The sequence below is a fragment of the Furipterus horrens genome, unplaced genomic scaffold (genome assembly GCF_987537825.1).
Source record: "Furipterus horrens unplaced genomic scaffold, mFurHor1.1.pri manual_scaffold_11, whole genome shotgun sequence".
Lineage (NCBI taxonomy): Eukaryota > Metazoa > Chordata > Mammalia > Chiroptera > Furipteridae > Furipterus > Furipterus horrens.
In genome coordinates, this window is record NW_028327181.1 from 77,074,977 (window position 1) to 77,131,671 (window position 56,695).

The 56,695-nt window shown below is 46.2% G+C and overlaps 2 protein-coding genes and 1 pseudogene across 6 annotated transcripts; 1 reads left to right on the forward strand and 2 right to left on the reverse strand.

Moving 5' to 3' along the window:
• Positions 1–626: 626 nt before the first annotated feature.
• Positions 627–17,453, reverse strand: TBKBP1 (TBK1 binding protein 1). Of its 5 annotated transcripts, XM_090292239.1 has the most exons (11): positions 17,386–17,453; positions 15,237–15,496; positions 14,715–14,837; positions 14,357–14,461; positions 13,166–13,346; positions 12,432–12,610; positions 12,173–12,234; positions 11,859–11,933; positions 4,135–4,253; positions 3,172–3,908; positions 627–2,172 (listed from the first exon to the last, which is right to left on the reverse strand). In XM_090292239.1, exons 2-11 carry the CDS (start codon positions 15,459–15,461, stop codon positions 2,044–2,046), a joined length of 1,935 nt encoding a protein of 644 aa, XP_090148365.1. In that variant the 5' UTR covers positions 15,462–15,496; positions 17,386–17,453; the 3' UTR covers positions 627–2,043. The 5 variants fall into 5 exon arrangements, with proteins under 5 accessions (XP_090148365.1, XP_090148363.1, XP_090148361.1 ...); XM_090292237.1 differs by lacking the exon at positions 11,859–11,933 and having other exon boundaries at positions 12,432–12,607; XM_090292235.1 differs by lacking the exon at positions 11,859–11,933.
• Positions 17,454–24,199: 6,746 nt separating this feature from the next.
• KPNB1 (karyopherin subunit beta 1) lies at positions 24,200–52,186 on the reverse strand. Its single transcript, XM_090257799.1, has 23 exons — positions 52,090–52,186; positions 51,777–51,883; positions 51,616–51,674; positions 49,456–49,638; positions 45,862–46,062; positions 44,594–44,746; positions 43,028–43,087; positions 42,412–42,501; positions 41,752–41,862; positions 40,971–41,072; positions 38,644–38,868; positions 37,620–37,811; positions 36,745–36,875; positions 35,772–35,919; positions 34,946–35,017; positions 33,527–33,671; positions 32,301–32,383; positions 31,164–31,271; positions 30,604–30,747; positions 30,385–30,490; positions 29,636–29,750; positions 27,998–28,159; positions 24,200–27,198 (listed from the first exon to the last, which is right to left on the reverse strand). Coding segments are annotated over exons 2-23 (2,631 nt in total). The 5' UTR covers positions 51,817–51,883; positions 52,090–52,186; the 3' UTR covers positions 24,200–27,197.
• Positions 29,081–29,242, forward strand: LOC149998335 (small nuclear ribonucleoprotein G pseudogene; annotated as a pseudogene).
• Positions 52,187–56,695: the final 4,509 nt, after the last annotated feature.

Consider the following 56,695-nt stretch of genomic DNA (forward strand, 5'->3'; position numbering starts at 1 on the left):
GGAAGTTAAAGGCACTCAGAGTCAATGCATAAGTACCTCCGGCCCTTTTTGCTGCCAGAGGGCAGTCCTGGCTGGGGCAGGAGTCAAGGGTTTGTGACCTAGTTTTGACCTCCCGGCTGTGAGACTTCGGAGGCAGCTGCTAAGCCTGGAGCCCAGCTCTTCCCCTGCTCTCAGACTCAGGACATGGGACACAGACGTTCTTTCTCTTTGAGGCCTGGGCCTGGTTCCTGGAATGCAGTCATTTGATGAAGAAATAGATGCTCTAATAAATGAACCCCCAGGGAGGGCTTTAGAACCTCCACCTGCCAGATGGGTGGGGAGGGAAAATTCAAGAGTCCCTGACACCTGCCCAGGGCTGGGGTGGCTGCTTTGCCATGAAGATACCCTCTGCCGCTCCCTATCTGTCCTAAATAAACTCGTCAGAAGTCATCTATGGCTACTTGCATGCTTACATTTCCAGGATCATATGGGAACGGGGGTGCACAGGGCACCCCCACTTGCCCAATGACCTCTCTCCCATGGTGGTGCATCCCTGAGATACAGTTTTCAAAACCTCTGGCTGCCAAGGGTTCTCTCCCCTCCCCTGCCATGGACGGCACAGACTGAGCGCAGATGGAACAGGGAAGTTTTATTTGGACTTTCAACTTGTTCAGGAGGCTCAGAGACCCCCACCTCCCCTCCGTACTCCCCCTTCCCCCTCCTTGGGGGAACATTTAAGGTACAATGCCACCTGTCTCTGGAGTCCTTGGCCCCTTCCCCACCTGACACACTCCTTCACTCCCTTGCACTGAGGAGGAGGCTTGTGAGGAGGTGGGGGGCCTGGAAGAGTTGGATCAGAATGGTACATGCACTGACAATAGCATCCACTGCCACCGGCCCCTGCTGAGACCCAGGAGACGCTGGCAGTGGAGGGGGGGATTCATTGTGGGTGGCAGGCTCTTGCTGTAGGAAGCTCCCCACCTCAGCCCCAGGACCCCCTGGCTTCCTGCTACCCAGCCTTCTGAGGGTACAACTCTGAGGTAGATTTCACAGAGGGAATGTGGGTCACTGGGGTGTGGGAAGGGGGTTAGCTCTTTTGAATTTGATCTCCACAGCACCCTGGGCCCATCCTCAGGTTCTGGCCTGGGAGGCGGGGCTGGTGACACCCACCCAGCTGACAGAGGCTGAGTCACACACGGGCTGCTCGGCACCTGTTGGTGTCAGGAGCTCTAGTGGGGTAAGAGGAAAGGGGGGCAACTGCCATAACAATCTGTGCCTTAGTGCCGGGGGCTCCAGAGGGAGTGTGTGGGCCTAGAAGGTTGGCACAGATAGTCCCCTGGCCTGAGGGTCATGGCGCAGGGACCCCTGGCACATACAGCAGCCTCTTTAGGCTGTGTCCTTCTAGTCCTCCAGGGTCCTCCCTCTCCTCTCCCACCCTCCCTGTTCCCCAGGGTGGGCAGAGGGGGAGAACAGGACTGGCTTGCAGAGAATGGCAAGAATCAAGATGCCTCCTTCCCCAAATGGGGCCCATGCCACAAGCCCCAAGCTGGCCATGGGATAGAGGAACTGGCATCAGTGTGCAGGGCAGGCTCTGGGACCCCACAGGGAAATATTCCTTGGGCAGAGCCCAGCCTGAGAAAGAAGGATGTCTGGGGAGGGGCTGGGGGAGCTCCTGAAACCCTCTGATACCCTCCCTCTCCCCTAGGCCCAAGCACTAGATACCTCCTTGGATCCAACTGTGTTTGAGAACAGAAAGGCAGAGGAAGAGGCTGGGTGACAGGCTCCCCTCCCTGTCCCAGCCCCGATCCCCACCTCCCATCAGAAGCCAGGGAGCTGGGGAGAGCCTCGCCTCGACTGACCTCCTGGGAAGAGCCAGGGCTGAGTGGTGCCTGGACCAGGGAAGACGGCACACATGTTGACTTGTTGACTCAGTAGCTAGTGGAGGTATCTGGGGGTCGCAAGAGGCAGGGGCCCCCCACGAGACTCATGCAGCATTCAAAGTGAGTGAGTGCTTGGGGGTGATGGGAGAGGGCAGAGCAACAGTCAGTGGGTGGGAACAGCACCCTAGATCTTGCTGTTCTCCAGGTGGGAGTCGATGTGTTTGACGAGGGCATCATCTGGGTAACCAACAGGGAAACCCAGCTGGCAGAGGGGGCAGCTGCGAATGTCAGAGCCCACTGTCTCCATCAGCAGCTGTAGGGAGAGATGGAAGTCACTTATGGTCCCTAGCCTTCCCTCATGGTCCCCACCTCCTAGCCTGCTTTTCCCTGGGACCCAAGGCAGGGAGAGCTGCAGCATGCAGAAGGGTTCTGGGTGCCCTTTACCCAGCACCACCTCCCTCCTCCCGTCCCTGCCCTCAATCCACCAGTTCAGCATCCACTCCCCAACCCAGGGCACAGGGTCCACAGGAGGTGTGAATAAGGAGGTATGTACGCCTGGCCTGCCAGGACCTCTGCAGTAATGAGCAAAGCCAAGACCCAGACATGCCCCCAGAGCGACTAAGACAGTGCTGCCAGGTAACTCAAAGCAATGGATAATCCCAAACAATGTACAACCCAAAAATAATTTTCTCTCTGACTTTGGAATGTATTTTGGTCCTTCCAGGTGACAAGGGTTGGATCTGACATTCAGGAAACTCATTATTTCAGTGAAATGATAAGAGCCCTGAGATAGGCCTGTCTTCTAAGACAGAAAAGAACAGGGGCTCTGAGGCCTGATGGAGGGAAGTGGATGAGCAGGCCTGTCCCTGTGTCACCCAAGACCGCCAGGGTCAGCATGGCCTCCAGCACCAGTGTATGAGCAGATGCTCACTACTGAGTGCCCCACTCAGGCCCTGTGCAGAGGGTTGCAGGTTTAAGACCTCCCTCTCAAGAACCCTCTAATGGTATCAGATAATGTAATCATTGTCCTCATTATGCAGATGAGGAAACTCAGGATCTGAGAGGATAAGTAACTTGTCCAAATCCTGGCAGCTACTAAGTGGTGGAGTCTGGAATCAAAGTCAGGGCTGTGGTTCTGAAGACCATGTCCTTAACCAGAGCCCTGAACAAGTATCAGCGATGCATAAGGACCTATACTACCTAGGCCCTGGGGACGCGAGGGGGAGGGGTCAAAGGAAGGGAGCTCAGCCCATCAAGTGTGAAGCGAGGGTGGGGCTGTCAGGTCGGTCACCCATGCGGTTGCCCCACTCACGTTGATGGACGGCCAGGACTGTGCGTGCTCGGCGTGGGCATAGGCCGTGGCTGTGGGAGACTCGGGGATGGGGAAGCCGGCGCAGAACGAGGCGCAGCGGATGGTGCCCGCCTCGGGGCTGGGCGGGCTGGGGGGCACGGACCATTCCTCCTCCTCTGACGGCTGCTTCTCGAAGCGCAGGCGGATGCCCTCGAAGGCGCCCCGTGGGCTGAGCGGCCTGCCAGGGCCGTAGAGCTCAGCGGCGCCATAGGCCCGTGGCTTGGGCAGCGTGGCCGCCTCGGCCTGCAACCAGGACGGAGAGGCGCCCGCGTAGCCCGCGCCCTCGGTCAGCTCCGAGTAGCTGCGCCGGCCCTGGAAGCCGGCCTTCGCGTGGTGGCTGGGCGGCTTGGCGTAGGCGCGCTCTGCCAGCGACCTCTCCCCCGGCGGTGGGAGGGGTGGCGGCGGCCGGGGCTGCGGGGCTGGGCAGGCTGGGGGCCCCGGGGAGCGGCGCTGCGGGCTGGGGGACTGGCACGGCGGCAGTGGAACCGGCGATCTGCGCTGCGGGACAGGGGATGGGCAGGAGGGCGAGGCGGGCGAGCGGCGCTGCTGGGGAGAGGGGCACGGGGGGCCGGGGGAGCGGCGCTGCAGGACAGGAGACTGGCTCTGGGGACAAGGGGGCGCAGCTCGGGCTGGCGGGGATGGTGAGGGGCACTGGGGGGCGGGGGAGTGGCGCTGCGACAAGGGCGAGTGCCTCTGGCCTGGAAGAGAAGCAGGACCAAGGCAGGGGACAGTGGTGGGGAGACATGTCAGAACTGAGAGCCAGGGGTTTGCTTGCAACCAAAGCCCACCCACTCTCCCCGCAACGGAGTGAAAAGGGATCAGGCAAGGGGAAGGGAGGCGGAGGGCAGCCCCAGGACACAGGATGGTAGCCACAGCTCCCCAGCTCCCGGTGGGCCCCCACCGCCCTGCCCCACCCCATCTCACCGCCACTCCAGGCCTGCTCTTGCAGCAGGGTCCTCAAGATCCTCCCCTGCAGAGAACTCAGCTCCCTGAGCCGGCCCAGTTCCTCTGTCAGCTCCGTGTAAGCCAGCGCCAAATTCACCCTGAAGGACACCCCAGTACCCCCAGGTCATGGTTTGATCCCAGCCTGCCCTGACCCTGAGGTCAGAGGGCAGGGAGTAGTGAAGAGAAGGGAAGTGGGTTTACTGTCACAAATATGTAGCAAGAACTGGCTCTGCTCCAGCATCCAGCCCTCTCCTCCCCTCCCCTCCAGAGCTCTCCTACCCCAACTGTGGAAATCCTCTTGGGCTTTAGGGTCTACCTTAAATGCCACTTCTTCCAGGGAGACTCCCTCTCCTCCTAGTGAATGGTACCTGGGGCTAGGGCCATGGTTCCCAGATTACAGGCTGAGAAACTTGAACCCAAGTCTGCCCAGTTCCAGGTCCAATGCCCTTACTTCCACCTCAAAGCCCAGGAGCGACAGGGAGCCCTTTACACAGAGATCTCTGTGAACAGCTGCTATGACCACACACCTCCAGGGGGCACCACTCACAGAAAACACCTATCAAAGGTTGCCTTGTTCTGGAACTTCACTGGAATTCCTTGAAGGTGGATATTATCTCACTGTATTTATAATCCTAGCATTTTGTCCAGTGCCTGTTACCCAGAAGGTGTTCAGTAAGTGAATACTGAATTCAGCCTCTCCATCCATTTGCCTTTCTTCCTCTCTTCCTGCTCAGATCTGCTGGGCACCCGCCTGACAAAGCTGGAACAGACTGGGAGCTTGGCAAAGCCTTCACCTATTTCCTTTTCTCCTTCTTTCTCTTTAGGTCTCTGATCCAGAACCTCTGCAGGTTATCACTCTCAGGATCGCTCCTCCCCTCTCTCCCACTGGGGCCTGCTCACCCCCAGAGAGACCTTCCTGACCTCACCTGAGACTCTGCCATAGCCTCAGTTCACTGCTCTCTGTTCTGGGCTTGGGCAGAGCCTGGGAGGCAGGGGTTTTGGTTTTCTGGCATCACTGCCTCACCAAGCCCAGAAGGGGCTCTGGAACTTGGTGAAAATTGAAGCTGAAGGGAAGTGGCAGGCAGGGGCTCAACCTCCGCAGATAAATCTCTTCACAGGGGAGGCCCTTTAGCCCTAGGAGCTGTAGGGGCCCGAAGCAGGAATGAGGCGGGTAGCTCTCCAGAGCCCGAGGTCCCTGCCCCTACCCCATGGGGATAGACACGTGAGAGAGGATGTATGTGGATGGGAGGGAGTGAAGGTGGCTGTGAGGCCAGTATGATGAGGAAGAGTGTGAGTATGAGTGTGTTTGTGTGTTTCTGACCCCAGAGGAGAGGAAGGGGAGTCCTGAGGTCAGGGCTGCAGAGGGCAGGAAAAGCCTAGGTGCAGAGGGGAGGGGACTGAGCGTCCTCTGTCCTCGCTCGCGCTCTCCACTCAGGGGCTGGTTCTCTTACTGATCCTGGGTGGTGGGGCGAGACAGTGACCTCTCCCATAACAAAACTATTTTTAACCCATTTGGGCCAAAGCCAAATTATTGCAAACAGGCTGGGCTTCTGGAGACAAGCTTAAGTCTTAGGGAGGGAGAGCGCTCACTACCCATGTGTTGCTGGGCAGAGATGGGCAGGAGCAGAGAGAAAGGAAGGGCTTTTCAGGCCCCCTTGCTGAGGTGCTGCTGCAGCCCTTGATCCCATCACACCGCAGCCCCTGTGTCTGCTGAGAGTGTCCTGTGTCCACCCACATTCATCTTATGGGCCTGTGGGAAAAAGTGCCTCCTCCCTATCAGACTAGGGGGCCAGTCTCTGTGTCCCACATTAAATTGGGGGCTCCCCAATGGAAGGCTACCCCCTCCAGACCTGGGGCAATTTAAGGGCAGGATTTGGGTTTCTCCCACCTGACTGGGGGAAGAACCATGCCAGCCCCTCAGTGGTGGGCACGGACGGGTTCTGGGCAGGGCAGTGATCAAGCAGCCAGTTTCTCCCCCCATTTCTCTCCCCATTCACAGTCACTGCTGTACCTCAGGTGACAGATACAGGTTGTTGCCTTCACACCCCCTGTTGGAGAGCTCACCTGCCACACTCAGTTCCCAGACCCGTATCTCTCCCCTGCTTGCCCTCCTCCACTGCCCAGCTCCTGGCACCCTTCTCACAACAAAACAGACAGAGCAGCAAGAAATGGAAGGAGGGAGTCCCTGGCCCAGAATGCCCAGCCCCTCTCACAGCTCTGACCTGGGTGCCTGGGGCAGGCGGGGACTGTCCTGTTGGAACCCCGGGCAGCCCTCACAGAGACCTCTGAGACCTGGCAAGGTGGTGAGACCCAACCTCCTGGTGCTCCACAAGCCTTTGGGACCTCCCCCTTAACTGGGTGTCTCTCCTTACCTCAAGATGTACAGGCCCAGGCTGCGAAATACACTAACGACCTGAATGACTCACATTAGAAAACACTGCCAATTCAGTGGAAAAAAATCTCAACTCACAGCACAACCAAGACTCGTACACATGCACCTGAATGCACGTTCCATTTCCTGGCTTCCTGGCCCACACCTGAGTGCTATTTTCCACTATCGAGACTGCTCAGGAAGGATGGGTCAGGTGAATGACAACAGCTGGCTGTATTTGGGTGCTTCCTTATTGCTTAAACTATGGGGGAATGTTCTGAGTCTCTCAGAACCTGGGAGGGACCCAGGGAGAAAAGAATCACAGATAATTGTACGAGCGCTCATCACAGGCCAGGCATTGTGCTAAGAACGTCATGACAACCCTACAGTGTTGCCACTATTATCTCCATTTGACAGGTGAGAAAATGGAGGTTTCCAGAGCTTACGTCCTTGACCAAAGTCATAAAGCCTAGTAGTAATGGAGTTGCTAGAATGGGAGCCCCAAAGTTCACGCTAATGACCACTCAGCTATACCTTGCCTTCCAAAAGGACTCACAGATGGGTGGGAAAGGAGAGATAAAAAGGCAGCAGAAGTTAAAGATCACAAGGAGGAAGAGGCTGGGGACCACCAAAGTGGCCTGGGGACCCTGACCACCACAACCCCTGCCCTGGGAAGATGCTACACATATGTGGAAGTGGAAGATTGGAGCTAGTAAGAGGTTGGCCCAAGGTCACAAAGCAGTGGTGACACAGAGCAAGGATTCAAACATGCTCTTGGCACTTCAGGCTGCTGAGCTGGCACCTTCAGAGGATCCAGAGTGCAAATGACAGAGCTGGCAGGAAGAAGGGCACCCTCTGCTGCAAATCTTTCCACCCTTCATTGACTTATCCTTTCATTCACTCTTTCCACGAGTAATTCAGGGATCTCAAAAATTCATCTGGAAATAATAATCTCCACTATTCTCGATAAAGCTAGTGAGGTGAGGAAGGTTAGAGACATAAGTGTCCAAAAGGCCTCTTTCTGCCCCAGACCAGCGGGGAAACACATAGGCTTCTGAGTGCAGAGCCCTCCCCAGGGAAGTTCCCTGGGTGCCCTGTGCTGCACTGGAGCGGCAGCGAGGATGTGGCAGGGTTGGAATTTCAGCCAGAGTTGGGTCATGGATTAGAACTAGGGATGGGCTTGAGGTCAGGGTTAAGACTGGAGTCAGGGTCAGACTGGGCTGGGGTTGATAGTTCATTTTCGGTCAGGATTGTGGATACAGGGGTCCAGATGAGGGACAGGATTAGAGTCAGGAATGGAATCCCTATTAGGGTTAGGATGGGGGCAGGATAGAGCTGGCCATGGGGTCAGAATCAGCAACTGACCCAGAATCAGGAGGAAAAGAGAAATCCAACATTCCTAGCCCCTCCATCCTTGCCCATAGTGGCCCTCAGCTGCCCCCAGCCACCTCACCCCCGTGGGTGAATTTAGGGACCAAACTTTCCACCACCCACAGGCACACCCAACATTAGTCTTCCCACCCGACCCTCAGGGAGGCGACCACAGGCACCAGGCCGTGGAGCGGCCTTGAGGTTGCGGGTCAGGGGGAGGAGGAAGTCGCTTTGCAACAACCCAGTGCGCCACCACTTCCTTTCAGGCGCCTTGAGCCCCTTCACGCTCCTCGACCAGCTATGACTTGCAGTCCGCAGAGCCCGGTTCTTCATGGCAGCCCTGCCATGCTTCCAGCAGGGCCAGATGTTCACTGGGTCTAGACCACCTCCCCTGTGCAACCAAACTGAGAGGCTCACAGAGAGCCTGGGAACCAGAGCCCCCGTTAAGTGAGGCGGCCACTCATCCCAATTTGCCCAGGACTGCCCTGGTTCACACTAGTTGCCCCAGCGTAATTATTAATAGTGCCCCCTTTCACTTTCAGAAGTGATCAGGTTTGATCAACAAATCATCTGGTCGCCCCTCCTATAAGGGCCTCCAACCTGAAGAAGAATCTGAACCAGAAAAATGCCCCATCTGCCCAGGATCTGCTTGATATTTGCACTTAGCTTCCCCGATTACTTAACTTCTTTGTACCTCAGTATGCTCAGCGGTAAGAGGGGACGATACCTTTATCCGTTTTTTGTGAGAGTTAAATGAGATGCTGTAGGTAAATTGCCTTGCAGTGTCCGGTGTGGATGAAGCATCAGGGGAGTGCCCAGGAGACAGGTGGGGAAGGGGAAACCATTCTCATCCTTTTTTGTGGAGATACCAGCTCAGTGACTTTGGTTGAAAAACAAGGGGAAGATGTGGCATTTCCCACAGAGAAAGAGAATGTGGTAAAAGCTGCTCTCTGCCTTCCTGGCAGGGAAATGGCCAGAGACTGGTTCAAAGCCAACCAGTCCCTCAGACCACAATGAGGTGGGAGTGGTGGGCCTCAAGTTCAGAGCCCCTCCCCACCCACAGGGAGCTCCCAAGGCTGTGAGTGTTCAGGGGTTAATTCCTGTGAGCGCTGCTGGGTGCCCTGGCTGAAGGCGACTTGAAAGAAAGGAAGTAGGGAGGGTGAGAAGCATGAAGGGGGAGGCCTTGGGCCGCTGCTTCTGGGGCATGAGGCTCAGCTCAGGGTACATGGGGGTCTCCGACTTCCGTCCTGACCCACCCCACACTGCCCTTGACCTCTGTGCAGAGTTTCCATCCTCTCTCTCAGAGTTCACACTTCTCCCCCACTACTAACCGCAGCCCAGCAGAGGCTTGTGGGCGGAGAGAGGGGTGTGGGGGGTGGGTGGAAAAGGGCCCAGGCTGTAGCACTGAGCCCCCCACGTTGGGACAAAAGAAAGACCTATAGTTTCCCCCCTTGTCACTTATCCTGAGCCTCTTGTCTTCTCATGCGGACCCCTCAAGGATGAGCTCCCTCCTTCACTGAGCCCTCATTCCTCTGAGTCCTGACCCCTCAGAGCCTGTGCAGACCCCCAAAGGAGTCCCCTCCACCTCAGCACTGGCTACACCCTCTGAAAGGCTGTCTGCAATGGGCCCTGAGGGGCAGGGGCTGTGGGTTCTGCACCTCCCACCTCAGCTGGGACCCTCCTGGGGTCCTTACCTCCCTGTGCATGTTCTGGAACAGAGTGGTCTCCACTCGCACCTCCTCCCTCATCATTGTCTTTGGCCCCTGAGTGAGCCACTGAGGCAATTCGTTCTCCTGGTCATCGGTCACCAGGTGTGGGGCTAACTAAAGGTCAGGGAAATCTTGCCTGGAGGTCAGACCTTCAGGGTGGCAGTCTGGTCTGGTCTGGGTGCCCATTTTCAGGGGAACACTGATGACCAGAGCTTGAAGGCCAGGGGCTGGGATGGGAAGAACGGGGAAACCTCGGGGCTGGGGTTGCCTCCCAGGCATCAGCAAGCGGTAGGATCCATGTCAGAGAATTAATAGGGGCAGAAGCAATGGGGGGAGGGGGCACATTTTAAACCCAGGACTCCCGCAATACAACTGGCTGCATGGAGACGTCCCAACTGAGAATAAGTGCAAACCTTTGGGGACACAGGAGATTCCCACAGAGGAGTAGGCTAAGCGCAGACAACTCTGTGGCCCTCTCTTTAGCTTTGGCACCCCCACCTGGATAGTCCAGCCCCTGCATTCCTCTTCTGGGTAAACCCACATGTAAAATTCCCACTAGCCTGGAGAGTCAGGCAGAAATAGAAAGAAGAGGAGGGGCTGGTGGGGGAAAGTGAACTGACAGCAGGTGACTGAGGCCTCCTCAGGTGGGAGGCCAGGGAGAGAGCACCGGGGAAGCGTACTATTACCAAAAAAAGGAGCTGAGTTTATAAGAAAATAAAACTACCGGGGGAGTAAGGACTTCCTCTGAGAATTAACTCTTGCCAAGCTGGGGCTGTCTGGAGATACTCGACGTGAAAGGGTGGGTGAGACTGGGCAGGCAGGGCCTGGTTGGCTCCAGAGGCAGAGGTGCAGGAGGCCCGGAGGCAGAGTGAACCACTGGGACTGCAGGAAGGAGCCAGGAGCTAAGGGAGTAAGACCAGCTCATCCCTGTGGCCAAGGGGACTCGGGGAGGCAGGTGCCTTGGGAGGGGAAGGGAAAAGGTCTATTCTGACCTGAAGAGCAGAATGGAGGCTCTGACCTCCAAAAGCACCGTATGGGAGGGGTTCTCTTTCACCCACTCACTCACAGCCTCTGTCCCTTGGGATCCACCAGCCCTCCTCTGCCCTCACCCTCTCATCATCTTCCTCTCACATCTCTCAGCAATGACTGACCCCTGAGTCCATGAGGAAAACCTGGGGCCAGAAAAGTGAAGTTGGTAAAGCAAAGCTACTCAGGACCCCAGCATCCTTGGATTCAAAGTCTGGCTGTTCAAACTCCAGCCTTGCCACAATCCCTGTCCTCACTCAGGGTTCAGCCACCTGGGGGAGTCTTCACTGCTGGCCTTTGAAGACGGGGTGGACTCAGTGACATATAAAGGGCCCTGCAGTGTGACTTTCGGGGCAAGCTAAGATTCTCGTGTGTGTGTGTGTGTGTGTGTGTGTGTGTGTGTGTGTGTGTGTTCCGGGTCTGGGCACACAGATGGGGATGGGCTCTGAGCCCCAGCCACAAGCTAGGGTGGACCCTCTCCACAGAGGCCCCCAATGCCCTTAAGAAGCCTAACTAAGGAGTCCCACCCACCACTCCCACAAGCTGTATTCTCACCCCTCAGCTAGCAGAGCTCCACCCAGTCCCTCAACCCAGGCTGCGGAGGGAGGCGAGGAGTATCCTCAATGGGCCAGAAGCTGTGAGGAAGGAGAGGAAGCCTGCTGGAAGGAGGACTCCCGGGGTCTTGTAGCTAGGTATGCTGTGTGACAGAGGGTGAGTTCTTGCTCCTCTCTGGGCCTCGGTCTTCCCCTCCAATGAAGGCAGGGAGTCTGTGCCACACGCTTCATCTCAGGGGAGAGGGCTTAGGCGGAAGAAGGTTTGCGCTCTATTTCTCAGGAAGTGGGAGAGGATGAGTTTGCTGCGGATGTGAAAGGCATCAGGCTTACTGCTCCTAGGCTGCCGTCCCCCTCTCCCTTGCTGCCCAGTGCTGCCCCAGAAGCCCCCATCATTAGACTCCTCACTGACATAGCTCCATCCCTACTTCTGACTTCCCCTCTTTCCTGGCAGGATTCCCAAGGGACACCCCAGCAGAGTATGTTCTAATTCCCCTCAAGGAAGACTCTCCAACCCTAAGCCTCAGCTTTCTCTCTCCTGAGATAGATGGGGCACCACAAATCCTGAAAGAGGCCACCTCTTTCCTTCTTGTCAGGGAGGGGAGGGTTAACCCACCCAGCTGTGCCTTGTTACTGGGACAGAAAATGCAGCCCCCGAAAGGCCCAAAAACTCACCAGGGGACACAGAACATAGCAGTGAAGTCACTGAGGAAGCCTCTCTCAACCCCTGACACTTCGAGAAGACACGGGCTTGGGTACCAGAGGAAAGACAAGGGTACCTCCCAGAACCTGCACACCCCCAGAACCTCACTGCCTGCCTGTGAAGGATGCAGAGTCACACAAGCAACCCAAACCCCACAGCTCTGATGGCTAGGGAGAGAGGTCCCCCAAACACCACCAAGGGGGAGAGTCACCCAAAGGAGGGGCCTGGGAAACACCACTCCTGAGGTATAGAGGATAAGAGGGAGAGGATTACAGATGTGACTTACTGGTCATCCCCAATTCTTTTCACCCACGCCATCTCCCGCTCCGACTGGTTGGAGGCCAGGTCCTAAGGGAGAAGATGGAGAGGTCAGATACCAACCTCATCTGGCCTGGACTCCCCTTCTCTACCATTCCCAGGGCAGGGCTGCACCCAGTGAAGAAGCCTTAAACCTCTAAATGCTATTTCCAGCTGCCCCCCAACCTCCACAGAGCTGTGGAGGTGCCAGAGCAAGGGCCCGAGGTCCACACCCTGCTGTCCTGTACCTGCGCCCGGGTCTCCTGCAGCTGCTTCAGTTCCCCCTGTAGCCGCTCGCACTCAGCTTGGAGCTGCTCCTCCCGAAGCTGAGCCCCCCGGGCTTCTCCTTGGGCAGCCTCAAGGGCCTCTTCCAGGCGCCTCCGCTCCAGCTCACTCACACTCAGCGGCGTGGGGCCTGGCCAGCCTGCTGGCAGGGGAGAGGACAATGTCAAGCCGAGACCAGCTGCTGGGCACCTTCACTGACTCCGGGATCAACACAAACTGAAAGAGGTGAGGGCTGCAGCATGAGGGATTCAAGAGAGACAGAGGACAGATACCCCAGGATGAGAGATACCTCTACCGAGGGCAGTGGGGAGGAATGAATTAAGCTGTTTTTTCTAATCTTCCTGGAGGCCAGGGAAAAATAAGATGGCCTCTTGAAGGGCTTCCCTGGCAGACTCAAGTCTCTGAGCATCCTCAGGGGCCTCTCCTAATCACCACCTAAGACAGGCAGGGGACTCTGGGTTTGGGTGCCCTCTGCTGGGACCTATGAGAATTGCATAGGGGTAGCCAGGGTTGCCAGGATTGAGAGGAAGATGCCAGCGGCAAAAATTGGGGTAATAGTGGATGAGGTGAGTGAACAGGTGGTAAGGATACTTAAAGCATTATAATGGGGTATTGACTACCTGTACCTGAAGGTGTTGAAATGGGGGTTTGGATTGGGGAGTTTGGGGTAGGAAAATCAGGGTCGCTGAGATCTCACCGTGACTCGAGCCAGATCCCCCTCTCAGAGCCAAGTAGTGCAGGTCCAGATCAGCACAGGGCGGGGCAGAGGCAGGCGACAGGCTCAGGCTGGAGAAGGCTGTGTCCCGGAGGCCTTGTTGCTGCCGTAGCTGCTGCTCCAAACCACAGATCTGCCGCAGGTGGGTCTCCACCAAGGCCCGCTGTGAGGGCAAACAAAGGGGTGAGTGTCTGCACAGATCCAGGGTGCCTTGTAGCCCCCCAGATCTAGGACTTTGCCATGTCTGAATAGCTATCACCCCCAAACTGAGCATAGGCTCCAGGTCACGCAGCCCAATTCCACCCTCCAGGTGGCCATGAGTTTGAGGTCTCCTCTCCCAGCAACTGCAATGCAGATGTTTCTGGCTACTGCCCCTTGCAAGGGCAGAGTTAATACCTCTTCTATATCACTAATACGCGGCCACACTTATAAGAACCCTCAGCCCCTTGTCTAGACACCGCCTCAGGAGCATAGTAACTTCCATTTTCATATCTGACAACCACTCTGGCTTCATCTATTCCATCTATACATAAGGATAACCTACCTCTTAGGTTTGTTATAAGGAAGAAAATGAGTAACTGTATCTAAAGAGATAAGAATGGTGCCTGGCACACAGCAAGTGCTGTGTAAGTGTTTTTGATTACTAAATCAAAGCATTTTCACACTAATGCACACAACAGCTCAGTGAGGTTATTTGCCCCACTTTTCAAAGGAATGGAGGCTAAGTGACTTGGCCCAGGTGACAGCTAGGAGATGGCAGAGACCATGACTCCTGATCCTGATGCCTGCCCACTTGTTCACATGCATGGCCATACCCCGACCCAGAATCACACACATGCTGACACCCATCCCAGCAGACACTTCTGGTCACCTTTTCCCTCACCTACAAAGCCTTCCAGGAGCAGTGCTGTAGGCACAGGTTAGACCCAGCAGGAGACCCAAACATTCACAGAGACACAATGTTCTACAGGGTCACTCACAAAGTCACCTCCTGTCGCTGCATAATCAGGATGTACATGGTCACTCAACCTATTCAACACGCAGCCCCACTTACAAGGCCAAACACGTACTCACAGACACACACGAACACAGCAGGGTGTACTCCGCAAGCACACACAAAGGGTGACACACAGCCTGGGTCACACTCCCCAGCACCCAGCTCCTGGGCCTCACCATCTCCCCCAGCTCTGTCTCCAGGTCGCTCTTCTCCACGCAGAGCTTCTCGTAAGCCTGGATCATCTCCCCGAGCTGTTCTTCCTGCTCCTTATTCTTCTGCAACTGGATGGGGCCCGGAGGGGTGGGGTGCACGCCAGTCAAGCCCATCAAGGACTTGGGGGCTGAGCAGCAACCTGTGCCTCACACCCCCACTCCCAGTGCCCAGTGAAGGGGTGGGAGGAGCTACAGCCAACTCTAAAGAGGACCATGCCATCTCTGATTCAGGGGAAAGAATCAGGGGCTGGTGGGTAGGGGAGGTATCAGAAATTGATTGGAGCAAGCTTAAGGAAGGCTGAGAAGCCTGCAAGGGGCTCACCTCATGCTGGAACTGGTTGAGCTGTTGCTGTAGACTGACCTTCTCCACCTCCAACAGGGAGCCATCCTTGATTTCATACAGAGAGAAGCCATGCTCCTCTCCAAAGTCATTGATCAGCGGGTACTGTGGACAATGGGGCAGGCCCTCAGGAGAGCTGGCGCCTGGCTCTCTGCCCAGGCTTCAATCTCATTGTGCCCCCACCCTACAATCTGCCTTGGAGTTCCCCCTCTAGTGGGATCTGTACACCCAAATTCCCATGGGCGTATAGGCATCTCCCACTAACCAGATCTTTCTTTGATCCCAGGTCCTGGCACTCCAAAGCAGAACTTGGCGCTGGACTCTCCAGAGTTTCCATCCAGAACAGCCACACCCCTCATAGGGGGCCTTCAAGTTTCAAGAGTCTGTACCCTGACCTGTCTTGTGGATCCCTGAAATCTCTGAATCCCCAATCCCGCCACTCAGCAGCACCGCCCCCCCCTCAACACACACACAGCCAGACCTCCATCATCTCCAGATTCTGACCTTTATCTCATAGACTTTGAGGCGATGGCGAAGGGTGGCATTCTCCCTCTCCAGTCCCCCCAGCCGCTCCTTGATGTCTCCGTAGGCTGTGATGAGGGCAAAGTGGGAGGCGGAGCACATGTCTCCCCCCAGCGAAGGGTCTCCAGGAGCATCCAGCCACACCTCACTGGGGCCCAGGGCTTCTTGGGTCAGGATGCTGATATCGTCCTCAAACATGGACTCCATGGCAAGGGCCTGGGCTGTGGCACCCCCTGGGCTTCCTGGGAGAGCAGGAGATGACAGCCTGAAGCTTGTACCCCTAGTCCTGGCCCAAGGAGCCCTGTGACTAGCTGAGATGCAGCCTGGTCCTGCCCCACTGTCTTCCACAGCTCCCTGCCAGACTACTAAGCCCCATTTTCTCTGCATCCTTTAGGGGAAGGGGCTGGGACCAGGTGAAGACTTGAGGTTAGGTGAGTGGCAAGCTAGGTCAAGTAAGCCAGGCTAGCAGCCGGGAAGGGCTCCTTTGGGAATCCAGTGGACAGGAGAGCTGCCTTCCCAGCACGGGGCCCAGGTGGGGGTCTGTCTTGACTCACTCCTCAGCCCCTTCTCCACCCCAGGCCTTACTTCCCCAAATACTTCTCTGCCAAGCTCCTCATTCTAGGTCTCTGGCACCCCAGGCTCCTCCCTAAGGAAGGCTCAGTGCTTCTGGGAGGGTCAGCCCCACCGCTGTCAGCACTGCCTCTGCTGGGCCCCCGCCCAACTTCCCAGCTTCCTCCTGCCGGATCCCAGAGTTCAGGAAAAGGAAATGCCTCCCCCACTCACACTGGGACTGTGGCAACCCTCCAGGCCCTCCTCACCCCTGACCTGGGACACACAGGAAGTCCCTGCAGAGTGTGGTGCACAGAGGGGAAGGGGTCTCTGGGAGAGGGCCAGGGCCCAGGTGGAGGGCTGCCAAAGAATTCCCAAGTCCCCCTGTGGGCCTGCACGCAGAGAAATGGGGAGCTCTGAGAGGGGGCAGGAATGACTCAGGGCTCGCGAAAGAGTAGGTTAGGCAAGGGGGTGCGTGTGTACTTTTCCTGGCCTTGTTTATGAATGTGTCTGTGGCTGGCATGTGTGGGGGAATGTGTGCGTCTGTGAATGAGTGTAGGTGTGTCACAGTCAATGAGTGCCTTAGCAGGGCTGCGGGCGGGGGTCAGAATGGAATTGGGAAGTGGCCGTGTTTGTGAGTGCGTGTGTGTGCACGCGTGCGTGAGCGTGTGTGAAGGGTGGGCACGTTCGGGGCCGTGGGTCACGTGAGGCACTATGGGAATGTCCGAGATGTGTGCGCGCGCCGGAGTCCGTGTGTGCGTAGGAGAGGGGGCTCCTGAGGTGTGAGTTGAGACAGGGAGTCCGCGACCTCCCAAAGCCTGGCAGCAGAGCCTGGGATGGAACAGGCGCAGGCCCGGCACCGCTCCTGGCCCCCTTATCCTTGAGTGACAAGGAAACGCGCGCGTTCGGGTCCGAGTAAGGAGTGTGTGCGCTTGTTTGTAGGGCTGGCCCCACCTTTAACCCCTTCCTCCCAGGCCCATCCCATTCCCCGCCACCCCCCTCCCCCGATCCCCCGCCAGCTCTGCTGGACAGTGGTCACCATACTCCCCTACCCAAGACCCCCAGACAGCCACCTCGGGCCCAACCCCACTAGTGGGGGCTCAGTCTCCTGGGCCGCCCCACAACTGTTTCCTTCCTCTGCATTCTCCCCTCGGCTCAGCGGCCCCGAGCGAGAGCCACGGAAGGCGGATGGGGAGGGGGTGCCTTCTCGGGCCCGGACCCCTTCTGCGGCCCCTTTAAGAGCCGCCCTTTAAACCCCTTCAGCTCCGCCGACAGAAATTATCGCCCCTCCCCTCTCGGAGGCTGAGACCACACAGCCCCCTCCCCCGCTGCTGGCCGGGACCCGGGTCCCCCATCCCCGAGTCCGAGAAGGGGCTCCGGAGGCGGTGCGGCCTGAGGAGCAGCGGGTCAGGGCGAAAGGGGAGGATGCGGGCGGCAGACGCCGGACCCTTCCGCTCCCCGCGATCCTGGGCCAACTGCCCGCCAACCTCCCGCCACCTTCTCCCTGCCCCCCCACCGCGACCCCCGGGGGCCGGCCCCAGGCGCCGCTCCCCTCCCCCGCTTAGCCCGGCCGGGGACTCACAGCTGCCGCCGGTTCCTGCTCGTAATCGCAGCTTATCCCCTCCGCCTGCTCCCTCCCCAGACGGGCACCGGTGCCCCCACCCCCCTGGCACCGCGCTCTTCTCTCGCCCTGTCGCCGCCGCCGGGTCTCTCCCCACCCCCCACCCCTCCCCCCAACCCCCCTCCCTCCCGCCCCGCTCCTCCTCCTCCGCCGCCGCCTCCTCCTCCTCCTCCTCCTCTCCGGCTGCTCCGGGTTTCACCAGCTGGGAAGGCGCCCCGGACCCCGCCGCTGTCACCACCACGTGGCGAGGGGCGGCCGGCCCCCGCAGCGCGCCCGGCGCCCACCGGCTCCCCGCCGCGCCTGACCCATGCTCTGCGCCCCTTCCCCAACGCCTCCCTAACGCAATGTGGCGTGGTTTGGGGTGGTGTGTGTTGGGGGCCTCTGCGGACCGTGCCAGGGGTCAGGTGCTGCTTTGATATTTGCTTTGGGGCTGTACATTTTCGGGGAAAGTGAGGATATTTTTTTGGATTTTTTTTTTTTTTTTGTCTGCTCTTTTGGAAAGGATAATATTAAATTTACTTTTCATTGCTCTTGGGCATTGCTCTGATAATAGATACACACTATAGAGTCCAGTCAGAGAGATGAGAGTTAAATCAGTAACTTCTTCGGAAGGGAAAGTGAACTAAGGAGGTCAAAGATTCAGTTAGGAAGGGGACAGCTTTCATCCCCCACACACCGTCTTTTTCCCTCAGCACACAGAAGCATCCACAGGTCAGCAAAATGAAGAAACAACAGATTTCACCCTTTCCTCAAAGATTATTTGAGCACCTGCCAAACTGCTGAGCAGGAGGAGATGCACGTTTGTGGGTTTTTTTTTTTGTTTTTTTTTTTTTGTTTTGCCACTTTCTCACTGTGTGACCTTGGGCAAGTTACTTAACCTCTCTGAATGAAGTTGGAGATAATTCCCAACCCATGCAACCATAGGGAGAAGAATGGGGATCAGGGCTAAAACTACTATGACACTCAAGGTGTTAATGAGTCATTTGGACCAGCCTGGCTGCAGGTAGGGAATGACAGGGGAAGCTCTATAGGACTCTGGCTAAGCCCTGACAACCCAACCTTGGAAGTAGGGTATAGGCTGAGGAGGCCCAGCAGATAACTGTGAAGCTTCCTATCTGGAAGGAGAGTTTAGGCTGCTGGGAATCTGAGTCTACCTAACTGGCCCCTGGCAGGTGGAAGGGGAAGAGGAGGAAATAAAAGGTTTTCTTGTTTGCTGTGAGCTTTGAGAAGCAGCAGCTGCTGCCATCTTGCCCCACTGGAAGGAGAAGATTGGACTGAGGGTTGAGCTTCTCTCCCAGGAGAGCCATCAGGGGCCTTGGACTCTTTCTTCAAAGGAAGGGATTCTCACTGTCTTTCTTCCTCCTCCTCTGGGTTCCTTTTATAGTCCAGAACAGGAAGGCAGGTCATCCGCTTGCTCTCTGAGGCAGTAGCTTTCTCTGAGCCATGTGGGACAACCCATCTGCCCTCTGGATATGAAGGCTACCTAGCTGGGACATCTGTCATCCCACTAATCCCACAGACTAGGCAGCTGTCACCTTCCTTTATGCTGCACAGATTCTCTCCTGAAGCAGACCAGGCCAAAGATTGGAACTAGGCTAGAAGGGTGGGGCTATCTCTGGGACCTCTGACTGCGGACTTGGCCACTAGCTAGACTTGTGAAATGGACTGGCAAACCCTCTCTCACTGGAAAGGGTAAGGGGTCCAGGTGCCATCAGAGCACACACTCTAGTGGATGAGTTGTCAGATCCTGCTGCTGCTGGGCTGCTCAGGGAATGGGCGAGTCACAGCCAAGTGGTTTATCCTAGGTTCTAGGTAGTTGGTGACAAAACCCAACAGAGATTAAACCTGTTTTAGGTGGACCTAAAATACCCCTCCACCACCCCCAATCTGGACCTGAATCTCATTGCATTCTGTTTTCTGGTTCTGTTGCTCACACAAGACAGTTCTGAAAGCATGGACTGTATCCCATCCATTTTCATATCCCCAGGTGCCTTGATGCTACTTGCTCCATGTACATGAATTAATTCAGCAAAGATTCCTTAAACACCTATTAATGTGCTGGCTCTGAGAATACCATGCTGAATGTGTTTCTGAGGAAAAAACATGTCCCTCTAACCCTCATGGAGCCACTATTCTAGTAGAGAAGTCAGACCCAAAACAAAAAAGATTAAAAAGTGAAACATTTACACATTGCGATAAAGGGTAAAAAGATACAAGGGAAGGAACTAGAGAAGAATGGAGGGGTGGGATATGATTTAGATAATGTAGTCAGAGCAGTTTTCTCCAATGAGGTGACATTTAAGCGAAATTGTTTTAAATATGCTTATTGATTTTAGAGAAGTGGGGAAACATCAATGTGAGAAACATCGATTGGTTGCCTCCCATATGCGCTCCGACCTGGGATCTAACCCCCAAGCTAGGTATGTGCCCCCAGCCTTTTGGTGTACGGGACAATACTTCAAGTTATTGAGCCACACCAGCCAGGGCTAAGCTAAATCTTAAAAGGGTAGTGAGTGTTCTCAGTTGAGTGAATGAATGAGTAAAGCAGGGGATTAGTTATTTCCCCTCTCTTGACCTGTTTCCTCATTTGAGAAATCTGGAGACTGGTCTAAAGTTCTAAGAATCCATGATATTATCAGGGCTCATCATGGTAAAGGCAGAGAACGGGAAAAACCAGGGGCATGGTCAAGCGGAAGTGAGGTAGGAGCTAAGGTGGGAGAAGAGGGAAGATGGCAGACGTCTGGTCAGGCAAGAGTTGTACACATTTCTAGATGGCATTCATGGGCACAGTAAGAGAGGACCCGCCTCCACTAGTTGTTGGTAGGAGAGACAAGCCAAAAGCAGGGCGTGAGCCACCCCTTCACGTTTCCTCCTTGGGAACCATCAGGGAGAAACTGTCTCCCACTCCAGGACTCTTGCTCCTGGAGAAAGACTTTCTTTCCAGTCCCGTTCTTGACTGAAAAAGAGTAGGAGGAGATGGTGTTTGTTAGCAGCCGGCAAAGAAACTGAATCAAAATAAAGCTTGGATGACTCAAATAGAACCAGGCAGGCAGGGAAATTGATTAGACACACTTGGTAATGCAGGATTCGTCCCACCATAGCCCTCCAGTTGTAGACCTTAGAGAACTAGGGTTCACTGCAGAACCATTCTGGGACTCCAACTGCAGCCTGCTAGTCTTCCATCAAATCAGAGGTTTGGGAGGTAGTAGACCTTTATTTCCTCACCAAATCTCCAAATACCTTTGGAAGTAATGCACATCCTCTAATCAAATTAGCCAGGTTTGGGTGGAAATTGTTTTATAAACTGTGCTTCATGTTCTTCACAACTGTGTTCATTTTTGCTACCTGCCAAACAGAACTTCAAAAAAATTAATTACAATTATTATAGTATTACAATTTTGAATAGTTACAAGGTATTGTCCATTAGAATGTGACCTTCATAAGATGGAGATTTTATATGCTTCATTATCCAGTGACTTGAACAGTGCCTGGCACATACTCAATATTTATTGGTTAATTAATTAAATTAACACATGTGCAAGGCCCTGTGCTAAGAACTTCATATGCATTTTCTTTCATTGGGATTCCTACCTTACAGATGAGGAAACTGAAGATCAGAAAAGTTGAAGAACTTGCCCAAGGTCAGACATAAGACTACAATAGTTTGAAGGTCAGAGCTCAGAAAATAGCAAGCATTGTTCATTGCTATGGAGAGCTTATACAGCCTTTTTTCCCTTAAATTCTCACCTGAGGATATAGTTATTGATTTTATTAAGAGAGGGAGAGATCAGGTGCCTCCTGTACCAGGGATCGAACTCACAACCTAGGTATGTGCCCTGACCAAGAATCGAACCCGCCACATTTTGTTGTACAGGATGCTCCAACCAGCTGAGCTACTCAGCCAAGGACAGAGCCATTTCTTAATTCTCTTTCCCTCAGGACAGTGACAGGCTGCCCTTCTGCATTCAGAGCTCAGGCAGGTGCCAAAGCTGAGATGTACTTTCCTTTATGGAAAGGAGGTACATTTCACATTGAGGAGAGCTCATTTAGGGCCTAGGAGCACCTGGGAGAGGGAACAGCTCAGGCTTCAAAGGCCTCCTGCTCACTTTGTGCTGCCCAGGATCATCTGACAGCACTGAGGTAACTCAGATGGGAAGCTTACTCAGCAGCCCCATGGCCACCAGGTATCAACATCCACCCTGCTCCCAGCCCTGGTTTTCAAAAGCTTTTAGCTCAGAGGGAAAATGGAGCAGAAGTGCAGGAAGACAACCGTGACTAGTGTGACTCGGTGTGTTGGGCATCCCAGTGGGTTGGGTGTTGTCCTGTGAACCAAATGGTCAGTGGTTCGATTCCAGGTCAGGGCATGTGCCTGGGTGGTAGGCCAGGTCCCTGGTTGGGGGTGTGGGAGAGGCAACCAACTGATGTTTCTCTCCCTCTATTCCGTTCTCTAAAAATAGGTAAGATCTTTAAAAAATAAAATAAGTTCAGGGGGATGGTTCAAACCCCAATTGGGAGGAAAGTTGACTTCATCCCTGAATGAAGTTTGACAGTTGCAAAAAGGTAGCAATGGACCTAACGATAGAATTAACACAAAATGGCTTTACATACTATTTAATTTCAAAAACACTTCATTCAGGGTTCTCTCTGCTTCACCACAAACTAAACTTGTTGGGAGCAGAGAGCCATCTGCTCCTCGTACCGTGCAGCGATGCAACAGCCCAGTGGGGCAAGCAGTCTGTGGAGTCAGCATTGCTTGCCTAGCCCACATGACTTTGGGCAAGGTTCTTAACCTCTCTGTGCTTGTTTCTCTATCTGTAAAACAGGACTAAAATGATGCCTTTGTTATAGTGTTGATGAGGGTCACTTTTATTACTCTGCCTAAGATGCTTATTACAAGCCTGGCATCTGCATAAAATAGACATCATATAATGACTATTGACTAATCTTCCCATCTCTCCAGTCAAGCAAAGGTTAAGAGGCTCACCTGGTCCTGGCCAGGTACTTCAGTTAAGAGCGTTGTCCCAGTATGCCTCTGGTCAGGGCACATACAAGAATCAAACAATGAATGCATAAATAAATGGAACAACAAATCAATGTTTCTATCTCTTCCTTCCTCTCTAGAAGCAAATTAAAAAAAAAGAAAAAAGAGGCTGGCCTGAAGACCAGCAAATGAGAAGTATAAGAGCTTAGGAGCCCAAGTCTTCTGAGGCACTGCTGTTCCTGGGTTTCTGGATGCTCTTGCCCTTCAAAGGCTAAGTAATGCCATTCCAGAAACTCCCTGAACTGTACTGACATGTCATTAGTGCAACAAATATTTATTGAAGGTCCACTGTAAGTCAGGTCTGGGGATACAGTAGTAAACAAGACAGCCAAGGTCACCCCACTAAACAGCTTACATTATAGTTGAGAAAACTGGCAAAAAAATAAGCTAACAAATTTAGAGTTTTAGGTAGTCCTGTGAAGGAAATGGATGCATATTATAAATATGTACAACATGGACCCTGAATATATATTGCTAAGATACTGAAAGCAACCATCTACGGTAAATGTGAGAAAAGCTTGCATTTTGGTATCTGCTGGACCTGAAATTGAATTCAAGCTCCACGTGACCTTAGTCTGGTGAGTCAGTCTTTCTGCCCTTCCTTTCTCAACAGTAAATGGGAATAGTGACCGTTAAAGTTGTCCAGAATAAGATATAATAGAACATATAAAACCTTTTCAATGTTTACTATTTTTCACTTCAGGCTGGAAGCCTTGCTAAGGCAAGGTGGAAATGTAACCTTTCTTTTTGCATGTTTGTTTGGGAGCGGGTATATGGGAATGGGGTTACCTGGAGAACTGTTGAAAAGGAAAAAAAAATTGGGGGTGGGGCAGGGGGAGCAATCCTTTCCTATCATTTGATATGAATTGATGCCATCTTTTTCTCTAAGTACACCTTTACTGGAGAAATGTCCTTGGTCGATCATCATCACTCAGGATTTAATGTAGTCTGGTTAAGAATTACATTACCCTCTCCATAACCTAGCAATCCAAAATTGGGCATAGAAATAAAATATTAAAACTTGTGTTTAGATTTACTTTTCATATAATTGCTTTTTAATTCTATTTTTGTGTCTTATGATTACACAGTATATGGGTATGGTAGTACAGGTATATAATTTATAAACACTTGGGGGTAGGTATGATCAAAATTTCTTAATGACGGGTATGCATCCAGAAAAGGTAAAGGCCACATGGAAGCTAAGGTAGGAGAATTAAGGTTAGCCCTCATTTTATTTGCCCATCATAAACTAAGAAAGTGTGTATTTCCATAAAGTAGCCTGTAGGCACCACTATGCTAGTAAGAAGCAGGGTGAAAGGAAGGACTCAGTTCCTTATATCCCAAGTTGTATTCTTTTCTGTACAAGTTTCTGGGGATGAAAGTGGAAGTAGAAATTAAATACATGCTGCAAACTTAAGTAAAAAGCCAACCTTCAGATGAGCCTTTAAATAGCCCAGATCATTAACCTGAAAAATATGCACAAGATAGAGGACAATCTAGCAGCTTCACAGTCACTCCAAACAGGAAACCTCCTTCATATAGTACTTTTGCATTTGTAGGAAATGTTTTTCATTTCCCATTTCGTTATGTAGTCTTTTTAAGACAAACATGTCTGTCCTTCCTCTCTCCAATTCACACACACATCACAACCATACGCTCCAGCTTCTTTCAAACCATTCATTTCACCTCCAAAGAGGTGACACCATCTGGAACCAAAAATGAAGCGGCAAAATGTTCAAAATAAAAATAAAGCGGACTTTATTTAGAAGATAAAGGTGGTGGTATCAGTTTTGGTTAATAAAGTTGGGCTCAAGTGTTTTAACAGGTCTTTAATGCCATCACAAACTGGCATGCCAAGGGCATTCTAAATGCCAATTACAGATTGAAGTTGTTTCGAAAACCAAGATGCTATCAAAAGCGGATGGAGTTTGGATTTCTCTTAAAGTCAGACTAACACACTTCTTAAATGAGTGACTAGATTACTTGGTTTTGAAAGTGAAAACACTACACTGAGCAATTCCCCTTCCTTTCTCAAGTCCCTAAGGCAATATTACAGTTGCCTTTTGACAGCCAACATTTCAAGAGGGGAGCTGAGGGGAACTTGAATAAAAAGCAAAATTAATAAATGTAATTGATATAGGCAGCTGCCATTTGTGGCAAACCAAAGCCTAGTCTGATGCCCCTTTTCTTCATGTTTGCATTGACATCTTCCCAAGCAGACGGTAACTACATTCTTGAAGGAATGTGCCAAGACTAGACTAGAGTGGGGAAGGCCCAGACAGAATGGACAGAATGCATTTTGCATCCAGTTGCCTTAGGTGGTACAATTGATTAAGAATAAATACCCAGACTATGGAAAACCCACTAGCCAAAGGTAACTACCAAAGATTAAATGCATAACTGCAAGGCACCAAGACCACAATCCAACCAGCCCATTTTCCTCCTCTCCATCACTGAAATGGATCTGGGAGGAAGCATTAATAACAGCACTTGTCAACTGCTTCCCTGGAACAAAACATGACAAAGCACACGGAAGGTTTTGTTTTCACTATGGTTCTTGGTGTACTTTATTCTCCTGCTGTCTAGCTAAGCAGCCCACACAGGACAAATGGGTAGCACTGAGGAATGATTTTTTTTTTTCTCCCCAATATTCCTGCCCCATCCCTAAGCCCTGACCAAACCCTATCTATCAGGAATGGTTAGTGTATCATCATCCTTTCCCTCAAGGAACTAAAATTTAAAAAAGGCATTAGAGGGCCAGGTCTCTTCTTAGTAGGCCTTAAGAGCTGGTGCACTCTATTCACAACAGAGCGCCTTTTCTTCAAACACCTGGATTTTTTTTTTTTTTTTTTTTTTTGTACACTGGTTCATAGATCGGCACTTGACTTTGAACCTGGCACCAAAAGGCACAATATCTGATACCCTGTACAAGAGCTATTAGAGATGCTGCCATATGGATGGGCAACAGAGCCAAACCCACTTATGAATGCAAGGCTTGGATAGGGAGGAAAAAATGGCAGAGAAAATATGTAAGCCCATGTTTTTTTGCTAGAATGAAAATGAAAGTGGGAATTTAAGGTCTTGTTTTTCAATCCTCCAAATACTAGGAAGCATTTAAAAAATCTTCCGTGGTGTTTTTGAAAGCAGCATATTCAAAATGCCAGAAAAAACTCCTAGTAACTGCAAAACCAAGAGGATCAAAGCTCACCAACATCCCTTATTGCTGAAAGATTCTAAAACCCAAATTCAGGGTGCCCTGTTCCCCGTGTAAAAGGGAAAATAGTTAAGTCTGATTTATGGTTATCACAGAACATCACACTTTTAAAAAAATATTAAAGCGTGTGACCAGGGGAATGTTTGACACCATTTTATTAATCTTCAACTTCAGTGGAAAAATATAACCTTTTTCAAGTGCCACTTTCATCACGAGTTCTAGTCTATATATATATTGTTTTTGTTGGTTAGTTGAAGTGCAGCAAGAGACCAATACCGCATTGCAGTCAATCAAATAAGAGAACAGAAGGCCAAGCAGTTTCCAAATGGTTATTTTATCAGATTGTTTGAACATTAAATTTATCCTTGTTTGCAATCCAAAATAGTTACCTGAAGTTTGCTGTATGTGTGTTTACTTTATTGTATATTTGTTTTCTAAACTCTTTGGCACAATTTTCTGGGGGCGTTCAGACTGCCTTGATACATGTCAGAAGAGAACTTTTCTTTTGTGCTGCCAATCTGGGCATTTAAAATTTTGGTTTGTTTGGGTTGTGGCTTTCTTTTGTTTTTGAAGTCTGCATTCTTTATTTGTAACAATTGTATTTTTATTTTTTCTATATCCTCTAACTCCAGGGTTTTCTTTTTCTCCCCCCACCCCACCCCCAATTCTACATTCACAGTTGAACCATATTATTAGGAAAGGCGCCTTGATGAAAAGGTCAGGATGGGAGCTCTGAACATTCGTCAGTGTTTTCCCTAGAAGATAATTAAAAAAACAAACAAGCAAAAAAACCCCTAAAGAGCGTCTTTCCCTTTTTTTTTTTTTTTAAACATCTCTTGTGCTGCATCAGTAGACAGAACTTCGGTTAGTTTTATGAAATGCAATGTCTAACCCCTTTTTTTCTGGGAAAAAGAAACTGCAATGACTTGAAGTTGAGAATGTGGATACCGCCTCACTCACACACACTCATTCTCAGACTGTAAAGAATCCCTCACCCTCCTTTTACCCGGCACATATACAGTACCGTGTGGCAAGGTACACCAAAGGTGGGCTCAAGACCCAGGCTCCATCTTTCTTATCAGTAGCAAAGGCCAAGCTGCCTTTTACAACAAAGCACCACAGCTGAACCTAGTCCCTCCTCCTCTCCCAAACTAGTCATTCCACTCAACACTGGCCAAAAGACAGAAAAGCTGGTTCTAGCCTCTGCTGGGAAGAGATAACTTCCTTTCTTTTAAGTAAGTAAATTCATCATTTTTCTCTCTCTTCCAAGATGGCCGACGTTACGGTTTTCTACGAAGTCAGTGCTTACTTAGCTCACTAACAGCATTGCTGTTGGCGGCTGCGGCTGCGGCTGCTGCTGTTGCAGGATTTTCAATGTGGTGTGTTTTCAAGCCTCACTCACTCATCCTCTCATTCCCAAACATTCAGCATCCGTGCACACTCCTCACTTCCGGGTTTTTCAAAAGATTGGAGATTTCCAGTGGGGGTGTCTCAGGTTATCATCCCAATGGTAACAGATCTAAAAACAGATGGAAAAAAGGTCAATCTTTGAGATCACATACACCTAGTAGAGCCAAACACCTCTCTGATTCCTACAATTAAGTACTCAGCATGAATGGAATTTTTCAACTTTTTAAGGAGTATTTTTCTTCTCTTTCTATGTGCCTTCTACCTGTTCTCATTAGCACCTACATCAGAAGGTGGGAGGGAAAGTAAAGCTAAAACTCAGAATAGACATTTTTACTGAGATCTATGAAATAAGATAACTGAATATCTGAGAGGAAAATAAATTAAAACTATATTGCCAAGTGGGGCTAGACAACTCTGACTTTGGCTATCTTCTGTAGTGCTCAGCAATGTCTAAAAGCACTGCAGCCAAGAAAGAGAAGTTGGTTGAGCATTACCACCAGTTTGATTCCAGGTCAGGGCACATGCCTAGGTTGTGGGCTGGCCCAGTCAGGGTGCATGTGAGAGGCAACCAATTGATGTTTCTCTCTCTTTCTCTGTCCCTTCCCCTCTCTCTAAGAATAAATAAAATCTTAAAAAAGAAACAAAGAAAAGGGCATGGAAAAGGGAATAGAGTAGAAAAGAGAATGATGGGAAAATGCCATTATCAATTTCGTTAGGGCCCAGAAAGATGAGGGGACTTTAGTTCCCACTAATAAGACTTAGGAACAAAAGCCTGGCTCAGAAGTACTTAAATGGGCAAGAGTACAAAACAAAATACCAAATGAAAGACAGTCTTGTTAGAACCATCTAAATAAAATGCTCCTCCTCCCCAAGAAAAGCAGGAGGAGACAGTAAAGACAAGCTCTTACCAAGCTTGGTTCTTTAGTTTCCTCAGTTCTTTTGTTGCCCACGTAGCAAGGGTTTTTGCTTTGTTAGTCTTCGATCTCCGTCCTTCAGTTAACAGTTCATGGATCATTGGCCTAGCTTCTACTAATTTCAGTACATCCTTTCCAAATGCTGTACATAAGTCCCTGTGCAAAATAAACACCCCTGAAAATGAGCTCCTGGCCTGATACCAATATTATGTATTGAGCCTCCCAGACCAGTGCTAAACTAGCTATGGGTTTATTCTTCAATCATCTGTTTTTTAAAACTGAGAGAAAAACTTCAACTTCTCTTTTTCTAAGACTTATCTTGCCTGAAGCTAAAAATTGCTGGTCTATATATAAAGTGTGTGTGCACATGCTCGCACTTAAGTTTCTTTGTACCACTCAGTAATTCAACCTCTGCCCTCCCGTCAGTTGTGTAAAACTTAGTGCACTAAAACTCATCACAAATCCTTTCCGTTGTACCCCCTTGAAGGAGTCTCTTCCTGGGCCTCTGCCTGCCCTGTCTGCTGCACAGCTGGCACCTTGTGATCTCTCTCCTATTGGATGCTGATACCTGGAGAGCTTTCTTGGTTTATTCACTCAATTTGGTAGAGCATCCCTTCCGGTAGATTAGGGTTGGGTATTACACATTAATGATATGTTTTAAAAATGTTGCACTGGGTAGTGAAAGAAATCTTATAAATATTAATGTAACACCTGCCCTCAACAGATGAAAAAAAACGAGGCCTAAGGAGGCAGAATCACGTTCCTAAGTCATTCAACAGCTATTTCATGATAAAATCAGAACTGAAACCCAGGACTTTTGAGCTCCTCATGGCCAATGTTCTTTCATATGGTGCCTCAGACACCCTCAATTTGTTGATCAACATCAGAATATGGGATAGACACAGATCTGATGCTGCTTCTATACCCAAGAATTCACTTCATAAAGAGTTTAGTGGGAGCAAAACGCCAGGCCTACCACGGGAGTGTTAAGAGAGGCCACTAATTCCATTTGGAGCTATCTTTGAGCTCACTGAGTAGATACCATGAGCAAAGCTCACCTTTCCAACTTAAAAATTTATGGAAAAGAAGTTATTGTTGAAATTAAATGATGGCAGACATGTCTAAGGAATATTGCAGGGATTTGACCCCTTTGTGAATGTTGTGATAGATAAATGTGTGGAGATGGCAACCAGTGGGCAACAGAACAATACTGGAATAGCAGTTGATACAAAGAAATAGTATCATCATGTTAAAAAACCTTGGAACATGTATAAATAATCGCTGTGTTCACTAGAGGAATCAAATGCTTCTATATGCCCCCTCTCCACAGCATCTGTTTTACTATAATATTCACATTGAACTTTTCTATTAAAGTAAATAAATAAAATAAAATAAAAACAAAAAAAGCTTAGCGGGGAGAAATTAGAAATTTAGAGGGTCTAGAATGAGACTAGAGCTAACATCTTCAATGAATTATCATTTGTGAAAACTCAAAACAGGACACCATGGGTTCTAGTAAAGAAACCTCCTTTGTACCAGAGAAACAGATAATTATTATCCAGTCTACTCTGAAATGTTTTTTTTATACATCCCCTCACTTTGCACCAGAAGTTCTACTCAGATGTAACCTACCCTATCAGTCCAGCAGCACAAGCTACTACTCCATCTGTATGATCCTCATCTCCAGCAATGTGGTCAATGAAAGACAGAATAAATTCTACTCTGGGTTGTACGAGCATCACATCCGCTATAAAAGAAAGAGAAAGTCTGATGAACTTGTCCCGCATCTGGCAGGACTACACACCATTTCAAAATTTCCAAATACACTAGCCCTATCAGGCAGGTGTCAGGCTGGAGAAAGAGTTACATGTAATTACACCAACTTATTCTTTCTCAGATTAAGATGCCATCCCTCAAGTCAACAGAAGAGGCAGATATTCCTCTTCTTTTAAGATGATATAATACAGAAGGAACAAACAGAACCATTCCTCTAAGCCCATGGTATCAAAGGGGTAAAGGACAAATGTATCACCAATCAATAACAAAAGTATCAGGTGGTAAGAGGAAATCTGATCGCCCCAATTCAGCTCACAGAAGGGGGTGCATGTGGACCAACAACTGCCACGCACCGCTGGTGCAGTGCAGCCAGCACCAGCAGCCTTGCTGCACCCCATCTTTGCAATGCTCAAGAAATGTGAGACAAAGTAGCAAAGGAAGCAGGGAGCAGAACCCCAAAGTTACTCTCCTTCATTAGGGCACTGTTCCTTTCTCCCTTTCCTTTAAGCAATAGGTACTAGTTTACAGGTAAGGTACAAAATGAAAGACACAGCGCATTTGGCCAAGTGCACACTGAATAAGTTAAATTTGGTTGTATACTCAACGGTGTACGTTCTCCTGGTCTCCCTTTAATCCCTGGACAATTCCGGTGTAGGCTTCCAAGCAGCCTTCCCTTAGCTCATTCAGATAATCCACCATGTCATAGTCTGACTGTAAGAGACAAAGAAAAAACAATCTCCATCATACTGATGGCTTTTATTGTATGTTTATCAGAGTCCCACTCCTCCAATCAGGGCTGGACTAAAAGATAGCTTTAAGCTTACCTTGTCCACCTGGGCTTGGGAAGCCTGCTGAAGAGTATTCAATACAACCTCTAGGTATTTTTTAAACTCTCCACCAATAGCAAGGGCAATGTCACCAAAAACTGACAGAATCTGTGGCTTCACAGACCTGTGGACATTCTCATTCTGACAAGGATAAAAACAGGAAAAGCAAATTAGTCACAATTTGTTCTGTCCAGACTCAAAATTTACTTTCTTTCTTTTAAAATAATAAACAACCAGTAATATGCTGGGTATAGACCTTAAGGACATGCATACCAATTAATTAAGTGTTACGTCTGGTTAGAAGGATTACATATTTATTTTCCTTGGCATTTTACTGGTTTCCTTTTCTAAGTGCCATGCACCGAGCATGCATTCCTTTAACTTTACAATCTTACTTTAGAATAGTCTTGTGAAAATGAATGATTCCCTTCTTCATAAGCCCACAGCCAACATGGGAAATTAAAAGCTCCCAGTCACAGATCTTGATATTAATCATGTTTTTAACTGATGAGTTCTTCAAATACTGGTAAATGAGATTTGTGTGTGCAGACACTCACCCCCAAGTTCTCCAGTAGGAGCTGCATCACCTCATCACAGAAAGGTAAGATGTTGGATTGCAGGGCGCGACATAAGTCTCCCACTAAGCCCACAGCTGCCAAACAAACCTGCAAAAGCAGCAAGGAAATGACCTATCAAAGAGAAAAGGCTTCCTGCAGAAAGGGGTAAGGCGTTATTTTTACCTAGCTGCTGATCCTTTTTCACCTGAACCTAAAGTACAAGAAAAAACATCCGTCCTAAGATTTGTTTATTTTAACAAACAATACAGCAGGAAGAGAACTAAAGACTATCAGTGACATCATTAAGAAAAGACAGTATTCACCAGGGATGGCTGAGGCATGTGGTTTAAAAAAGAAGGGGGGATGGGAGAGTATAAGGGGACTAAATGGTAATGGTAAAAAATACAATAGGTTAAAAAATAAATTTTTTTAAAGGCACCCTATTAGGGTGCTGCTCTGTTTTGATGCATTTAATATCCTGTTTGTCACTGACTACTTTTAGTTTAGACACTCAGAGCAACAAATAAAATAGCTCAACACTTGGGTCAATACACAGGCAAGAACTACCTGCACTACAGGAAACTGAGTTTGTACCACAATGACCATCAAGTATAAATGAGAATATAAAGGTATTATAATTGATCCTTGAGCAACGTGGGGGTTAGGGTGCCAACACCTGCACAGCTGAAAATCCATGTAACATTTTCGCAACACTGGAGCATATCACAACAGCAACAGGTGGCTATAAAATTATTACAGTAATACAGTGTGTGCTTCAGTTAATTTCATAGTTATGATTTACTACTGCACCTTTACATTTGTTTACATTTCTCTGGACTGAATGGAGCCATGTATGATCTGTTTGTGTACGTAAGTTTTGATAAATCTTACTTTTATAATAATTTGTGTAACTTTAGAACAGTAAAAAATAATATCTACATACAGTATATGCATTCATGACATATCTAATTTTTTCTTAATTTTTCAATAATTCTAGGCTATTAAGGTCCACATCTGCGAGTTTTTTCAAACTGTAGCAATTCTCCAAAAGTTTTTCCAATGTATTTATTGGAAAAATTCACATAAGTGGACCCACACAGTTCAAAGGTCAACTATATTTTTAAATGCATAGCCTACCTGGTACTCAGCATAATTTTTCAATCCAATGCCCAGGAAAGGTTTAAAGGCCTCCATGTACTTTAGGAATTCACCACCCAATACTGTAAGGAAACAAACTATTACCACCACAGGACATCACAAAAGTGAGCAAAAATAACCATCCTAGCTCTCTCAAAATATGATCCCATCACTCAATAGTTTGGTGGAATGTGAGTTAATTATGGATTCTATCATGAAGACATTAAAGTTGTCTGAGATGAGCCAAATTCATAACTCCTGGAAGGGCCAAACTATTAGGCCCTGGAAATAATGCCACATCTCCACAGAGTAGGATTTCACTCTGGCTCACACACCAAGTGGTATGGCCTTCAAAGTATGTCAAGGTTAATTTGAATTGGCTCAACTAGCAACATGCTTATCTACCTCTTCATTTGACTATAACATGTTCTCTTTAGAAGTCAGCTTAAAACTGGGCCCCTAGGCAAGTCCATCAAAGGACTTTAACTTAAGCGAGCAAGGAAGAGCAGACTGGGCTTCATATCCAAATCAGCCATTCCAGGAGCCAAAGTGAACTGCTGTGCTCTGTCAGGGTGGTCACATGATGTCAGACCAGTTAGACACATGCTCTTTAAGCTAGAAATAGTTCTGGTCTGCAAGGAAGTGGTTCTCAAGTAATGGCCTTAGTAGTACACCTCACAGGCCACTCCTGAAGAAGCATTCCAGGTTTCTAAAGTGCTCCTCCCCCTCCCCAGGTGCTCTTAAGTCACACAAGGCTTCCCCAAAGCAATTTTGCATAGTCAGACATTTAACAACCAGAAATTCCTGGAACTCGCTCAATATTTCATTCCCTTCCATACCAGGCACTATGATGTGTCAACCAAAGTCCAAAAGCATTACAACTCAAACTAGGAAATACCAAGTGCCAGGAAAAATAGAAACCTTTGCTTCCTCCATCCTTGAAAAAAAACAAACCTAATAAACATGAGGATTTAATGAGGTAGATGATAATAGCGCCCTCTGCCCGGCAAGAATGCCAATCTGATTTGCAAACTGGGTCCCCATTTACTTCAAGGAGAGTGAATGGCAAGAGAGTCATGAACAAATTACAGTCAATTCAACTTTGAACCAACTCATACCCTATAAAATGAGAAAAGAGAACTATGCACGCCACAACTGCAAATTCTTCATGGCCTTGTAACTTTCGCTTTTGAAAGATATTCCCTGCCTGACTTCAGCTCACTTACCTTCCACCAGTGTGCTAACTGCCATTAGGGCATCCTCTTGAACTCCCCCAGACCCAGCTGTGCTTTGGAACATCCTCAACAGGGAGGCCATGACGACATCAGAGATCTGCAAAGCATCTTGATGTTGCACTTTCCGCAGGACATTCTGTGAAATGAACACGTGTTCAGGATCTGTTGATGCCAAACCCTACAATCAAAACACTCTATCTTTTTAAAATCAATTAAGTCCCCTGAAATTTTTTCTTCTGTTGAAAAGGCCAAATGTAACTTATGTGCAAACGTTTTGACAGTGCAAATCATTCGCAACATACATTCTAATTCTAATATCCCTATTTCTCAATTTAGAACATGAGACGATTTTCCAATAGTGCATAAAATCATCTCTTCTGTTTCATTTGTCTGACAAAAACCCCTGTCAGCAACCTCCATATTCCAGTCATATTATTTCAGCTTTAAAGGACACTTCATACTTGAATTCTCGCTCATGAACAAACGAACAAAACAACCTTTGCTGTATACTAACTTATTTACAGATGATGGTCAAGAAAGTCTTGATAAAATGAAGTCAACCTGACTTTTCCTAATTTAATATTCCTCAAACTTCCCTCTTTACCCTTTAATTTGTTTCAACTAATGTTACTGTATTTGTATGATGAACACCTCTTAACAGCCATACTTTAAAAAATTAAGTTTGAAGTAAGAAAAAGAGGGAGGTTCACAGGTAAGATTACCTAGTAACCATCACTATTTAAGAATCAGTCAAGTTCCAGGGTTTTTCAGTTCTTTGGCAGAAACCAACCAACCAACCAACCAACCAACCCTCCCCAAGCCACTGCATAACTCCAGTTACGATTGAGGAGTGAGATATAATTTAATTATTCCAGTCTCTCAGAAGAAGTCTACTGTGAACACCAGGAACTATACATGATGCAAATGATAATCGAGCTCCTAACAACTGCTGGTTCAAAAGATGATGGCAGGAACTCAAGGCTTTATTTTTAGCTGGGTGAACTACAGCTAGAAACCAAACCTAACTGGGCTACACCTGCACAGCCCAATGAAAACCCAGACTGAAAGTTGCTCCAACATAAAACTGTTAAGAAGCAGTTATCAGTCTGCTGAGATCTTGCTTCCAGGTGCACCCTGTTTGACTCAAATAAACATAAAAATTCAAACAACCACATGTACAGAAGTGAGGACCATCACAAAGAGAGTAGTTTCCTTCCCTATACTATGAAAAGACAAATTTCATCTTTATGGACGAAGAAAAATGAAAAAATTATTCTCCCAGTCAATCACAGGCCTTTTGATCAGAGCTTCTGATCAGCACCATTTCAGATCTCTGTGTGTAAATAAACTTGTCATCCTGGGATATGATTCTCTTTCCTGGAGCTATTAAGTGATACGGCACCACCATACCTGAAGAGTTGCGCACAGTAAAGACTGAAGGTCATTGAACTGGATCCTATCCGATGTGCTCTGGATATGTGACTACAAGGAAAAAAAGATCATTAAATTCTGAATAAATACCTTTGAAAAGGGCTCTACCTGCTGTCTATCAAGTGTCGGTTCGATTCCCAGTCAGGGCATATGACAAGGTTGCACATCAGGTCCCCAGTTGGGGGCGCATGAGAGGCAACCGCACATTGATGTTTCTCTCCCTCTTTCTCCTTTCCCCTCTCTCTAAAAACAGATAAAATAAAGTAAGCTTGTAAAAAAAAAAAGGGGGGGGGGGCGGGCTCTAAACTCCCTCAATGTTTCCATTTTTGCTGGGTTTACCAGGACCATTAAATAACTTTACTGATGTCAATTTAGGAAAGTAAGTAAAATGTAACACATGCATGAGTATACTGTTATAGCTTTTTTTTTTTTTTTTTTTGCATAAACCTTATTATCTTTCTGAAAAAATATATGCTGAGCGTCGGCCTGCGAGTCGAGTGTTGCTGGTTCGATTCCCAGTCAGGACACATTACTAGGTTGCACATCAGGTCCCCAGTTGGGGGCGCAAGTGAGAGGCAACCACAGTGATTTCTCCTTTCCCCTCTCTCTAAAAATAAAATAAACAAATAAATAATTTACCAAAAAAATGTATATATATGTGTGTGTGTGTGTATATATATATATATATATACACACACACACACTGAAACACCAAAAAGAGAGAACAGCCTTGAAAATAAAGGTATGTGTTAGAAGTGCTGCGTGTGCCCGTCCTACCAATAATCAGGAATATCCTAACTCTCACCTCCATCTGAAGCACTTGCTGAAGTCGCTCCATGATGACTAGAGTAGTTTTCTGAACTGCAGGGTAACAATCCTTGGCACTGTTTTTCACAATTTCCATCAGAGATTCATATGCAGAACTCCTCAGGTTGTTCTGGTGTCCATCAGGTCTGTAAGGAAATACAGTAAAAATTTTATCCCAACTGAGAAAGAATAGAGAAGTTATTATAATGTAGACACCATCTAGATGAAAAATAAGAATTTTGGCAACATGATACAACCATGAACTAAGTTTTCAACCTTTGAGTCACTGACTATGTTCATTATGGTCTCCAGACCTGGTTAAACTTTAGAATGACACTTTTGGAATTGGAAATGAGCTAAAATTATAAGGAAAGATTAGATTTAAACGATGAAGAACCTATGTAGAGAACTGAAGAGGTTTTCTGCATAGTTAAGGCATCAAAATTCTCTCCATTCATCTGTGAGAGATGTCTTTATCTTGAACAGAGAAGTAGAAACAAACTAAGTAAGCCTGGAAGAATTTACACACAGCCCTCTTCCTTTATGGTTTCTTTTGAGTATGGCTTTAGTTAAATATAGCACACAAAACCAAAATAATTCAAGGCTGTCCCCAACTTATAAGCCCATAAAACTACATTTCAAAGCTCAGTTAGAAAACAACTGCATTTAGTGCCAATTTCTTCATCCAATATCATAAATGACAACCAAATTCATAATAAGAGCTATTTCTCTTATCCCATAACCAAACACCCCTGTTAACTCTAGGCACTGCAGAACAAAGGGACTCTCTCTAGATAAATTATTACTCTCTAAGTACAGAAATGAGACAGTTTTCTGAGTTTAACTGTAAGCTGAACAATTCTGGTCTGTATTTCTTCTCTCTCATGTATTTAAACAAATAATCTACTATTGCAATGTTTCTATGACCAGAAGGCAGGAGCTGAATGCAAAGACACCTGGTATGAAGTTACCTGTCTGTGGTTTCCAGGAGCTTCTGAACTATGAGTTCAAAAGAAGTCGACAAGCAATAGGTAGCTGGTTCTTCCTGATCGTCAGCTACGTCTGCGGCTTCATAGGCAGCTTCAGCCAGACTGGAGAAAGCCTTAAGACCAGGGAAGAGTTAATACTAGTCCTAACAAGAACCCCATCCTAGGATTGCCTCATTTTCCCTTAAGATACCTTGGACAATGTTCCTCTCCAATTGATCTAAGAATAAATCACTGCTAGTGAACTCTCAATTTTTTCTGTCAAGGTCATCTCAAAACGTTTTATAGGTATCCTTAAATATTTATTTTGTGTTTTGTTTATCCTGCCCAAAACTCTCTTAAGCAGCCGAGTATCTTCACCTACCACCAATGCCTGCCATTTCTAATCACAGAAAGGCTTTTAGCCCCATCTCTTTCCTTATTTGAACTTCCTCCCCCATCCCCAAATGTCCCTGATGAACCACACTGAGCTTGTACTGACTCAGCACTTATACCGCCTACCTTCCTTTCCTCTTGCCCCTTCTCAGCAATTGTACTTTTTTTGTAGCCAGAAACTTCCTACTTTAATCAAAATTTCTTGTCCCCAAACAACTGAAGAAAGAAAATGGAGTCCAGACAGTTTTCCCTCTGGGTTAGCATGACTGTTCTAAATGGTTCAGGAACCAATTACCATGAGTCAACAGCTCCTACTGGCTTATATAGCTGATACTGCCCCCACATTTTAATTGAAGAAATTAGAAAGGAGATGCTATTCAGAAAAAGCCTTCCAGTGAGGCAGACCCATTTCTACCCCACACCTCACACTTCCTTGCCAGTGGTTCAGCCAAGACCCTTTACTCATCAGGAAGAAAACCCCTTACCCAGCACACATTGGAAGCCACTCTGGGTTCAGCACTGAGGCCCTCGATCAGACACTGCAGGAGAGGAGTCAAGTAGACATCATTGATGGCAGCTTCAGGAAGCAGTTCACAAATTCTGCCCACAGTCCACGCAGTTGTATCTCGAACAACTACACTGGGGTCTTTCATTAATTCTATTAGGGTGGGCATAGCCTAAAAATACAACAGTTTTTAATTAGCAAGGTAAAACAAGGACTAAAACTCATGTTGACTAATACCTCAGAAGAGGAAATTCTGATGGTTAGGTTTTACCTCAAAGCATCAAAATGGTTTTGTAATTTTAAAAGGCATGCTTGTCAAATACTCAACAATATAATAAAAAGAAATAAAGTGAAGAGTGAAGAAGTCCTTCTATCCACCAAATTCAAGTATAGTTTTATTTAAGGGTTTGGTATGAATTTTTAGCAAGCAGTCCTTACTAAATTACTTAGGTAGAGATCCTAGGATGCAGATGTGATGGCATTTGGCTATATTCTGAAAGGCTGAGTTCTACATGTATTAAATTCAATTATAACGCTCTCCTGTCATCTTTGATAGTAAAGTACAATATTTCTATAAGAGGTTTCATTACATAAATATCATTTTGTCCTAGGGACAGAAGAATCAATCACATCATTAAAAATTATAAAGAAATGTTAATGATACAACATTAAGAGAAAATACAAGTAATAAGACTATCTGCCAGTTGCATATATGTACACAGAAAAAAGCTCCAAGGATAAATACCAAAAAGTTAGGATGCTGTCCCTGGGCAATGGATAATAAGTGACTTTCTTTCTGGATTTCTCTGCATTTTTAAAGAGTCATGTATTTTGTAAAAGAATAAATAAATGTTTTACACTTCAATGACAGCAAATAGCTATCTAGAAATAATATTTGTGGATGACTACTTTTCAAAAAACAAAATAAAGGCATACTTTCAAGCAAAAACTTTAAACAAACAATAACGATCTCATTTTCCACCCCAAAACTCCCTCATCTTCACCTGTATAACTAGTGGTTTGAGTTGGTTGGGCTCTGGTCCTTCCAAGATACAGCCGAAAGCCATCACTGCTGCATCCCGGTACCGCCAATCAGGGTTCTTGATGTGTTCTTTAATGAAGGGAAGGACATGTGGGACAATGTCATCTTCACAGCAGGTGGCCAGAAGCATAAGGCACACCCCAGCTGCTTTGCAGGGGTTCCAGTCATCATCATCATCATTTTCATCCTAGAGAAAAAAATGTAACACTAAGTTGTTGTTTTTTAAATCACTTTAAATCACAAGGTACTCTTTGATTATTCCTAAATATAATTAGAACTTAAGCTTTGGGGACATAAATAAAACACAAAACCTTTATATTTTATTTTCTTCCACTAAGGTTCATCACAGCAGACTTTGTTAAGTAATATCCAGATGGAGGGAAGAGCCCACTCAGTACTACACAATGAGATGAAAAAACTTCAACTGCATGAACAAAAAGGATGATCTTGTACTTACAGAGTAAAAGGCAGAACAAAATTGTATATGCTGTATGATTCTACTTGTAGAAGTTAAAAAACCAATCAAAGTTAATTAATCTATATGCTTATGATTTTAGTTACGTACATTAAAAAATCAATCAAAATTAATCCATGGATCTACTGACTAGGAAGAGATATGAAGAGGGCTTCTGGTATGTTAGTAATTGTTGTAGTTCAATAAAAGTTAAACAACAAAAGATTCCATTCACAGCAACCATGAAATTACAATTCAAGTTTCATCTTTCTTATTATGGCCATTCACACACATAAGTTTAAGGCAGGATGCCTATGCAGTTTCAGATAATTATATACCTGAAGGATGGTTTGTTCCCAAACCAGAAAGGCACAACCAAAATTAAACAAAAGCAAAGATACTAAGGTCAAAAGATAAAAAATAGCAACTGTAAAACTGAAAGATGAGATAAAATTTTAAGGGAACACCCAGTCCATTTTAAACCAAATATATCTATACTTTATCTTCTGAGATTGAAAGTCATGTACTTTACTAAAAACAAATTACATTCTTGTATGCAAAGACATTATGCAGTGCTCCAAGTTATAGCACTGCTGCCCCAGAGCCCTGCCCATTCTTTAGTGACATTTCACATGCACCAGAAAAGAGGTTACAGAAAGAGTATTTCCTTTCCAAACACCTCACGAAGGAAAACTACAACACATCGAGTCAAAAGGGAACAACTATAACCAAGATACATTTCACAGAAAAGAATTTCTGTATTTACTCATTATACCCACATTTTCATGAAGTCTTATTACTTTTAATTTGCCCTTTATCTTAATGTACATAGTCTTCATGAAGGATAAGATGTTTCTTCCATGGGGTGAATTCATTAGGATCTTCATTAAGAGTAACTCTTATCAGGAACTAGTACAAATGACCCATGGACAAAGACAACAGGGTGGGAACTGACTGTGGGAGTGGGGGGATGGGGAGGTAGAGAGTAATGGGGGGAAAATTGGGATAACTTTAATAGAATAAAATAATTAAAAAAAAAAAAAGATATCACAGGTCCCAGGAATTTGGACCCAGATATCTTTGAGGCCCATTATTCAGTCTACAAGACGACAAATTAAAATCACAAAATATTAATAAATGCCATACTATTTACATGAATCAGCTTCCTTTTACACTACCAAAATATAGTCCTGGGGAAAAATAAAAAAAGAATAACTCTTATCCAACCTCCTAAATATTATGAAAGTATATCTATCTTGAACGCATGAAAATATCCCAGGTATTTAGCAAGTATTTGAGTGGCTTAAAACTTGCACCTTTCTCCAACCTTTCTTTACTGCAACTTAAAAAAAATTTTTCTTAGACACATTCATTAATTTTTAGAGAAGGGAGAGAAACACTGGTCACCTCTTGTACGCGCCTTGACTCAGGATCGAACCTGCAACCCAGGTATGTGCCCTGACTGGGTATCAAACCAGTGACTCCTGGGTGGATGGGATAACACTCCAGCCAACTGAGCCACATCAGCCAGAGCTTTACTACAACTTTCACTGCAACTTTTATAGCTCAAGTCTCTCCTACTAGTTTGAACAATGTAGCATTCGGGAAATCAGAACAGTATGTGGCTCATTCCCAATCAAGACTGAAAAGTTCTCCTTAACAACTCAAGAGCCTAGAGGATCCTAGAGATCCAGCTTAGCTGTTCCTGAGTCATCAATAACAGAGCATCAATTAGTTGAAGAGTTGCTGAGTTCCTTCATGGAAACTGTTTCACAGCAAACCAACCCCTCACAAATTTTCATAGCCTCCTTGGCTAGATATGAAAGATAACTCACCTGTTTAGTTAGTGTCTGTGTGAGGATTGGAACCAGGTACTGAAGTGCTCCCTTGGCATAAAACTTGCTGGTGTGCTCAGGGGGCCGTCCTTGTTCTGCTGCCTGAGGACAAAGATAAAGCAAATTCTGGACGACAGCACGTAAACTATGATACTAAGGCATACAATGAGAGCTGCCCAGGGGTCTGTAGAGAAATACATGGAGCATATGATAACATTTGCTGTGATCTTTGAAGGCATTTATTTTTTGGTCTATTTCAATGAGATTCGTTTAGACCTTCAACCTTAAGAATTAGGGTTTTTTTTTATAGGTTCAATTCACATTAACAAGCTATCATCCGTGAGACCTTAAGAACTGACAAAAAGACTGTAATTCAAAGACTGAAAGCGCAAGACTAACCCCTTTTTCTACATCTAATTCCTTCACCAAAGTTAGTAAACTATCAATTATACATGCCATACTTGCATCAGGACTTCCAAAAAGACATTCAGCGCCAGATGTCACTTCACTGAACTGTGACTGCCTGCTGCCCCCTTGTGTTCATAGTACTAACATGAATATTTACAATAAATCATACCTGACTAGAAAAAACATGAGATGCCACATTATTATTCGATCTCCCTCATGAGGGGCTCTGGCTAGCAGAAAAATAAAAACTACAAATGGAGATACCCTCTAAATCCCATCAGAATAAATCTTTCCCATATCCACAAAGGAGGTATGTCCCAAAGCCCAGTCAGAGTAACAGAACCCCCTCAAACCAACTCTCTCCCAGGCTCACCTCTGAAGCCTCAATGGCCAAATCCATCTCCTCATCGCAGACATTGGACCAGAATTCTATCCCTTGTAGGGCCACTTCATCAATATCACTTTTCATTGCTTCGATTGTAATCTTAAGAGAAAAAAACATGACACCCCAGGCCCAAGTAAGTGCTGGTTCAAGTTAGACCCTTCCTATAACCACAGATGTTCAAAAGCTTCAAAAACATAAACTTATAAAAGCTAGGTCTGAAATGAAAGCTAGAAAGAGGAAAATTTTTATTTTTAAAACAATGGATTTTTAAAAAATTTTACTTATTGATTTTAGAGAGAGAGGAAAGGGGGAAGAGAGAGAAAAACATTAACTTGTTGTTCTACTTGTTTATGCATCCATTGGTTGACTCTTGTATGTGCCCTGACCAGGGATCAAACCCACAACTTTGTCATATCGGACGATGCTCTAACCAACTGAGCTACTGGCCATGACAGAGAACAAATTTTAAAATATACTCTTACCAGCACAGAGATAGCACAAGTTTTCTTGGCACACTACCGAAGAACTTAAACATTTCCCTGATTTCATAATATTAAGTAAAAAATTACGGAGTTGATAAAAAGCAACTAAGGATGACGGGCTTTGCAATTAGCTACACGCTCAAATACATAAACTAGAAATACTTACTGCAAAAAGAGCAGGGCCCATATATGTCTCCATGTACTGATAATACAAGGACATTATTTTCACCAGATTCTGTAAGGCAGCCACTCGTACCTTTCACAAAGAACAGATAAAATGTTTTACCATTCAGTTTAATAATGAAGCCACCTGACAGAATTAACTACTTTACTCAGATGGGTCAATAACCTAAAGGGTCAAACACAGTACATTTGGGTTATTATTCATTCCCCCATGGAAGCCACAACGGGACAACTCACTAATGCCACGCTAACTACATGTTACTCCCACCTGCTTCAAGGGTCAAGGTTTAGGTTACAGCAATAGCAAAGTTACTTCAATGGCTATACTGGAAAACAATCACTTGAATAAACTATGGCAATTAAGGAGCAAGGCAAACCAAAACCCATTTCTCCCTTAAGCACTTTCTAAGATATCAACTTCTATTATGTTAACTTTCTAAGTTCTGTACTTCCCTCTTCAATCTGTTGTAAAAAAATTATTATTGGTCAAACCTTATTTCTGAAATCACCTGATTCCCAAAATCTTAAACTACTATGCTAGTGTTGGTATTTCCTAGGAAAGATGGTGACAGATTTTTCAATGACCTCATGATACTTACCCTCGTATCTGGACACTGTGTGGCTTCACAGACCACCTGCATAATAAAGTGCCTTTCGGACTACAGAAATAAAAGAGAATTAGAAGAGTGTAAACCACATATATGAAGACTGCTAGACTATCCCTTCAAAAAAAAAGTTTACTCCCTCAGGGACCCACACAATCCTGGACCAATCAAGCAGCTTTACCTTGACACAGTAATGGCACTATGAAGGCTATAAGGAGTTTCCCCGTGTCTACTATATGACCTGTTCTCAAAGGGGGTCTCTAATATTTTAATCACCCAAAATGACCTTCACTAACAAGACGGAAGAAAATAGATAGGAAAGTGTAAGTCACAGATTTTAAATAAATATGATTAAAACAAAACAACAAAACAAAAAACCCCACCTACATTAGGAAAATGTTCCTTTTTCGTAAAAATTAAGAGAATTACAAACGCCTGCTTTATTTCAGAGACAAAACTGGTTTCCTGGGAGGTGGCAAATCCACATCAAACGAGGCAAGATATGAGAGAACAGAATAATGAACTTTATTTGCTACCATCCCAAGTCTTCTGAAATCTAAAAGGAAAACCCCTATTTTCTAAGCAATTAGGATTTCAGTTTGCCTTGGCCTTCTTTAGACCTCCCATTTTGTCCACTATAAGGACAAGATATGGCAAAAAGCCTAGCTAAAGTGTCAACATATATACAAAATACTTCCAGATCATATGATCCAGAATTTCACTTCTGGGTATATATCCAAAAGAACTGAAAGCGGTGTCTCAACGATATATACACCCATGTTCACAGCAGCATTATTTCCATAGACAGAAGGTGGAAGAAAGCAACCCAAATGTCTATTGACAGATACATGGATAAACAAAATGTGGTATATAAAAACAATGGGATATTATTAATCAGCCTTAAAAAGGAAACTGACACATGCTACAACATGCATGGACCCAAGATATTATGCTAAGTAAAATAAGCCAATCACAAAAGGACAAATCAAACACTGTATAATCCACTTAAATAAGTTATCTACAGTAATTAGAAACAGAAAGTCAGGTAATTGTAGAAACAGAAAGTACAAGAGCTGTTGCCAGGAATGGAGACAGGGAAAGTGAGGAATTGTTTAATGGACATAGTTTCAATTTTGCAAAATGAGAAATTTCTGGAGATTGAACACTACCAAACTGTACACTTAAAAAGACAGTAAATGTTATGTTACTATTTTAGCACAATTAAAAATAAATAATGAGGGAATACTTGTAGGCAAAATAAACTTTGTTTATATGTTGTTAACTTTAAAAAGCACTTTCCTCAGGAGCTATGGAACAGCCCAATCTCTATAATTTTTTTTAATCCCAAGCTTAGAAACTTTTTAGATCACATTATTCCCAAAAGCCTGATGAAAAATGGCAAACATCTATGCCATGGCCACATCTCACATAAATCTTAAATAAATGCTTCTAAGAAGTCCTTTCTAAATCATAAACTTAGAAAAAAAAGAAAGACAACTTTCATTTAACTTTCACTTCTCACCCCCTGAACCTACACATTTTTGGTCAAAGGGCACTTACCTCTTTGTCAAAGTTTGCTTTGGTGAACTCCAATGAGTTCAGGAGTGCATTAGTAGCCGCTAGCTTCACATTATTACTAGGCTCTTCTTTCCTCATCCCCTGGATTATGGCAGTCAGAATCTCATTGGATTTATCTTGGAGCTGCTCTGGGTCCTGAATGAGCAGAGGTGCAGTGAATATAATAATGAACTCATGACTAATCAGCAGTCCTTTAAAGTGTAAAATCCACTTGAGCGAGGATCATGACTTTTTCTGATCTTTCTCCACACATTTCCACTTAGAAACAAAATATCCCAGGGTCTGGTAGTCCAAAATTGAACTAAACAAGTTAAACTCATCAACTTCATCTCTGACTTCTTAGCATGATTCTGGATATGAGGTTGATACCATCTTCCCCCCTTCTGTGCAAATGAAAATAGCAGAGTGCTTTATTTTCCAGGCCACCTGTACCAACTGAAGTATAGCTTCAGAACATGTGGGGGGGGGTCAAAGATTAACACCTGGGCACACAACCAAGACGTCGAAGTCTATGTCAAGTACTATGGCCTTCTTTGCTTCAAGTCTGTGTATCAAAACAGACACCAAAACTGGTAACTTCAGCAGCAACAATAGTCCTAGGAAGGCTGCATATACCGTAGTCCCTCAGCTCTATTGCGGTTCACTTATCGTGGCATCACTGTATCGCAGGATTTTTAAAAATATTTATTTATCTATCGTGGATTTTCTGGTACTGTATATGTATGTTGTTAAAGTTACGTAGGTTTAAGAGTGTAGAATAAATGTTAAGATTCCTACTTCACAGGGGAATCTGGAACGTAATATCCGCGATAAGTGAGGGAATACTGTAATATACTGTGCTGTGGTTCCAGTGGCTAAACCAATTACAGCAAGAGCTGGGACACTGTTTCTGTAAAATAGTCAATGAAAATATAACACAGCATCCATGGTACACAGATGATCTTGAACAAGGAATCAGATCGGGATTCCCAAGATACAGAATACCCTTGTAAGTCTAGAATCTATGCTTCTCCAAACATATGGATTTCCATTTTGAGTTTTTGACCCCCAGGTCTCTTAATTTTAGGACATGATTAACAATGTGAGAATAAGTCAATTTAGAAGTCTAACAAATAAAGCAGTTCTACCTTCAAAAACTGTGCTATATCTTGTTTTTTTTATGATATGATAAAGATAATTCAAATACCACGCACATCACAACTGGATGAAATCATAGTTATATATGTCAGATAACATGAGGCAGCACTTACTATATCTTGGCAAATGTAACCAATAGCTTCCAATGTTGACTCTTTCATGTGCTCTGTGCTGTTGGGGTTTGTGACATTGGCCACCAACTGAGGGATGAGTTCTGGCCACTGGTTCACTGGGATCTCTGCACAAGCAATACCAGCCACACACTGTGAGGCAGAGCTAGGCCGGTATGTTTCTGTGCCCAAAGTCTGCAAAACCTGCATGCACACACACACACACAAATATTTGAACACCTCATATTTGCCTGAGTTTTCTGTAACAGAAAAGTAGAAAAACGCATATACAGCATACATCAATTGTCAGGAATAAAAAAAAAAGCCAGTCTCAGTACCCACGCCAGCACAATCAACACTACCCTAGACCCCGGGGGAAAAAAACAAACAAACCCCAACCATCCCCTACTTCCAAATGAAATTCTCCAAAGCCAGACACCTCACTTCAATGTTCAACACAAGGCAGAAAAGTAGCAGTTGGGAGAGAACACTAAAAGACGCAGGAGCCCTGGCTGGTGCAGGTCAGTGGACTGAGTGCCAGCCGAAAGGTTGCCGGTTCAGTTCAATTCCCTGTCAGGGAAGATGCCTGGGTTATGGGCCAGGTCCCCAGCTGGGGGTGTGCGAGAGGCAACCAATCAATGTTATCTTCTGCACACTGATGTTTCTCTCCCTCTTTCCCTCCTTTCCTCTCTCTAAAAATAAATAAAATCTTTTTAAAAAAGGCAAAGGAGATGATAAAATTAATCTTCTAGGTTCTTTGGTGACATAATGGAAGGATGCCACAGCCAAACAAAAAAGTGTGGGATTTTAGGATGACACTAATGAACTCTTGGGGTCTGATTCACAATAGATCACAATCCAATCTGGATCAAGAAAGAGAGCTTTCCACTCATGAAATGTGGAACACACCTTCTGCCTTCTGGTCATTGGCAATTTTAGCAGCCTGGGTAACTTTCATAGAAAGACCTTGGTCAGGTAACATCACTAGATGCAGATACAAATTTACTATTTAACTTCCAATCTGAAAGGATTTGTTGTTTCCCCTCAAATCAAGACCTGTTTTTTTCCACCATCAACAGATACCAAGTACTAGTCAGATATGCCGATTAAAATGAGATCCGCTTATCACTAAACATGTCTTGTCTGAAATGACAATCATACAAGCATTTATGTAAAGGCACAAATAGATAAAGGATGAAGTCACAAAGGACCCAAGGTTAATCATTACCATGATCAGCTAATTCAGTCAATGAACTCACTAAGAATCACCAGTCCACTCAAAAAGGCAAACAGTTAACTGTTCCTGGCATGAACACAGGACAAGGAAGAGCTGCCAAATATTCAGGCCAACTCTGCTGACTGGGTCAGGTCACTCAGTATCCTGCTTTGTAGCTAATAATAATGAACTCCCCATCTTTCCCCCTTATATAGTGTATCACCATCCCTGCCCACCCTCACTCCCAACAGCTCTACTCAATAACGTTAACAGTTCTGACTAAGTCTAAATGAAGTTTATGCTTTCTAGGGCTACCAAAGCTACAATGGACTTTAACAAAACTGTATGTCAAAAGCCTAAGGGAGGAGGAGGGGTCAAGACGATTTGTCTAAAATGGCAGAGGCTGAGCATGCATTAACCTAAGTCTGACTAAAGAGTTCCAGTCTTGGGTGCCTTTACATATACTACACTGTACCATCTCCCAGAACATATATACGTAGAGAGTACTGCATCCAATCTACCTTTACCTTTGCTCTTCTGAAACTGCTTCTATAATTGCTATTACTTGAGGGGATTTAGAGACTACAAATGTCCAACTCTGGAGGAGTGAAAGTTGTTTTGTTTTTTTAAGCTAGGGGTGCTCTGGCTGATGTGGCTCAATGGATTGAGCACCGGCCTGCAAACTGGAAGGTCACCAGTTGGATTCCCAGTCAGGGCACATGCCTGGGTTGGAGCCAGGTCTCCAGTCGGGGGCATATGAGAGGCAACCGATCTATATTTCTCTCTTGCACAATGATGTTTCTCTCCCTCTCTCTAAAAATGAATAAAATCTTAAAACACACACACATATACACACAAAAACTAGGGGTGACCCTAATAATACACAATGATCTGAAATAAGAAAAATAAGAAACTAACCCTCAATTATGCCCAAGACCCAGATTTCAAAAAAGTAACTACCAGTACTGAGAAAATATTATCAGATGTACTATGAAATGGAAAAAAGGACATGATAATTGCTATATTTTCTTCATTCACAAGGGCTCAATAAATTCTTATTTGAATTTTAGAAAAATTTTGTTGTCTAAGAGGAATGTGCCAAAAAAATAAGAAGTCACTTATAGTCCCAATTGTGTCTTATCTCATTTTGGGCACTACAGTATAGACATCAAGATCTGCAGTGATGAAATAAACTTTATTTATATCAAATTGCTGAAGGGAGGATTAAAATGTTACTATATAAGCAGACCCAATGTGGACAGAAATAGCTCTATGTATTTCAAAGAAGACTCAAAATAAGCTGCCTTTCATAACCTAGTTTCCTGTCAAAAAGAGATATGTAACTAGAAAGAGACTATATTGCCTAAAGGGGCACTAATTTACCTAATGCTGAAAATTAGAACCAGGATAAAGCAAATATGATGTGCATTACCATACAAGTACACACAAGAATTATCCACTGATTTCACCTCAAATACCAAGGACCAATGATGCCTGACTTACTTGCTCTCTGTGCCTTAAATATGTAGGACAGGCAGTTAAAGAGCATCATTAAAAAAACAAACAAAAACAAAAACAAAACAAAAAAAGAAGAGCAAAGCACATCTGTCTATATATTTTGAATCTTTTGCTGCATCTAGAAATACGAATTACTGACTGAACAAAAAAGTCACAATAACTCCATGAGGCAACAAAGTACATTCAACTTTCTGTAAAATTCATCAACGCACTTCTACATGCCTTGATTAAAAGCCAGATGTATCTGAAGTTTTTCATAATTTGTTAAGTACTTGATAAAAACACCATTAATGTCAATCGTCACAAATTCTTTGGGTTTGAAAGGCTCAAGAGATGATTTAATCCCCCTTCTAACTCCACATAGTAGCATGCCTAAACCACGAAACAATGAGAATTATTTACAGCAGAATTTCAACAAGAGTTGGGTCCTGGCTGACTGGAAAGATCATTTGGGAATACAGTTTAAAAAATATCCCCACGTCTCACACTGCAAATCAAAATTTCTGGAGGGAGCTTGAAAACATTATTAAAAAATTCCTTAAGTAATTCTGAAAACCTAAGTTTGGAAACTATCAATTTATATACTACTCCAATTCTTCAGAGATTCTACAAATTCTGGCATCTAATTAAATTTTCTCAAACTGCTGAAGTCTACTTCAGTTATATGAAAAAAATTCTAATCCATTAATGGGATGGGATAAACTGAACTGAAACTTAAACTAAATACAACTTTTTATCTTCAAGTGAAATATAGGTACCAGAAACCTATTATACCATTAGCTCTAGCCATGCAAATGATGAAAGAACTGACAGGTTTTTCTTATTCCCTAGGATATATGACCAAAGAGACAAAAATTACTTACATAATTTTTGACTTCCCGTCGAGCATTAGCATCAATAGCAAGCCACCTCTGCTGATACTGTGCCTTGATATCTGGATCTTTAGATGTCAAAGAGTTCTTGATTTGTAGACCTGCTGCAACTCTGGCAACCTGACTGTTTCCTGGGTTTGCTAGCACTCTGGACAGTTCCACAAGGAAAGTGGGCTGTTAAAAGAAGATGCATTGGTGAATGAAATGATCTTTTGGGAATTTCATCAGTTGAGGATGGCTTATGTTGCACCAGAAACAATGGAGAAAACCAAATTTTTTAGGACTTACACATCTCAGAAAACTCCAAAATATCTACTGTGAGACTCCTGTTTAAAAATGTTAGTACATTAAAGAAGTCATCCATCAACTCATGCAGCCTAAGCACTTAACAAGAAGTTAGTGCCCAAATCTCCACATTAGACCCCCAGATTTAAAGCAAGTTTGAAAATCTCAGTCAGAGAATTTTTAATGAATAAATATGTTATGACAGAGTGGAAAGTAAAAAATTTTTCTAAATTAAAAAAACCTTGGTCCAAAAGGAATGATATTCAGGGTGGCTTTTGATCTCATGGAAGCAGGTAATCTTGTATGAGAGAGAAATAGTTATAAATCTAAAACACAGATTTAGGAAGTTGGTCCTCTCTACTTCGGCTGGAGTGTTCAGCAAGTGAGGAACAAAGAAGCAGTTATAGGACAACAAATGATAATCATTTAGAAATAGGGGAAAATTGAAAAGATAAAAATGTCAAGGCAAATTATTTTATATTTAACAGCCAACAGTTAACATGCTAAAAGCTCCTATACATTCTGGACCTGGGTTGTCCACTAAACAGTGGATTCCAGAAAAGCACACACTCAGTCTTTTGTAATGCAGAACCCCAAAACTATTCTTGAACCTTGCAAAAAGCTCTGTCCATAACCTCTTATTTTCCTAACAGGAAAAACCAACAGCAGATAGTTTCTTACCACTAAGAAGTTCTGCAATCACAGTAGAAGATAACTCTTAAGTTTTATTAATTATGCACTACTAAATAACATTAGGAATAACATAAAAGCCTTCTTGCAAATAACAGGAATATACTCCAAATGGAAATACCAGTCTATACCAGTAGGGAAAAATTTTTTTCTACAGAAAGGTAAGGATAAAAAGTAGTAAAACCTAGCCGATTTAAGGGCAAAATAAAAAAGAGGAAATCACTCAAAGGCAGTTTGTCTAAAACAGGCATTGTCACAATTTTTTGCTTACATTATGTGCCTAAATAACTCAAAGGAACACATGTGGTTCATGTTATTTAGACTTATTACCTAGTACCTTTAAAAGATGTCAAGTATGATCCTCCTTTTCCTTTGCTCCCCATTCCCCCAACAGGAGAGGGACACCAAAGAGAAACACTGCTGGCACAGGCTGTTTCAACCAATCCATCCCACATTTTTACGCGTAAGTCCAGACTCCAGTGGACTTATCTTCATTTTTCCTGTACCCCTTAAATTTGAAATTACGATAAACGAGTAACTTTCCTCTGGAAACAGGCCTAAGTCTGTTGTCTGGGTACAGACTGTCTCCTCAGTGAGTTAAGAAAACCCGGGAGAAGAATAATCAGCCAGGAAAGGGAGACTACTGCTCAGAATGGGTCAAGCAGCACTCGAGTGCCAGGCCCGTCTATAAGCACAAACCAAGGGGGACAGAAAAGGGTAGTGCTCTGGGAAGTAGGTGAAGAGAACCACAGGGGCCACGGGACAGCAAAGAGAAGCCGGCCCCGGTCAGAATTGGGCGGGCAGCCGGGCCCAGAGCTTCCACATGGCCCTTAGGCCCGGCTCCCCCACCCCCACCCTTGCTGAACACGCAGCGCAGCGCAACCTAACTTCCCTTCCCTCCCTCTTTCTCCCTCCCGCTGCACCGCCGCCCTCAGGCCGCGAGCCGATTGGACAGCAGTCACCCCGGCGCGCCGCGCCATTGGCCAGCAGCCGGGGCCCGGGGCGGGACACACCCACCGGCTTCCCGATGGCGGGGTTAGGTTGGACTGGGTTGGGGGGAGGGGGACGGGATGGGGCGGGGTGGGTTCCCGAGGCCTGGGCCTCCAGGAGGGCGGGAAGGCCCGCACGCAGAGGATGGGGAGACTGAGGGATGGGGGCCGGCGGGATGGCACGCACCAGGTTTTCCACGGCCGCACGCTCCAGGAACTTCTGCGCCGCTTCCAGTTCCAGCCGATCTGGGAGGAAGGAAAGTGGGAAAGGGGACAGGGTCAGAGGGACCAGGGTTTCCCTTACCCCTCCCAATCACCTCAGCCCGACCCCCGGCCCCCGCGTCCTACCCGGAGACACGGTCTTCTCGAGGATGGTAATCAGCTCCATGGCGGAGGTGGCGGCGGCGGCGACTCCTCCTAAGACGATGGTCCGGCCTCAGGGGCGGCGGCTCTAACTGGGGATGGGGGTTGGGGGTCGGGTGGGAAGGGAGGGTGGGGTGGGGGGCGGGGGTCACCACCAGCCCATTCACCGGCTCCCTCTTGTTAGTCGCTCTGGTTTCCCTTCCTTCCTCCTTTCCTTCCTCCCTCCCTCCCAAATGCTGCTGGCGGTAGCGGCAGCTGCTCCTTTGGCGGCGAGGAAGGGACCCCGGGGGCAGCTCACAGCGCGGCTGGTGCTCGGGTGGCGGAGGGAGAAAGAAGGAAGGAAGGCTGTAAGTGAACGACGGCTCGCAGGCAGAGAGAGAGGGAGGGAGGGAGGAAGGGAGGGAGGAAGGCGGAGGGATATTCGGGCCGGACCTCTCCGCGGCGGCACCGCGCTCCACGTGGATTGGCTGCCGCTCTGGCCACGCGGAATCCCCAATTGGCCAGGCATTCAGCGTTGAAGGGTCGCCAAGCGCCCATTCGCCCACTGGTTTCAAGGCCCGGGTTGGTTGGGCGGGCAGCGGATTGGAGCGCGTGGATTGGCCGAGGGGAGTGAGATTGGGTGGGCTACTGATTGGATTGGCCTCGTAAAGGCCTTGGGCTCAGACCGGCTGAACGCTGGGAAGAGAGTGGACTAAAGGCAAGGTTCTGGGCCCGCGTGATTGGCTGGGATACTGGACGTTGATAGGATAGGGCGCCCCGGAGAATTTGGGAGAGGAGTTCGGGGTCGAGGCCTCGGAAAGGCGGGAGACTCCCGCCGCTTTAGGATCTCGGCGCAGGGAACGATGGGACGCCCCCGGGAAGGGGCGGAGTCGTATTCGGGCTGGGGTTGGGAAAGCACCATCACTCGGAGGGGCGTGTTGAAGAGGGTTTCGCGGGCTTGAGCGGGGGAGGGGTGACCGTTAAAGCCCTGTACCGCGCCCACAGGAAACTGCTTTCATGACTGGGCTTTCTTGGTACCAGGCTTGCGGCTGGGAAGGACCTTGAAGACCATGCGGTTCAACTTTTCATTTTACAGATAATGGAAACTAAAGCCCAGAGAGGGTATGCAACCTGTGCAAGATTACACAGCCGGTTAGTGGCGTGCTCGGGACGGGACCAGAGCACTCCTGACTGCCCTTGGCTTTACACACAGCTTCCTCCTCCTAGGAGGTGAATGCTAATCACTTCTCTTAGACCTGTTATAGGATGGGAGGCCTGTGCTCTTAACAGGTCTAACTCACATTGGGTGGGCATTGGAACTTCTCTTAGACCTCCACCCATAGCTACCAGGTACTTAGAGGAATAGAAATGTTTCATCCTGCTAAGGTGCCTCTATAAAGGCACAGTGATGAATCAGAAAAAATAGTTTACAGGCATAAAGGATTGTGGCTTTAAGCCCTAGAACGAACTAATGAAAGCCTTTAAACGCACATAAAGAAAATGTGCATACCATTTCTTGACTTTCCCTGCTTGGGCTCCACGTCAAGAATTTTCTCAATTGTTCCATTTTCACCGTATTGCTCTAGAGTTAATCGGATGTAGGTAGTTTATAGAGCTCTGCACCACGACGCATGGACTTACGGAATAATTGCCCTACTTCTAGCCATACTGGGAAACCTTGGAGGAACTTTGTCCTCACTGAGAGGTGGCACCCAAGAATTAGGAAAGGTGGGCCAGCTACCATTAATCTGTAAAAGAGGAGAAGGACTTTCTCTGCTAAAGACGTTGTTGCAGTTCTGAAGCAGAAGTGTGGCTCACCATCCTCACCCCATCCTGTAACTAGTTGAATTCCTATGCCGTCTAACCACAGCCTTTTGCTTCATCTATTAACTGAGGAAGAACGGCCCTGTGTGTGTAACTTTATTAGGAATCAATGTAACTTTATTAGGAATCAATGAAGGTTGAGATGACATCCATGGAGATCTTTGAATTGGCCTTACGTGGATTACCCGTCCTCCAAATGATCCACAGTTTTGTCTCGCTCCAAAACCAACTTTCTCCTGACTGCTAGCAGTTTGCTGAGCCATCTCTTCTGCTCAACATCAGTCATGACAGTACCGGTGAAGGCAGATAGAGTTCTAAAGTAGCTGGAATAAAATGTTAGGAAAATAAATGTTTTGCAGCAGAAATTCCAGTCAAGCATAAGATCTTTACCAAAACTCGAGTGAAATGATTTTTAGTTTAACTGAAGTTACTGATGGTGCTGTCTAGTTCCTATCAAAATCACTAAACACTTCTGCATTTGGTGCTAGTGAGGCATCAAAGTGTGAGTGTTTACACACACACTCTAGAAACTGACTGCCTGAGTCCGTTGTAGCCCAGCTCTGCCACTTGTTTGACTTTCTTTGCTTATGTAAAGTGGAGCTAACTTAACCTACCTCGAAAGGGAGTTCTTAAGTGAATTAATAATGGTAAGCGCTAGGTACACTGCCTGGCTTGGTGTTGATATATACACATTGGCTATTAGCTATTTAGCACGTATTTTGTACCAAGCAAGTGGTTCTTGGTCCTTGGCTGATTAGGGAAGATAGAATAATTAATTACAAAGAAATATAAAATTGTCTAAGTGTCAGATACCAAAGAATGATATAGTTGGGGGCTCAAGGAAAACTTAGCTGAGAAAGGGAAGAGAGTTATTCAGGTGGAGAAGGAAGGAATAAGTTTGTATAAAGGCTGTGGTAGGAAGGAGCTAGGGGATTACAGTATAAGGAACGGCAAGAAGGCTAGGGCCTCTAAATCTGGAGAACAAGGGGTTGAAATAAAGCTAGAGTGCTGAGTAGAGAGGAAAACCCATATGAAACTTTGCATGCCATGCAAGTGATTTTGTCTATATTCTAAGCAAAGAGCAGCTATTGAAAAGTTTTAAGAAGGGTGGAATGGGGAAAGAGTGAATGCAGGGAGACCAGTTAGGAAGCCATTGTAATAATCCAGATAAGAAATGATACTTGTAGAAAGCAGAAGGGTAGGAAGAATACTGGAAATAGAAATAGATATCAAAGTTAATTGAACTTGATGACTGATTGGAAGAAGAGGAAAGTGTCCGTGGTACCTATTAGAATTTCTGGCTTGTACTCAGGAATGGATGGTGATGCCATTTGCAGTGTTTCCCAAATGAGAGGACTTGAAGGCCACATTAAGCTACATAGGAGTCTTCGAGTTGTATTTGAACTCTCTGTGGAGTATATGGGTTTTGATAGGTTATTCTCTAACTTTGAGTGTCAGGAATATTCATGTCCAATTAACAAATTATGAAATTAAAAAAGAAACTGAGTTTCAGTCTTACTCTGCCACTTCCTGCTATATGATCCTGAGCAACTTATTTAACTTTTTGGATCTGTGAAATGGGTGGTCTGAGTATAACCAGGACCCTCTCTCTGAAGATGCTTGGTCCAAGTGTCTTGTGCAGGGAGGTGTTCACCAGTATCTGTAAAGCAAGTGAATTCATGAGTGGATGAGATCAGCTCTAAGTTTCCCCACCCAGTGTCATGTCCTCTGCCCACCCCCCATCAAGGGCAGGGGCAGTCAGGCTGAGACCTGATGCTCTTTCCTCCTGAGCAAAGCTGACTGACCTGGTGAGGGGTTTAACCTTGGCCTCTTTAGCAATGAGGAAGAATGGGAGGTGACTATAACATCAGGAAGACTGCGTGCCCCTTACTTAATGAGGGGGCAAACTTTATAGCCATTTTCCTGAATTCCCACACAACACTTCTACCAAATAAGTTAGAAAAGAGAGCATTCACAGAAAAGGAGCCAAGACATTGCTCTTCATCTTAACTCCCATATGCAGAAAGATTATTATCATAAAAGAATTCTCTGGTTTTCCCTTTGCTCACTAGGCTCTAGCCTTCTTTCTGTTCCTTGAACACACCATTGTGTGTCTCATGACCTTGGCATTTGCTGTTTCTTCCCATTATTCCTATCTCAGGTTCAGATGTCATTCGTAAGGCCTTCCCTGACCAACCCATCTAAGGTAGTTCCCACAGATACTCTATGAGAGGACTCTATTTGTCTTCAGAACATCTCTCGATACCTGACATCATTTTTTGCTGTCTCCCCACAACCACTAGAATGCAAGTTCTATGAGAGCAAGGATCTTGTCTGGTGCTTAAAATTGTGTTTCACATGTCGTAGGTGCTCACGTATTTGTTAAATGGATGAAGCATACATAACAACATGCCAACATGTCCTTGTGGCCCATGAGAAGTGACCGTCTAGTGACTATAACTTCACCTTCTTTTCTAGTGTTATCTGCACAAGCCACTACATGTACCTTTGGCCCTGTCAAGCCAATCAGATTACTGTATTCTGAAGATACTCATCACTATCCTAGACATGTCCCCTGCCTAGAATTCCCTCCTTATCTTCTGTCTTCAAGATTGTACTATTGTTAATTTGTTCATTCAACTACATTAATTTATTGTTTTCCCCACCCTCCAGGGCATTTCAGATATGACATGGGAATGTTCAATAAGGAGATATTACTTGGTCAGAGAAATTAGTTTTTTAAAATCCAGGAAAAGATAAGGAGAGAGTTTGAAGAAGGGTTTGTAAGCTCAAGGGCAAGAACCCTGCAGCACCTGGCACAACCAAACTTCTATAAACAATGTCCTGAATGTAAGCGATTATTCGTTTTACTGTATCCCTCTCCCCTCCCCGCCCTTACGGCAGAAAGGGTTGCAGTACCGGGGACATAGAAAGAAGAGTGGGAAAAAAGTAAGAATATAGAGATCAAAGCTTCCTGAATCCTGAGTTAGGAGGTCCTCTGAGAGATGTGAGGGAAGTGGAGCAAATTATTTAATGAGTTTTACTCCTGCCCCTCCCATTTTTAACCAAAGAGCCTGGAGACAGACCCCACACCCTGAGCT

Coding starts and splice junctions, on each gene's coding strand:
- TBKBP1 (XM_090292239.1), bottom strand. CDS start 15,461: ATGGAGTCCATGTTTGAGGACGATATCAGCATCCTGACCCAAGAAGCC. Junction 12,611..13,165: donor GGGATCTGGCTCGAGTCACG/GTGAGATCTCAG, acceptor CTCCCCTGCCAG/CAGGCTGGCCAGGCCCCACG. Junction 4,254..11,858: donor GCTATGTTCTGTGTCCCCTG/GTGAGTTTTTGG, acceptor GGTGTCCTTCAG/GGTGAATTTGGCGCTGGCTT.
- KPNB1 (XM_090257799.1), bottom strand. CDS start 51,816: ATGGAGCTGATTACCATCCTCGAGAAGACCGTGTCTCCGG. Junction 38,869..40,970: donor CACAGACACTAACTAAACAG/GTGAGTTATCTT, acceptor TTTTTTCTCTAG/GATGAAAATGATGATGATGA. Junction 35,920..36,744: donor CTCCTGGAAACCACAGACAG/GTAACTTCATAC, acceptor ATTTCCTTACAG/ACCTGATGGACACCAGAACA.